The sequence below is a fragment of the Coregonus lavaretus genome (assembly GCF_964263955.1).
Source record: "Coregonus lavaretus genome assembly, chromosome: 8".
Taxonomy (NCBI): Eukaryota; Metazoa; Chordata; class Actinopteri; order Salmoniformes; family Salmonidae; genus Coregonus; species Coregonus lavaretus.
Window position 1 is genome coordinate 37399226 of NC_139995.1, and position 72089 is coordinate 37471314.

At 42.8% G+C, this 72089-nt stretch overlaps 4 protein-coding genes across 6 annotated transcripts in view; 3 read left to right on the forward strand and 1 right to left on the reverse strand.

The window, feature by feature from the left end:
• Positions 1 to 19429: 19429 nt before the first annotated feature.
• LOC311133385 (purine nucleoside phosphorylase-like) lies at positions 19430 to 24220 on the forward strand (the record flags this gene model as incomplete). Its single annotated transcript, XM_084166887.1, has 6 exons — positions 19430 to 19452; positions 20332 to 20495; positions 21006 to 21109; positions 22293 to 22468; positions 22739 to 22929; positions 23199 to 24220. 6 exons carry the CDS (start codon positions 19430 to 19432, stop codon positions 23414 to 23416), a joined length of 876 nt encoding a protein of 291 aa, XP_084023013.1. The 3' UTR covers positions 23417 to 24220.
• Positions 24221 to 24693: 473 nt separating this feature from the next.
• On the forward strand, positions 24694 to 30378 carry LOC311133528 (uncharacterized protein C20orf96-like; the record flags this gene model as incomplete). Its single annotated transcript, XM_084167035.1, has 10 exons — positions 24694 to 24750; positions 24939 to 25119; positions 25296 to 25432; positions 26005 to 26163; positions 26890 to 26989; positions 27335 to 27492; positions 27584 to 27685; positions 28005 to 28091; positions 28300 to 28418; positions 30127 to 30378. The coding sequence occupies 10 exons, from the start codon at positions 24694 to 24696 to the stop codon at positions 30185 to 30187; spliced, it is 1161 nt and encodes a 386-aa protein (XP_084023161.1). The 3' UTR covers positions 30188 to 30378.
• Positions 30379 to 31918: 1540 nt separating this feature from the next.
• On the forward strand, positions 31919 to 40721 carry LOC311133527 (GTP-binding protein REM 1-like). 3 transcript variants are annotated; one of them, XM_084167034.1, is made up of 5 exons: positions 31919 to 32094; positions 33059 to 33417; positions 37478 to 37560; positions 38509 to 38716; positions 39475 to 40721. In XM_084167034.1, the coding sequence occupies exons 2-5, from the start codon at positions 33084 to 33086 to the stop codon at positions 39750 to 39752; spliced, it is 903 nt and encodes a 300-aa protein (XP_084023160.1). In that variant the 5' UTR covers positions 31919 to 32094; positions 33059 to 33083; the 3' UTR covers positions 39753 to 40721. The 3 variants fall into 3 exon arrangements, with proteins under 3 accessions (XP_084023160.1, XP_084023159.1, XP_084023158.1); XM_084167033.1 differs by lacking the exon at positions 31919 to 32094 and adding an exon at positions 32209 to 32835; XM_084167032.1 differs by lacking the exon at positions 31919 to 32094 and having other exon boundaries at positions 33004 to 33417.
• A 25287-nt stretch (positions 40722 to 66008) lies between these two features.
• LOC311133279 (protein FAM219A-like) overlaps positions 66009 to 72089 on the reverse strand; it is a gene marked incomplete at both ends in the record, with an annotated part of 22664 nt that continues 16583 nt past the window's right edge. Inside the window, 5 exons of the mRNA XM_084166766.1 lie at positions 66009 to 66167; positions 66682 to 66757; positions 67815 to 67898; positions 69118 to 69220; positions 71071 to 71173. Coding sequence (XP_084022892.1) covers positions 66009 to 66167; positions 66682 to 66757; positions 67815 to 67898; positions 69118 to 69220; positions 71071 to 71173 — 525 coding nt within the window. The remainder of the gene's footprint in view (positions 66168 to 66681; positions 66758 to 67814; positions 67899 to 69117; positions 69221 to 71070; positions 71174 to 72089) is intronic.

The following is a 72089-nucleotide window of genomic DNA, read 5'->3' on the forward strand; positions in this document are numbered from 1 at the left end:
ATTATCTGTAAGGTCCCTCAATCGAGTAGTGAATTCCAAGCACAGATTCAACCACCAGGGAGGTTTTTCAAAGCCTCGCAAAGAAGGGCACCGATTGGTAGATGTGTAAAAAAAAAAAAAAAAAAAAGAAGCAGACACTGAATATCCCTTTGAGCCTGGTGAAGCTATTAATTAAACTTTGGACATTGTATCAATACACCCAGTCACTACAAAGATACAGGCGCCCTTCCTAACTCAGTTGCTGGAGAGGAAGGAAACTGCTCAGGGATTTCACCATGAGGCCAATGGTGATTTTACAACAGTTACAGAGTTGGCGGTTGTGATATGAGAACTGAGGATAGATAAACAACATTGTAGTTACTCCACAATACTAACCTAAATGACAGTGTGAAAATAAGTAAGCACTTAAGGCACTTAAAGCTGCAATATGTAACTTTTTGGTCTACCTGGCCAAATTCACATAGAAATGTGAATTATAAATCTGTAATTCCCATTGAAAGCAAGTCTAAGAAGCGGTAGATCTGTTCTTTGTGGGCTCTTTCTTCCTGTTCTTAAGTTTCATTTTGCGTCTTTTACTTTCGGTTTTGCACACCAGCTTCAAACAGCTGAAAATACAATATTTTGGGTTATTGAAAATATGTTTAGATGGTACAGTAATTCTCTATACTATGCATTGCTTGTTTTGTCACAAACTGAAATTAGACTAAATATTATATTTTTTGCAACCAGGAAATGGCGGAGTGATTTCTGCGTATTGCACCATTAAATAATATTGCAAAAGAAAATGTGGCAAAGAAATGAACTTTTTGTCCTGAATAGAAAGCGTTATGTTTGGGGCAAATCCAACACAACATCACTGAGTACGACTCTTCATATTTTAAGAATGGTAGAGGCACAATCATATTGTGGGTATGCTTGTCATCTGCAAGGACTAGGGAGTTTTTTAGGATAAAAAGAAACGGAATACAAATATAAGCACAGGCAAATTCCTATAGGAAAACCTGGTTCAGTTTGCTTTCCAACAGACACTGGGAGACGAAGTCACCTTTCAGCAGGACAACCTAAAACACAAGGCCAAATCTACACTGGAGTTGCTTACCAAGACAACATTGAATGTTCCTGAGTGTCCTAGTTACAGTTTTGACTAAAATTGGCTTGAAAATCTATGGCAAGACTTGAAAATGGCTGTCTAGCGCTTGAAGACCTTGAAGAATTAAAAATAGAATAATGGGCAAATACTGTACAATCCAAGTGTGCAAAGCTCTTAGAAACGTACCCAAAAAGACTCACAGCTGTAATTGCCGCCAAAGGTGCTTCTACAAAGTATTGACTCAGGGGTGTGAATACTTATGTAAATGAGATATGTCTGTACTTCATTTTCTGTAAATTTGCTAAAATGTATAAAACATGTTGTCACTTTGTCATTATGGGGTATTGTGTGTAGATTGGTGAGAAATAAAACAGTGGGGGGAAAAAGTATTTAGTCAGCCACCAATTGTGCAAGTTCTCCCACTTAAAAAGATGAGAGAGGCCTGTAATTTTCATCATAGGTACACGTCAACTATGACAGACAAAATGAGGGAAAAAAATCCAGAAAATCACATTGTAGGATTTTTTATGAATTTATTTGCAAATTATGGTGGAAAATAAGTATTTGGTCAATAACAAAAGTTTCTCAATACTTTGTTATATACCCTTTGTTGGCAATGACACAGGTCAAACGTTTTCTGTAAGTCTTCACAAGGTTTTCACACACTGTTGCTGGTATTTTGGCCCATTCCTCCATGCAGATCTCCTCTAGAGCAGTGATGTTTTGGGGCTGTCTCTGGGCAACACAGACTTTCAACTCCCTCCAAAGATTTTCTATGGGGTTGAGATCTGGAGACTGGCTAGGCCACTCCAGGACCTTGAAATGCTTCTTACGAAGCCACTCCTTCGTTGCCCGGGCGGTGTGTTTGGGATCATTGTCATGCTGAAAGACCCAGCCACGTTTCATCTTCAATGCCCTTACTGATGGAAGGAGGTTTTCACTCAAAATCTCACGATACATGGCCCCATTCATTCTTTCCTTTACACGGATCAGTCGTCCTGGTCCCTTTGCAGAAAAACAGCCCCAAAGCATGATGTTTCCACCCCCATGCTTCACAGTAGGTATGGTGTTCTTTGGATGCAACTCAGCATTCTTTGTCCTCCAAACACGACGAGTTGAGTTTTTACCCAAAAGTTATATTTTGGTTTCATCTGACCATATGACATTCTCCCAATCCTCTTCTGGTTCATCCAAGTGCACTCTAGCAAACTTCAGATGGGCCTGGACATGTACTGGCTTAAGCAGGGGGACACGTCTGGCACTGCAGGATTTGAGTCCCTGGCGGCGTAGTGTGTTACTGATGGTAGGCTTTGTTACTTTGGTCCCAGCTCTCTGCAGGTCATTCACTAGGTCCCCCCGTGTGGTTCTGGGATTTTTGCCCACCGTTCTTGTGATCATTTTGACCCCACGGGGTGAGATCTTGCGTGGAGCCCCAGATCGAGGGAGATTATCAGTGGTCTTGTATGTCTTCCATTTCCTAATAATTGCTCCCACAGTTGATTTCTTCAAACCAAGCTGCTTACCTATTGCAGATTCAGTCTTCCCAGCCTGGTGCAGGTCTACAATTTTGTTTCTGGTGTCCTTTGACAGCTCTTTGGTCTTGGCCATAGTGGAGTTTGGAGTGTGACTGTTTGAGGTTGTGGACAGGTGTCTTTTATACTGATAACAAGTTCAAACAGGTGCCATTAATACAGGTAACGAGTGGAGGACAGAGGAGCCTCTTAAAGAAGAAGTTACAGGTCTGTGAGAGCCAGAAATCTTGCTTGTTTGTAGGTGACCAAATACTTATTTTCCACCATAATTTGCAAATTAATTAATTAAAAATCCTACAATGTGATTTTCTGGAGAATTTTTTTTCTCAATTTGTCTGTCATAGTTGACGTGTACCTATGATGAAAATTACAGGCCTCACTCATCTTTTTACGTGGGAGAACTTGCACCATTGGTGGCTGACAAAATACTTTTTTTCCCCACTGTATATTTCATTTAGAAATCAGGCTGTAACATAATAAAATATGTAATAAGTCAAGGGGTATGAATACTTTCTGAAGGCACTGTACATACAGAGGCAGCCACAGAAGCAGATATACAGGGACAGACACAGAGACAGCTCTACAGAGGATGATACAGAGGTAAATAGGCTTATACAGAGACTGATTGAGAGGTAGCTACAGAGGCTGATACAAAGGCAAGTTTGCATATGTGTTTTTTCTAAGATGTGTGTGTTGTCACTTTATAGGTCATGAGTGGTAGAAATGCTACAAACATGCTGAGAAGGAGAAAATAACTGATTATCAGTGAGATCTAGCAAGACATAAAGAAAGATGAAAGTGAAGCTATGTCCAGACCGGGAAATGGAAAAAGAGAAAGAGAAAGAAAGAAAGGAAACCTGAGTAACAGAAACAAATACTCTAAAGTCCAGTTTATACCTGGTGCTAACATGCGTCCTTTGTCCTGATCTTGTCCACAATCTGATACTGGCCATATTTTTAGACAGGTGTAGACGATTAAAATATGCATTGGGATCTGATCGTGATCAGATCTTCCTGACCACCTCGGGAGGTAGTCAGGCACACATTGTGTCTGGATATCTTACGAGTGTAGACAGATCTGGACAGTGAAACCATTTAAATCATCATTATCCAGCCCTCTAAAATAATTGACAGGTGGCACCATTGACTTATGGCATCAAAATAGGTCTTTAAATAAATAAATAAATATTATTTTGAAAGAATACCTGTCAAATATTTGCTCAGCTGGTAGAGCATGGCACTTGCAACGCCAGGGTTGTGGGCTCGTTTCCCACGGGGGGCCAGTATGAAAAAAAACGTATGAAAAAATGTATGCGTCTAAGATAAGAGCGTCTGCTAAATGACTAAAATGTAAAATGTCACAGTACAGACACAGTGGATGGATAAGAGACGTATTTTAATACCATGTGTAGAAGCATGTCTGAATATTTGGGCACAATCAGAATGTTAGCGCCAGGTATAAACAATGCTTAAAAGTCCAATACAGAAAAATGCTGAAGAAAAATCCAAACAAGTCACATTCACCAGGCAGTGGGAAATATAGGCCTATAGTGTGTTAGGTTTGTTTGCACCACTTTGGCCAGCTCATTATTTAAACCACAGCGGCATTGCAGTACAGCCCCCAGCAGAAGAGGAAGTAGCGAGGTTAGAACCCAGCTTGGGTCCTCCTCTATCCCAGGTTTCCCCTGGACAGTGGTAGTGCTGTTGTTGTTGCCCCCAGGCGGCCCTTCCTCTTATCTCATCCACTACCCACAACCCACCAGGCCACTGCCAATGCCCCAGGAAGTTAGGCTGTAACATGGCTGTTCCACACTGTTTGTGTTGCTGTGAGAGATGCCGTGTGTTCATGTTTGATGATGCACTGTGTAAAGAGTGTGAGTGGAACGCCCTCCCCCACCGCCTTCTACCTCTGACTGACCTGTTGGTGAACCCTTTCATTTACAGTGCGCAGTCAACTTCAATGCAGTGAGAAGAATAACGATATCATGCAGAAATAAGTTTATGTGCTTTCTTCCCTCTTGAAGGGATTCAACTCAAAGGAACAAACATGGGTTTTGAGGACAATTGACCCTAAGCTATGCCCCGCCCCATAATTTTGGGCAACCAATCGCAGCGCTCCAATGGATAGCAACTGTTGAACAAGTTCACGTTTAAATCGCATGAAAGCCAGTGTGGGCTATGTATTCTTCATAAAATAAATACATGTTTAAATGGCTAGTGCACCAGGAGTACTTGCTACTGTGATTCCTGAAATGTAGAGCTTGTTGATGAAGAACTTTTAGAATCAGAAGTTATACTTTTGTTACATTGTTTGGTGACAGTAAATTCTGAACCATTCAGTGGCTAGCTGCACTACAAAAATTATTTTACCGTGAAGCAAATGTAATGACAGTCCACCACAACATACCTACGTTTCCTTATTAGCAAGGGGTAGTCTGTATTTCATTTAATTGTGTATTAGAAACACAGTTTGAGATCATTGTGAGGGGATTTCGCCAGTGGTTGAATGGAGAATTGGGCTTCCCAGGAAAATGTTGTCAGATATTGCAACAATAACCAAGGGGGGCGGGGCTTAGCGAAGGGTCAGTTGGTGGAATATGTTTCCATTTCAACTCTTACTGTAGGTGGAGTGATTCCTGTCAATGGACCTCCATCCCCACCTTCATTGTCTCCTTTTTTTCTATACCCTCTACTAAAGTTTAATTTGATTTGACAATCTACAGTGAGGGAAAAAAGTATTTGAGCCCCAAAGAAATCCAGAAAAACGCATGTCAAAGATGTTTTAAATTGATTTGCATTTTAATGAAGGAAATAAGTATTTCACCCCCTCTCAATCAGAAAGATTTCTGGCTCCCAGGTGTCTTTTATACAGGTAATGAGCTGAGATTAGGAGCACACTCTTAAAGGGAGTGCTCCTAATCTCAGCTTGTTACCTGTATAAAAGACACCTGTCCACAGAAGCAATCAATCAATCAGATTCCAAACTCTCCACCATGGCCAAGACCAAAGAGCTCTCCAAGGATGTCAGGGACAAGATTGTAGACCTACACAAGGCTGGAATGGGCTACAAGACCATTGCCAAGCAGCTTGGTGAGAAGGTGACAACAGTTGGTGCGATTATTCGCAAATGGAAGAAACACAAAATAACTGTCAATCTCCCTCGGCCTGGGACTCCATGCAAGATCTCACCTCGTGGAGTTGCAATGATCATGAGAACGGTGAGGAATCAGCCCAGAACTACACGGGAGGATCTTGTCAATGATCTCAAGGCAGCTGGGACCATAGTCACCAAGAAAACAATTGGTAACACACTACGCCGTGAAGGACTGAAATCCTGCAGCGCCCGCAAGGTCCCCCTGCTCAAGAAAGCACATATACAGGCCCGTCTGAAGTTTGCCAATGAACATCTGAATGATTCAGAGGAGAACTGGGTGAAAGTGTTGTGGTCAGATGAGACCAAAATCGAGCTCTTTGGCATCAACTCAACTCTCCGTGTTTGGAGGAGGAGGAATGCTGCCTATGACCCCAAGAACATCATCCCCACCGTCAAACATGGAGGTGGAAACATTATGCTTTGGTGGGGGTTTTCTGCTAAGGGGACAGGACAACTGCACCGCATCAAAGGGACGATGGACGGGGTCATGTACCATCAAATCTTGGGTGAGAACCTCCTTCCCTCAGCCAGGGCATTGAAAATGGGTCGTGGATGGGTATTCCAGCATGACAATGACCCAAAACACACGGTCAAGGCAACAAAGGAGTGGCTCAAGAAGAAGCACATTAAGGTCCTGGAGTGGCCTAGCCAGTCTCCAGACCTTAATCCCATAGAAAATCTGTGGAGGGAGCTGAAGGTTCGAGTTGCCAAACGTCAGCCTTGAAACCTTAATGACTTGGAGAAGATCTGCAAAGAGAAGTGGGACAAAATCCCTCCTGAGATGTGTGCAAACCTGGTGGCCAACTACAAGAAACATCTGACCTCTGTGATTGCCAACAAGGGTTTTGCCACCAAGTACTAAGTCATGTTTTTCAGAGGGGTCAAATACTTATTTCCCTCATTAAAATGCAAATCAATTCATAACATTTTTTACGTGTTTTTCTGGATTTTGTTGTTGTTATTCTGTCTCTCACTGTTGAAATAACCCTACCATTAAAATTATAGACTGATCATGTCTTTGTCAGTGGGCAAACATACAAAATCAGCAGGGGATCAAATACTTTTTTCCCTCACTGTATGTCAATGTATAAACAGCTCATTCAGAAACTGGTGCTCATTCAGAAGCTCCCAGAGACGCAAATTATATATCCAGGGCCCACCCAGCCCACTGTGATAAGGATTAAGCTATACTACCAGCAATACTAGCAGGTACTAGGTTAACATTATCGCAGGGAATCACAATGCACATCCCTTGTTTTGTTGATGTTGTTGCCAGACAGTCACGACACCACCTCACACCTCAGGTACCCAACCCTCACGAGTCCCCATTACCACCCCACATCCCTCCCTATCGAACTCAGAGAGCGTTTTTCTGTGTCCACTTTACGTTAAAGAGACATTAGACCTCCTCCTTCTCTGCGAACCTGCTCTCCTGCTCTCTCCTCTCTGGCCCAGGGCTCTACATGAATAAATGGGGAAATGTCTCCATATCTCAGAGTGACAGCGTGCCGACCCCCACTGCGAGTGAAGTCGAGTGTGACCCCCTAGCCCGGGCCCCAGCAGGGTGCCTATTATCAAACACAGGCAGCAGGCCCTCACTACGGCTGCCCTAATCCTGTCTGACATTTTTAGAGTCAAATGTTACACAATACAACCAAGACAAGAGGAGAGGAAAACAACAAATTAATCTTTCAGAAGGACCCTATTGGCAGGTATGCTACAGTATGTGGCACCACTACATTAGGATGTGGTTATAACATGCAAAGATACACTAGGGGGTTTTATGCAAACTCTGGGCATTAGTTCCTGTCTGGATTTAAGCATCAACATTTAATGGTACATTTGGATGGTTGTTAATTTACAGTAGCTGATTACAGTAACAACCACTTAATATGACTGTTGAAGTGTAAGAACAAATCTTCCTCCTCTTCAGATTTTCATTATCACCATCGTCATCATCACCATCACCACCACCAACACCACCACTTTAAATTGAATTCAACATGTCATGATAAATGAAAATATAAAGAAAGAAAAGAGAGAATAATTCCAGGAGAGTTTTGTGGAGTTGTGTGTAGAGGTGTGTGGCATTGAAGAAGAGCATGTGTCTGCTCTGGGGCTCGGTTGTTAACCTGGCTGGTGTTTTAGCTCCAATCAAAGGAAGAAGAGATGGAAGGTGTGAGGAAGTGGGCCGGGCTGAATGTGTCAGACCGGGATCTCCCCTGAGAGGGCACTCCACTCGCACAGTCAGAGAAGCAGCCCTGTCAAACAAGGAAGCGGATGAGGTGAGACGGGGTGAATCTAGGTGTTATGTGAAAGACGCTGCGGATCACCCTGGCACCTCCCGAGCCCTGCTAGACTAATGGGGCTTTATCTAGATTAGAGCTGGATCAGAGTGGGTCTCTGGGCCTGTCTCCTGGTTAAGAAGAGTATGGCGGAGTTACCATGCCAATGAGGTCAGCTTGGTGTTCTGCTAGCTATGACAAGCCCAAGGACAGGGCAGAGAGAGGGTGCCAGGCCAGCCCAGCCTACTGTAGCCTAGCCCAGCCTTCCCCCCAGGCGCCTGTGTCCTGTCTGCTCCCTGTCTGTCTGTGTGTGTGTGTGTGTGTGTGTGTGTGTGTGTGTGTGTGTGTGTGTGTGTGTGTGTGTGTGTGTGTGTGTGTGCGTGTGTGCGTGCGTGCGTGCGTGCGTGCGTGCGTGCGTGCGTGCGTGCGTGCGTGCGTGTGTATGTTTCGTCCAGTATACAGCAAGGGATTACCCTCAGGGTGTCCGACAGCAGTGCTAATCTGGAATAATCTGCAGACTAGTTCGGGCTGTACAACTCACAGGGAATAAACAAGGGCTTAGTGTTACCCATCGCTGAGTGATACCAAAACAGAGCATCAGGTCGTAATCAGCCCAGTCAAATACCAAAAAACAAAATCCCTATATGTCTCCGTGGTGGCCGCTCGTGATTAAACCCTAGTAGACTGAATGAAATAGTCTAGATTCGTGAGGATCTCAGGTCAGCAAAATGAGGTAGATTTATACTGCATGGTAGATGTTTGTTTTATCTTGTTCGGTTAGGTTACTGTATGTGAAAACACTAAAAAGTACAATACGGGTCACATATGGTGCATGGTCACAGGGGTACATGACAGATGTGTCTGAAAGCTTGTGTGTGTGTGTGTGTGTGTGTGTGTGTGTGTGTGTGTGTCTCCTGAGTGGCGCAGTGGTCTAAGGCACTGCATCGCAGTGCTAATCTGTGCCACTAGAGATCCTGGTTCGAATCCAGGCTCTGTCGCAGCCGGCCGCGACCGGGAGACTCATGGGCGGCGCACAATTGGCCCAGCGTCGTCCAGGGTAGGGGAGGGAATGGCCAGCAGGGATGTAGCTCAGTTGATAGAGCATGGCGTTTGCAACGCCAGGGTTGTGGGTTTGATTCCCACGGGGGGCCAGTATCAAAAAAATATGTATTCACTAACTGTAAGTCGCTCTGGATAAGAGCGTCTGCTAAATGACTAAAATGTAAATGTAAATGTGTGTCAGCTTCTGTGTGGACAGGACATACATACATAAGCATGTGCAAATGGATTCTCCACCTTCATTCTCCCCCCTATTCATCTGGACCCCCAGTGGAGAGACTGACAGGCAAGTTACCAATTAGTGCCAATTGTCATTCAGGCAGCTTGGTGAGGCTGCCAACTGACTAGGCCAACGACTGGCCTGGGACAGACTGGTGGGCCTTCTGTCTGCTCCTAACCAAGCCAACTCCCTGGCCCTGCCTTCTACCTGGGGTGTGTTCAGGGTTGCAAGGTTGTGTCATTTCTGTCAATTGAATAGCATGTCTCATGGGTTGTAGATGTTCCCTATAACATGATGTCAAGTGTGATCAAATGAACATCCTTTAGTGGGGTGCAGGGCCCAAAAAAATAAGAAATAGAGCGTGCACACTCATTAGGTGCAGGATCGAAACATTGTTTGTCTGTGAATAAAGGTAGGTGGTGGAGGTTATGAGTGTGTGAGCTCTATTTCCTTTATAACATCTTAGAACACTTTTTAGCATTTACAACAACCCTGTCAGTTCTACTTGGTGCCGGCTCCCACTCATTATACAGCATTTTTCTCCACTGACCATCTCCTGGAATTACCTCGATCTGCTTAATTGTGTGTGTATGATATTGCGTGCTCTCCCCCATCACTACACCAAAAGGAAGGGAAAGGGGATAGCTAGTCAGTTGCACAACTGAAATGTGTCTTACGGATTTAACCCAACCCCTCTGAATTAGAGAGGTGCGGGGGGCTGTGTTAATCGACGTCCACAGCACAGTTGTTAGTGGTTAACTACCTTGCTCAATGACGATGAGTTAAAGTACCGTGGAAATGTTGACCGCCTGGTGCTGTCGTAACAACCTGGAACTCAACACAGTCAAAACCGTGGAGATGGTGGTTGACTACAGGAAATTCCCCCTACCATCTCTCCCCCTCGAGATTGATGGCTCAGCCATCAGCACGGCCAAGTCATTCAAATTCCTGGGGAGCATCATTTCCCACAACCTCAAGTGGGAGGACAACATCACAGCGGTCACCAAGAAGGCTCGACAGAGGATGTACTATCTGCACCAGCTGAGGAAACTCAAACTCTCTCTGACAATTCTTGTTCGGTTCTACACATCCATCATTGAGTCCATCCTTACCTCTTCTATCACCGTCTGGTTTGGGTCTGAGTCTACCTGCTGCAAGGGCAAACTGCAGCTCATCATCCGGTCTGCGGAGAAGGTCATCGGCTGTCACCTGCCCTCCATCAAGGACCTGCATGTCTCCATGACAAGGAAGTGTGCAGGTAAGATCATCGCCGACCTTGCCCACCCCGGACACCCCATATTTCAAAGACTCCGCTCTGGCAGACGGTTTAGGTTAATCAAAACCAAAACCGCCCGCCACCTGAACAGTTTCTTCCCACATGCTGTGGCCCTCATCAACCGGCCAGGGATTAAGTGACTTTGCATTGGGCCGATTACTGCACCTTGTCATCAATGACCTCGAGTACTAATCTGCACCACAGGAGGCTGCTGAGGGGAGGATGGCTCATAATAATGGCTGGAACGGAGCAAATGGAATGGCATCAAACACATGGAAATCATGCCGCCTCATGGGTCTCCCGGTCACAGCCGGCTGTGACACAGCCTGGGATCGAATCCGGGTCTGTAGTGACGCCTCAAGCACTGCGATGCAGGGCCTTAGACCGCTGTGCCACTCTGGAGGCCGGGACTGTCTGTATTCTGTTTGTATATTGTCTATTGCTGGCTTGCCTGCCTTTACCTTGGCTGTCCTTGCCGCTCCACATCCAGTTGCGTGGCAAGTTGTATATGGCTACTCCTCCTCCCTGTGTGTTCATAAAGATTAGGGTCAGGTGGTTAAGACACAGACAGACAGACAGACAGACAGACAGACAGACAGACAGACAGACAGACAGACAGACAGACAGACAGACAGACAGACAGACAGACAGACAGACAGACAGACAGACAGACAGACAGACAGACAGACAGACAGACAGACAGACTGACACAGACAATGCCACAGAAAGCCCCTCACATCCCTACAGAGCCAAGACTTGTTTGTGGGCACAACAACATACTGTAAGTCAATAAGACAATACCATCATAAAATGAGTTAAAAGTTTGGAAACAAGATATTATGAATATGTATTAGTGGTAGTTATGTTCATTGTACCACTTGTATTGGATTGGTTTATCCTCACTGCTCCTAACCTTGACTTCTTCTCTGCGTCCGCTATTATTATGGTCCGAGAACAGGAATAGTCAATTGCATTTTACTACACAATGACACACGATGACACATTGTAATTTCATACACTGAGTTTTTGGGGTTAAACTGTGATAGCTAATGGAAACAGACAGACAGGCGCCCATATAGAACAGACGGATGGACGGACAGACAGACAATGTTGGAGAAGTCAGTCAGGTCAGTCACACGCTGCTCAGCAGCACATGCAGCAACTCTTCAATTAACCCTCCCCATGACCACGGTCATTCTCCCATACAGCCGGTATTGTTAAGCACATGAACTACCTTGCCCCAGCAAAATAAATGCTTGCCACCTTTCAGGAGCGTCTCAGGAGGCACACACAGTCCCTCTATTTACTTATGAGGAATGTAGCCTACGTAGACTACGATAAGGAAGGCAGTGGTGGGCTATACTAAGATATTTCTTGCCCTGTATTATTTCGAACCATCCAGATGCCATTAACCCTTAGGCATGGACCTGTTAGTTTTCATAGGGTTTCCATAGGGTAAACTTCCTAGACTTAGTTTTCATAGGGTAGACTTCCTAGACTTTGTTTTCATAAGGCTTCCATATGGTAAACTTCCTAGACTTAGTTTTCATAGGGTAGACTTCCTAGACTGGCTACTGGGAGGCCGGTGTAAACATAGTTTAATTATCGCTCTTATTCTGAAATAATAATGAATTGATCATTCCCATCCCCTATCTGCCTTGTAAAACTACTTCCTCTTTTGTATGTCTTCCAATATTGACATTTATGAAGGCATCACATTGCTAGACTGGTGAGTGAGAGTGAGTGAGTGGGTGGGTTGAACCACTGCCGCCCAGTGAGTGATCGCAGCCCCAGTCACATAGGCCTCATATGCTGCAGATTACTCCCAAGCCAGAGCCCAATAGAGAGAGGAAGACAGACCAGCTACCTTACCAGCTGCTGTTTCATAACCAGATTAAAGCTCCTCAAGTGCCAGGCATGCCCCGCTCATTAAAACCCTTGACTCCTATAGCCTTTCCTTCACATGACCTTGTTTAGAGTTGACCCAGCTCGTGTGGAGTGTGGGTTTACACTCTCACACACACACAGGCATTGATGCACACATACAGGCAGACACACAGACATACACACACGGCCGTGTACAGTCTCCTGTAAGGACAATAAACCAGAGAGAGAGAGAGAGAGAGAGAGAGAGAGAGAGAGAGAGAGAGAGAGAGAGAGAGAGAGAGAGAGAGAGAGAGAGAGAGAGAGAGAGAGAGAGAGAGAGAGAGAGAGAGAGAGAGAGAGAGAGAGAGAGAGAGAGAGAGAGAGAGAGAGAGAGAGAGAGAGAGAGAGAGAGAGACACCTAACAGCGTGCTCTGCTCAGGGAGGCGGCAGGAAAGGAGGGAGGGAGGGAAGCGGTGCAGGGATGAACAAGTGAATGTTTGGCAGATTTTCAAATAGGGGAAGAAATAAGCCTTTAAAGCATTCTGATGACTGAAGGCAGGCAGAGACACATCTTGTATTCAGACTCTCCTGAGTCTTTGTTTTAAAGGGAGAGTGTGTGCGCATGCATGAATAATGAGAAAGCTTTCCCTGCCTGTAATGTTTGGATTCAGAGCAGAGTTTCTCAAAGGAAGTTCTCTCAGCCAAGGGACAGCCGAAGAACCCTTTTGGAACCCAATGTTGTAACTGATATGGTGTAGATTTGGTGTGGTGTAACTCTTGTATAATCATAATGGGAGTATCATGCTCTTTCTCACTCTGGGAGGGTGTCCAGTTACAGTATCATTTTCAGTATTACTTTATTTGGATAGACCAAAATAGATGGGTTGTAGATATTCGGTAAATGTTCAACTAACTGTCAACAACCTTTCAACTATATAGAAGAAAAAGAAAAAACATTGGCATGTCCACTATCCCTTACGCTAGCCCTAACACTAGCTTCATGTCCACATCCAGGTTCAACCCACACCCTCAACCACAACCCTAACACTTACCGTAACCCTCAGTGGTTAAATTGAACATTTGAAGGTGGAGGAGCCCTATTTGCGGGGGGTTAGGGTTGGGGTTGAATCGGGATGTGGACATGAAGCTAGGGTTAGAGTTATGGTTGTGGTTGACCTGTATGCAGAAGCTCTTCTTCCCATGGCCCATAAAATCATTTTGGGTATCAGGCTGACTCCCCTCAGAGGTAGATTTAGATATGGGGCCACCACAGATTTGACCCCTGGGGGGTTTGGCACCCATATTTCAAAATAAAGGTTGAATTAATAAAAAACACATCCATGGAAAGAACAGCTTGGCATTAACCTTGATACAGGAGTAAACAGCACACGACTGACATGAACGACTTCTCCGAAAATGTCCTGATATGCGGGCCCAAAACAAGGGACAATATGTTTTTTGGGCTCGCCTATCAGAGGCCATTTTGGAAGATGACTGCAATGGCTCCCAGAGGGCAAATGTGATGGCCCAATATCTAAATCTGTTATTTATACAGGAATCTACATCTGTGTCAAATGGTGCTTGTATCACAAACTGAACTATTATTATGCTTAGCTGCCAAACTATTATTAGGGTAGCGTCGATTGAATTCCAGCCTTACTTTCATCATATAATGCCACAACTATTTTTACTGGTACATAGTGGTGTTGAAAGAATCAATATGAGTTACATAATCATGTCATGTGATCTAATTTTAGACCCTCCCTTGTTCCTCACATATTACATCATCAGTTTGCTGGGATTTCAATTTTAAAAAAATCACAAAACTATATATAGAATCGAACATACTGTATAGAGCTTTATTTTCAATCTAATATATCACACAAGGCTATAGTTGTGCATCTAAAAGGGGGAAATGATTGGTAATTTTTGGGATCTTGTGAGGTACTCAAATTCAATTGCTGCGGTCCCATGCTTTGGATTAGGGGAGGAGTCCAGCATGCAGAAGAGTAATGGGCCTCACATGCTGACCTGCCTGGTCCTCCTCACTGTGTCTGTCAGAACTAATCTGGACCCGGCCGGCCTGCCTGGCCAACCAGGCGGCAGCATCAATTGGAGACCTCATGGTGCAGCAAAGTGGGTTCTCTGCTGATGGGCCAACGTCCAGCTCCAATTTACACTTGGATCAAAAGTTGTTCATTTTCTCTAAGCAAGACTGTAGTGACCATTGAATGTGTGGTGGTGGAGCAGCTATTAACGGTTACGAAACTCTCTCAGTTGTAAGAACAATGATTTTAAGAAATCCAATCAGAATAATACCACCAAAATCAATGCCATTTTCAAGGGGCCAAAGGTAAAATATGGTGAAAATGGGCATAATGGCAATTTTTATTGATTTAGGCCAGATTAATTCAGTCAATAAAAACTTGGGTGTATTGTCAAAAACATAAACAATGACGACAAATGACCATAGACTATGGAATGACAATGCAATCGTCTACGTATGTAGGTTATGTTTGCATACAAGCTTTTGTCAAATTTTCAGATTCTCACATTATTTCTATTGTACAGAGCCTTCAGAAAGTTTTCATACCACTTGACTTATTCCACATTTTGTTGTGTTACAGCCTGAATTCAAAATTGATTAAATTGATTAGATATCTACAGTAAATATCTATTTTACACAATTATTCACTCCCCTGAGTAAATACATGTTAGAATCACCTTTGGCAGCGATTACAACTGTAAGTCATTCTGGGTAAGTCTTTAAGAGCTTACCACACCTGGATTGTACAATATTTGCACATTATTCTTTAACAAATTATTCAAGCTCTGTCAAGTTGTTTGTGATCATTGCTAGACAGTCATTTTCAAGTCTTGCTATAGATTCTCAAGCCAATTTAAGTCAAAACTGTAATTAGGCCACTCAATGTCATCTTGGTAAGCAACTCCAGTGTATATTTGGCCTTGTGTTGTAGGTTATTGTCCTGCTGAAAGGTGAATGTGTCTTCCAGTGTCTGTTGGAAAGCAGACTGAACCAGGTTTTCCTCTAGGATTTTGCCTGTGCTTAGCTCTATTCCATTAACTTTTATCAAAAAAAAACCTCCCTATTCCTTGCAGATGACCAGCATACCCATAACATGATGCAGCCACCACCATGCTTGAAAATATGAAAAGTGGTACTCAGTGATGTGCCCAAACATAACGCTTTGTATTCAGGACATAAAGTTCATTTCTCTGCCACATTTCGTGCAGTTTTACTTTAATGCCTTATTGCAAACAGGATACATGTTTTGGAATATTTTTATTCTGTACAGGCTTCCTTCTTTTCACTCTGTCATTTAGGTTAGTACTGTGGAGTAACTACAATGTTGTTGATCCATCCTCAGTTTTCTCCAATCACAGCCATTAAACTCTGTAACTGTTTTAAAGTCACCATTGGCCTCATGGTAAAATCCCTGAGTAGTTTCCTTCCTCGCTGACAACTGAATTAAGAAGGACGCCTGTATCTTTGTAGTGACTGGGTGAATTGATACATCATCCAAAGTGTAATTAATAACTAACTTCACCATGCTCAAAGGGATATTCAATGTCTGCTTTTTTTTTTACCCATCTACCACTAGTAGCCCTTCTTTGCAAGGCATTGGAAAACCTCCCTGGTCTTTGTGGTTGAATCTGTGTTTGAAATTCACTGCTTGACTGAGGGACCTTACAGATAATTGTATGTGTGGGGTACAGAGATGAGGCAGTCATTAAAATAAACATGTTAAACACAGGGGTTGAATACATTTCAGATTTTCATTTTTAATTAATTTGTTTTAAAAAATCTGAAAACATAATTCCACTTTGACATTATGGGGTATTGTGTGTAGGCCAGTGACACAAAATCTAAATTTAGTCCATTTTAATTTCAGGCTGTAACACAACAAAATGTGGAAAAAGTCAAGGGGTGTGAATACTTTCTGAAGGCACTGTATTTACTGTACTATATGTAATAATATAGTGATGTGTTGTGTATTGACATTCTCTTGTATTGACATTCTATTTTGATACGCACATTCATCTGTCAGGCCCCCTTGCTTACCCACTGGCTTTACACCCCCTGCTATATTATGGATAAAGAGTTACCTGTTTAATGGAAGCCTCTCCAACATGATCCAGGTAGAATCAGGAATTCCACAGGGTAGGCCCCTTACTTTTTTCAATCTTTACTAACAACATACCACTGGCTTTGAGTAAAGCCAGTGTGTCTATGTATGCGGATGACTCAACACTATACACGTCAGGTACTACAGCAACTGAAATGACTGCAGCACTTAACAAAGAGCTGCAGTTAGTTTCAGAATGAGTGGCAAGGAATAAGTTAGTCCTAAATATTTCTAAAACTAAAAGCATTGTATTTGGGACAAATCATTCACTAAACCCTAAACCTCAACTAAATATTGTAATGAATAATGTGGAAATTGAGCAAGTTGAGGAGACTAAACTGCTTGGAGTAACCCTGGATTGTAAACTGTCATGGTTAGGGCTGTTACGTGACCCTATTACCGCCACACCGGCAGTCAGGAGTCATGACCGCAGTCAAATTCCATGTGACCATTGAGTCATGGTAACTAGGCTTCTCTAAAACTGTCTCTGATGCCTCTGATGGTCATTAGTAGCCTACCAAACTTGCTAACGGCCAGACGCTAATCACCAGTACTCAGCACTCTATTGTCCCTCTAATCACTCTGACATCAATGCAAATGCAATCAAAAATCAAACACTTAATGAGAGCCCTGGCATTCAGAGTTTGAGCAGAATACGATCACCTGTTGCGCAGCAAGAGCCAGCTCCTCTTAGCTGTTTGATGCATGGAATAAAATAAGTGTTGCAGTTGCGCAACATTTCTATAGGCAATGCTATGCTCTATTAAAAGAGGAGGATCCCGTCAGCTAGGCCTACTATATTTATTTCTCAACTTTCCATATATTAAGCACATTGCTTTGCTTTACAACCAGAGTAGCCTACCTGGCTTCCTCCATTTGCTATTCAACTGCATATGGATGACATGTCTTTTTTTTACCCTGCCCCTGTTCCGACAGGTGCATGATTATGGCCCATTCTAAATCTAAACAAATTTCACACATATTATTTAGTGTATGTAAAGACCAGTCCTTAAATCGGGAGGTGCCTGAACAAAAAGTGAGCTCGAGAGGGGGGTGACATGGGGAGCTCTGAGGTACCGGAACGCATAAAATAACCCACCTTTATAATAAATAATTTCAAGCATATCATCGTATTTGCTTAGTGGCATAGAGCTGTAGAGTTGAGGCACTTACAGATATTGCATGCATGGGGAACATTTTTAGTAGCCTAGGATCCCGGAAAAATTTGTCATTTTATAAATGCATCTCATGCAATTCTAAGTAATTTTACATGACTGGAGACTGGCAGAATCTTTTTTAATACTGCACAAATTATCAAAATGACAGGCTACTTTGACACTGACAAAGTGAGAATCTGAGATCGATAAAAACGACCATGTCTTTAATCCATCAATAGCCTAGGCCTAGGTGTGTGTGGAGACACATATATTGTAGGCTACAATATGAGGAGGAAATTATAGTCCTAAAAATGCTTTCCAGTTTCACTGACTCACCCAATGATGCACAGCTCACTCGCCGGTGATGGCCGATGCGTTCATGCCAAAAACCTATAGCTCTCTTGTTTTACTTTGTAAAACAATATTTGGAAGTTGATCAAATATTTTGGTAGCCTACAGCATACAGATTAGAATCTTCTCTTTTCAGCAGGAGCCATTTGCTTTCCAACCTGTGTTTTCCTGCGATTGTATTTGAAATATTTCCAAAATTATCGAAATGCAGGCTACTTTGACACTGACAAAGTGAGAATCTGAGATCAATAAAAACGACCCTGTCTTGAATCCATCAATAGCCTAGGCCTAGGTGTGTGTGGAGACGCACATATTGTAGGCTACAATATGAGGAGGAATTTATAGTCCTAAAAATGCTTTCCAGTTTCACTGACTCACCCAATGATGCACAGCTCACTCGCTGGTGATGGCCGATGCGTTCATGCCAAAAGCCTATATCTCAAATCAAATATCAAATCAAATCAAATGTTATTAGTCACATGCGCCGAATACAACAGGTGTAGACCTTACCGTGAAATGCTTACTTAAAGCCCTTTACCAACAATGCAGTTTTAAGAAATTAGAGTTAAGAAAATATTTACTAAATAAACTAAAAAATAAATAAAACAATTATTTAAGAAAGTATCACAATAAAATAACAATAATGTGGCTATATACAGGGGGTACCGGTACCGAGTCAATGTGCGGGGGTACAGGTTAGTCGAGGTAATTTGTACATGTAGGTAGGGGTAAAATGACTATGCATAGATAATAAACAGTGAGTAGCAGCAGTGTAAAAACAAAGTTCCTAACTTTGGCTGGTCCACTACAAGATTTGATTAGGAGGGGAACACAAAACGTGCACAGCCTCACCATCATTATCCAACTTAACTCAGAATTACATTACATTGGGCTTGACCGAAAACTGAGCCAAATGGATTATACAGGAGGCGTATCCAAACAAAGTGACTCAGTGTGGAGCTCCAATGCAATTTGTCCCATGCACACAAACCCCTGACACACCTCTCTACTAGAGAGTCTTATTTATTAATGCTATTGGCCGTGGAAGGGTTGTAACCAATCAGGGACCATGTGACTACTCTGGAACCGGCACAGAGTCTATTTAACTGGAGCCAGAGATACTGTGACTTCATTCACACACCACTGTCCATAGGGTAGTGTATAGATCTATAGTACTCTGTTGTATCATCTAGGGGGAAATCCTACATCATAACAAATACAACAACATCAACATCAGGCTTTATTTTTGCTATTTCAAGACCTACCGTATATCAACCACATAACCTTCAAAATGCACAGCAAAGATCAGATCTGGTAAGTCATTGCTTTTTCCTTTACTGGTGTTTGGGTGAGTTTTCCAGTGTGTATATTTTTTGTAGGATTCAATCTGGACACCATTGAAGTGCCAGCTGTTTTTGTGTGAAATCAAGTTGTCCTCATTACTTGAATGTTAGTAGAATACATTATCTGTCCTTAATAGATTTGTTTTGTCTTGTTGGTTATTCGCTTAACTTTTTTGTACAGAGTAATAATATTAATGTTGTTTCATGCCACCTTTAGTTTTATGCATTCTGTGCTTTTGCCACAGCATTTTATTGACAACTTTCACAGTTATTAGACAAACCAGTACTGAGGATGGATTTTGTTTCTCGTTCTGCTTAGGTCAGACAGATGAATACCCTTTTATGGCAATAATGAGTAGTATTGCGTGATTCCTGATTCCTGTAAAACAGGACATCTCACTCATCCTGAAGGTGTATCTGAGCATATGCTATACCATGGTTGGGTTCAATTTGAAATGAAGTCAGTCAATTCAGGAAGTACATTGAAATTCCATTTCAAAAGCTTTTCAATTTTTCAGTTTAAATTGACCCTAACCCTGTTCTATACACACATGATGTATGTTAAGTAAAATCACATGTAGTCTGTACATGCACATGCACATTCACAATGGAACATACAAGACCTGTTGTCTTAAAAGATGTCCGATTCTGTGTGAGAACTAAATTGTCACTGAGGGGACCATGTTAATAATAATAATAATAATAATTATTATTATTATTATAATATATGCCATTTAGCAGACCCTTTATCGAAAGCGACTTACAGTATTGTCCATGACAGGATAGTTATTGTTCCCAGAGCCCGCGCTAGACAGTCTGAGTCAGTGTTCTCCTCGTCCTGTTTCCTTAGTCATGATGACTACCAGAAGACAGCCAGCTGGCTCCTGTCCCAGACGCAGCACAGGCCCAAAGTGGCCATCATCTGTGGCTCTGGACTGGGCATGCTGGCTGATGCTCTCAAATGCCAGGACTCCTTCCCTTACTCCGACATACCCGGGTTCCCACAGAGCACAGGTGAGAAAAAAAATGAATATAAAGGAAGAAAGGAGAGAGAGAGAGAAAGAGATATGGGGGCTGGGAATGTTCACATGGACCAAGGGCAGAAGTTTGTGTAACATACATTGATTGTTACAATAAGATATACAATAATGATCAACATAATATACCTAACACACCACAATGGCCATGATGGCATTAACTTGGAATCTTTGTTATGAAAATTAAACGGTCAGCATATTGAACAAGTTTAACGGCGTCGTTTACATTTTAGTCATTTAGCAGATGCTCTTATCCAGAGCAATTTACAGTTAGTGAGTGCATACATATTTCATACTGGCCCCCCGTGGGAAACGAACCCACAACCCTGGCGTTGCAAGTGCCATGCTCTACCAACTGAGCTACAGGGGACTACAGGGTCATTAAATGTGTTTTTGGACTGTTGTTTATGTGACAATGACTGTGTTTGTGTTTGTGTGTGTGTGTGTGCGTGTGTGTGTGTGTGTGTGTGTGTGTGTGGCTTCACAGTGCAAGGACACGCTGGGAGACTGGTGTTTGGGGAGCTGAAAGGGAAGATGTGTGTTTGCATGCAGGGCCGTTTCCACATGTATGAGGGACACTCACTCTGTAAGGTCAGTATGGGGATGGCGATAGTGAGTACCATAGTGAGGGTTGATAAGGAATGAGGAAGTTCCTAATATGGTGCTGTTATTTTTCATCTATTTGTGCCAATGGGGATGGCGTTAACACTCTTTTCATTGTTTCTCGATACTGATCACTGTGGATTGAGAAACAATGAAAATAGTGTTAATGCACATCCCCATTGGCACAAATAGATGAAAAATAACAGCTGTCACTGTCCACTCAGGGAGCAAATATTAGTACCAAGAAACACACCATATTAGGAACTTCCTCATTCCTTATCAACCCTCAGCCCTCCCCTGGTCGTCTCAACCATGCACTAATCAAGCGTCGCCCCTCCGCCTCACCTCTCTCACCCGTGCATCAGTCAGATCTCACCAACCAGAAAAATAGAAAGTGACATATAATTTGAAAGCTACAGCCCTTGTCTTTTTGGAAATTGAACTGTGGTAGCAGAACTTGGGGTGAGCTGTTGGGGATATGTTCTGTGTTGGACTGTGATGTTATGCCTTTCATAGACTCATGGTATGTCTGCACCCTTACACAAGGCCATTGTGCTCCGGAACTGTTGATTGTATTGAAATAACTGTTGTGTGAACAATATGATTGTATTATCACCTCCCACTATATAAGGGACATGTAACCATTTCTTCTTTGAAATCAGAGGTGGGTCTCCCCTGCAGCTGCTTGTATTAAAGAGGTTTCTATTATATCATGAAATAGTCTCTGCCTTAATCTTTGGATTGAATTTTCCACAACACACCCAATGAGTCACAGCATCTGAATTTGGGTGATCACGTTGACCTGCATCACATGGCTAATTCACTCGCTAAAAAAACGCAGTGCCAACCAATGCTGCTACTGTCTTCCTTGCATAACTCCAGGTTTTGTTAAGTTGGCTCTGGGCTCAGGCAGTTACTGAAGGAATATGTTGTTCTGTCCCACTACAGGCTTACTGAATCTGTGTTGTGTTCCAACTTCTTTTGGGTTAACCCTATCATTTTCTCTCTCTCTCTCTCTCTCTCTCTCTCTCTCTCTCTCTCTCTCTCTCTCTCTCTCTCTCTCTCTCTCTCTCTCTCTCTCTCTCTCTCTCTCTCTCTCTCTCTCTCTCTCTCTCTCTCTCTCTCTCTCTCTCTCTCTCTCTCTCTCTCTCTCTCTCTCTCTCTCTCTCAGACTACCTTTCCTGTGCGGGTATTTAAGCTCCTGGGGGTAGAGACCCTGATTGTGACCAATGCAGCAGGCTCGCTGGCAGACAGCTACCAGGTTGGGGACATCATGATCATCAAAGATCACATCAACTTCCCTGGCCTGGCTGGGCTCAATCCCCTCAACGGACCCAATGATGACAAGTGAGTGAGATCTTCTAGTCTAGGTCAGGGGTTCTCACTTTATAATGGGTCCTACTAACTAATTACCACAAACAACCTCAAAATACCAGAAACGACTCCACAGAGCCTTTGGTGCTGTGTAACCCTTTAGTGATGTGGTTCAGTAGCCTACATGTTTCATTAGAGCCCATCATTGCTTGATGTTCTTTATTCAGCTTCATAGATGAACATTTACATTCATATTCATCACAATTCTCTTATTTGAACATCATATTGTTTTGTGTTGACCAGGTTTGGTCCCCGGTTCCCTCCCATGTCTGGTGTGTATGACAAAGACCTGCGGAAAATAGCCTTTGACCTCTGTAAGAGCATGGGCATCTCTCAGTTCGTCCAGGAGGGGGTTTACTGTATGGTGGGAGGGCCCAACTTCGAGACCATCGCAGAGGCCAGACTTCTTCACAGACTAGGGGTGAACGCTGTGGGTAAGAGAACTAGAACTTGTTCACTCCCAGATAGATTATAGATTATAGCATGGTCCCAGATCTGTTTTTGCTCTCTTGGTAGATTTATCTATTTAAGTGCTTGGTGATTGATCATTTTAGGGCAACATTTTATAAGACATCTGAGATATGCTTTGTGCATTAGACTTGTATTCCTTCATAAAAATGTAGGTCCCCACTCTAATGCATTATAGTATGTAGGAGTAGCAGTAGGTGTTCTTATCTTCTCCCCTCTCCTCTTCTCCTCATAGGAATGAGCACAGCACCAGAGGTGGTGGTAGCCACCCACTGTGGCATGAGGGTGTTTGGCCTCTCTCTCATCACCAACAAGGTGGTCAAGAGCTATGACGACACTGAGTCGGTCAACCATGAAGCTGTACTGGAGATCAGCAAGCTGCGCTCGCAAACCCTGCAGACGCTGGTCACCGAGCTGGTCGGCCGGATGGACATCAACAACAACACGGTCTGAACTGAAGAGAGCAAGAGGAGATGAGACACCGAAACCTGTCGACTTGTCAAGATGAAAACATTCCACAGCGACACGACCAATGTTGCATCTGAAATGGCACACTATTCCCAATTTAGTGCACTACTTTTGACCAGAGCCCATGGCACCCTATTTCCTATAAGTAGTACACTAGAGGGTGCCATTTCATATGCACAACAAGAATCTCAAGAGGATTTGTCATATTCACTCAAAATCTTGCAGCTACAGGCCTATTATGCTACCATGGTGCCCTGGTCATCCTCTTGAATATTGTTTGGGTTAAATCAACAATAATGTAATCTGTTCAGTCTGTAAATATTGTACCAAATGATGTGTGTAACTTTATACTGTCATTTGTATTTTGTGATAACACAACTGAGGTTTATCTGTGGTATATTTTGTATTTGTTCTGAAAAACAGGTTCTCTCAAACTTTTTACAACTTGTAATTTTGCAGCTGTATTAACTAATCTTTCTATCCACAATTGTGTGCTAATACTTGTTCACAGATAATAATATAAAAAATATATAAAAGTGAAAGATTATAATGCAGCTCTATTTATGATGAAATACGATGTATTAGAAATCAATGTCACATATTCAGATAATTTTATAGATTAATATAATTGTGCACATTCATATTTAATATATTGCAGAGTGGTGCTTTTAATTAATGTAAAATACAATCTGTATTTAAATTTTATTGTTACTCAACTTTTGTCTGATATTGGGTACGGATTGCACCGACAATCTGCGATGCTTTATCACATTAAAAAACCTATTATGGAAGAATTGTGTTATGTCATTTCAGGGAAGTGCAAATCTCTGTGTCACACCAACTTGCTACATTTTTATGTACTCTTATTATAATCCAAATAAATGGTTGAACTTGAATGTAGACTAAATGCAAGCTACAAAGGAATACCGGCAAAATATATAGCCTGCTACGGGTATGTTTATCTCCCGGACCAGCGCTCAGTGTAGCCTATTTGGTTACCCAAGTTCGAATCCAGAATGTTTCGTCCATAGCTTCGTCCATGTTCCAGTAGGTGGCGGTCTTTTTCGTCGTCGATGTGGTTGCTATGGCGAAGGGAAGCGTTACAGAACATTCCGGAGTAACTTCTATATTATGCAGCTAGGTCACAGTTAAATTAGCAAGGTTGCAAGTCGTATTTATATTGCAAAAGTTAGAATGACTTGTTATTATGCTGCAAGTTCACCTTTGGAATCAACTTATGACGATTTATTGATGTAAAAGCAATGAATGTACTGCCAAACCATCTTGTCAAGTCACTGAAGGAAGATTTCAAGAAATTGGTAAGTTCATTGTCATGATGATGTGCACACACACATATATATATATATATATATATATATATATATATATATATATATATATAGTGGATAGAGGCAGAATTATAGATAGACAGACAGAGAGGCAGACAGACAGACATAAGTCACACACACACACACACACACAATAAATAGTATTAATATCTGTTTAGGATTACAGCAAGTGGGAGAGATGCAACAGGAGCAAGACAGAGCCCCCTCCCTGGGTGATTTTGCCCCCACTGCCCAACAAGACTACTGGCTCACCAAGCGAGCGTTATCACGCCACAGGGAGAGAGGACAGTGGGCCCTCCCCCGCCTCCCATAACATTTTTCCAACAACTGACAAGCCAGGTGAGCTATCAACTCATCTTTGAATGTAAAATATATTAAACTGGGGAGACTAGGTTGACACATGCTAGAAGGAAAAGATTCACTGAATGAAAATCCAGCTTCATATGATGCAGAAGGCATAAGTTGTCAAAGGGAAATGAACTAAAATGGTTGACTTCTTGTTTTGCCTTTGACAGGGAAGTCTCGCCTCAACACTGGCCATGAAGAGTCCACTGCATCATCTATGGGTCGACTCTCTCGACGGAGGAGGAACGAAAGAGTGAAACTGGACCCCATCACTTTGAAGAAACAAGAAAATATCAAAACACTGAATGTATATATAGCCTATTTCACAAGACATTAAAAAGTGATCTGTAAAATCCTCAGCTATTGAATAGTAGAGACGTTCCTGTCATCATGTTGAGTCGATAGCCACAGTCAACCACTAGAGGGAGTAACAGGCCATAAGAGATAGTCCATAGCATTAATAGATTTAGACCAGTGGTGTCAAACTTATTCCATGGAGGGCATAGTTTCTGCTAGTTTTTGTTATTTCCTTTTAATTTGTGTCCAATTAAGACAACCAGTGACCTTAATTGATCAATCAAGTACAAGGGAGGTGTGAAAACCCATAAACACTTGTGATTTAGAGACAAGTTATAAAGTAATAATAATATGCCATTTAGCAGACGCTTTTATCCAAAGCAACTTACAGTCATGTGCGCATATACATTGTTACGTATGGGTGGTACCGGGGATTGAACCCACTACCCTGGCGTTACAAGCGTCATGCTCTACCAATTGAGCTACAGAGGACCGCAAGATCTACCCTTAAAACACAATACTGCGTAAATAGGAAAGGTATTTAATTCTACATGTAAATAAACAAATAACAACCACTTTCAGTTGCTGATCATGTCGAGGAAGAAGGCCCTAATGGAGCTGGAGAAGCACTGTGCATTGCTGCAGGAGAGCAATGTCCGCATGGCCGGGGAGATAGACAGCACAGACAGACAGTCAGTGTCCAGTGCCAGGGAATTCCTCATCCGGCATGAGAAATTAGGGGTGAGTACATAGAATCTATGTCAATCTCTTCCTCTATATCTGCTCCATTGAGGACAGGACACACTTGTGTCCTAGTACCTAGTACTCACTCAAATAGATTGGGCAAGCACCTCACTGTCTATTCTACTGCACTCATATGTAACTGTATTCTCTAGATATGATAGATATAGATAAGTATACTGTATATATGATAGAAGTACAGAGTATCAACACATAGATCACCATCAGCTGTAACAGTCAGTTAGGCCAGCATTTCCCAAACTTGGTCCTCGGGACCCCAAAGGGTGCACGTTTTGGTTTTTGTCCTAACACTACACAGCTGATTCAAATAAACAACTCATCATCAAGCTTTGATTATTTGAATCAGCTGTGTAGTACTAGGGCAAAAACCAAAATGTGCACCCTTTGGGGTCCCCGGGACTGAGTTTGGGAAATGCTGAGATAGGCTATAGATCACCATCAGCTGTAACAGTCAGTTAGGCTATAGACACCATCAGCTGTAACAGTCAGTTAGGCTATAGATCACCATCAGCTGTAACAGTCAGTTAGACTATAGATCACCATCAGCTGTAACAGTGTGAGCTCAGAACCTGATATTCTCCTTGAGACGTTCAGACATACTAAGACTCTTGTAATGTAGTAAACCAATACCACCATTTGTACCATAATGTAGGAGCATACTATTGGTACCCTGAATAAAAAAAGTCTACCCTATTTCTTTGTAAGAGTTCGATAGCTGCTTTCAACAGCTGGAGCCACAGTCAGATTGAGCAGGCCAAGACAGAGCTCAAGGACGCTGAGGCTGCTGCAAAGAACAGACTTTGGGGTAAGTGGTGATATTATAAATAATGTAAAATGCAGAGGCAACAACAAGTTCCGTTTTTATTCATTGTGTTGCCTATGGCAGAGTGAGAATTATAAATCATAAGCAAATATAGTAGTACAGTAAGTCAAGTGTGCTTGTAAATTATGAATACTGTTTTGTTTTACAGTAAATGTGCCTATGAATGTCGATATTAAAGTTTATAGTTGTATGTGTGACAGCACAAGGACAATCTGGTTGACTGGTGTTTGGGAACTCAAAGGGAAGACGTGTGTTTGCATGCAGGGCCGTTCCCTCATTTATGATTGAAGTGTCTGAGTGTAAGCCCTTGATGTGTTACCTTGTCAGGTCTCCATGAGCAGCTGAGGGGGGTGAAGGCAGAGCTGGTGAACGCCCAGGCGGAGCTCCACACCCTGAAGACCTACAAGGACAAAGAGTACCCCGTCAAGGCCCTGCGCATTGCCGAGATAAAGAGAGAGATCGAGAAACTCAAAGAGACACAGCAGGTCAACATGTCTTTCAATGGCAACTTCCTCCAATAGAATGCAAGAGGCTGTAGTCTCATATGCTGTGTCCCGTTCATTCCTGTGGTTCCAGGACGAGAATGAGGACGTGAACTTGCTGTGCCAGACAGAGATGGTGTACCTGGAGAGACGATCCCAACAAAAAGAGCAGGAAGTCCTCTCTGTCATAGCTAAGGTAGGATAGGATTTACTTCATTGTTCCTCAGGGGAAATTGCCTTGGACACACAGCACTGCTGTATACAAAAATAAAAAATAAACATTTAACATCACACATTCGACACAAACATAATACATAGGATACAAAGGTCTATCGTTTTTTTTAGGATGAATGATTCTCACTTGCCGCTAAAATGTTTTATACAAACATTCAGTAAGTATAATCTTAGGGCTATTTCTGAGGCTTATCTGTGTAATGAGCTAAAGTCAAACTTTATTGGCAGGAGTAGATGTTGACACCATTTGCATGGCTTTAATCCTTTCTCTCTGTTTTCAGCAAAATGTTTCATATATTCCCTGTGTGGTCAAACTGATGGCCGCACATAATCAGACGATAAAGAAAGAAATTGGAATCCACAAAAAGGTTTGGTTAATAATTACAAAAATTGCTACCAATTTGATACTTCAGCAAGTCATAATGGACTCAGACTCACTCTAACTCCATACAGGTCATCATCAACATATGAAACATTTTTCTTTTTTATCATGGCTTTATCTGAAAATGACTGTAATTGAAAAGTAATTATTTTCTTCCTTTTCTGTGTCACTCACTCATGCTTTCAATGTTTCAGGAAATTGCGGAGCTGGAAGATAAGAACAGAGAGCTGATCCAGAGTGTCCAGGAACTGCAACTATCACGGACCAACATCACGAAAGACATCTTCCAAGACGTTTTCCCCAAATCAGATAAGTATGTCAAGGTGATGGAAGGCACCTTACTGTACACTGCTGCTCTTAATAGGTTGTGCCGTCCCCAATCCATGCCATGGGGTTGATCACTTTAGACAATCTGGCTTTGGAAAAGGTTCTTGAGGGGGGCTTTAAAACCTCCATCAATAACCTTTCCTCAAGACACATTGTCTAAAGTGCATCTCTGAAATGTCCATCTCTAAAACTAAAACAATTACTAATGCTAATTTCCTTGCCTTCTTTTATTAAAGAAACTATTACCAAAGAGTAGTACATTGAGAACTCTAGGCAAAGAGTATGACAATTTTATAATACCAACCATATACTGTAGATACCCACTGAACTGTTGGCTTGTTTATCTATCTGACATCTTATCAGTGTCACAAAACCATCTAGACAGAACTAATAGACATGTGGCAGGAATTTAACCTCTTCCTTGTTCCATCAAAATCGATGTCTCGGAAAGAGTAATGGGGTATCACCATCTAATATTAACCAGGGTTGGAAACAGACTTGTAGCGCCATCTTAAATGGAAATGAAGAAGCACAGCAGAGCCCTGTGCTCACAGAATCCCAGTCTGACATTAAAGGTTAATAAGGTGCTCAAATTTCCCCCCAGCCTGTTCCAAAGCAAGATGACACTCCACGCTGTAGACCATGAAAATCCCTCATACATACAACTCATCAAATATTCAACCATAAAATGTTCCCCTCTGGGGAATACATTAATTTCACGTGAAATTTTATACAAGGGAGATTTAATGTTGAATTTGGGTTTTGCGAAATTACAATGTTTTGGGTAAACATCCTGAATCTCACTTCGCAAAGACACCTTTTTAGCAATGACGTGTTTTAAGCCTCAGAGAGGGAACAATAAATATGAAGTTGAACTGTAAGTGCAGATGTTCTATATGGAATTAGCTGTATTGACTCTGACTGATTCAAACTCATAATTCTCCGGGCTGGTAAATAGCGAGTCCATACAGATACAACGGATTTCTCTCACTCTATTGTCTGAAGTCACTTTTGGGGAGAAAGTATGTTTATTTGATATGTATGTTTTTTTTCCTTCCGTAATATGATACAGGAAACGGCTGTCAGCTTGTTTATTCTGTATTTCACAATTACTTATGGCAATGGGAGATGTTACTTTCCATTAATTTGTTGTCACTCAGATGGGCCATTTTTAGGATGGAAAATGTAGGTCTTAATCATCAGAATTGAATTGGTCTACAATACATCTATCATAGGATCCGTGGTCCTCTGTAGCTCAGCTGGTAGAGCACGGCGCTTGTAACGCCAAGGTAGTGGGTTCGATCCCCGGGACCACCCATACACAAAAATGTATGCACGCATGACTGTAAGTCGCTTTGGATAAAAGCGTCTGCTAAATGGCTTATTATATTATTATAGGATGTAAATTGGAGAACACACTTTATGTGCATGTACTGTATCATTTTGTGTGCAATGTTTATATGTTCATTAGTATTGTAGGTTTTAAAAATATCTAATATCCATCAAGAATAGCCAATACTTAATCATGATTTCATTTTTGAAGGGCACTTTGTAATGGCACCAAAATACTTTCATCCTTATGGCATTATGCCTTCACAAGCAATTAACATTTCCAAATGTATACTAAGTATGTAAATAAGGAAATGGTGCTCAGTATGCATTAAGGTTCTAAATGTGTGTCGTGTTCATTCCAGATGCACCCCGGATATGGACGTGACCTTAAACATCCCTCGTGAGGAGTGGCTCCCCATTTAGATGTGTGACAGACTAGGAGAGACACGACTTGTGTGTCGCTTGGCTGCATTTAAACCTGCTGGGCTCTTCTTGACACAACCCTATGATTTCTGTTATACTGAGTGCCCATCTTCTCCTACTACAGTGTCCAATCTGCATTGTAATACCAGTCAACTGGGGCCAATAAACATTTGTGAACCTTTCTAATATATACCTCCTTGGTTCAGTTTCAAATCATTTGCATATTCTTTATTCTCCTTTTTTTTTGCAGTGGAATCATATGGAATTGTATCAAAACCTCTCCAATGAGCATCTGATGTGTTTATTGGTGTGGTTTCATTCAGCTATAATTGATAGTCTATAATTGCCAGTTTAATCTAATTTATTGTCCATTAGCACATTCTTCAATGTGCCGGTCCACAGAAAATCCTGTTCAATATTTAGAATATGTTCTGTTTGCTTTTTCTCTCCACAGTAAATGCCCCAGTGAGAGTAACCACTTCCAACCCCTCTTTACAAATCTCCTCAGACCCTCTAACTGTAGTTTTGGGAAGTCTCTGACTGTAATTTACTTAAGTGTGGGAAAGAAGCTGGCTTTCTAAACAGTGCAAGGCCTTCATCTGGCTATCGTACGGCCGACTGGTTTGATTACTTATTTTCTTCAGTTGGAAAACATTCAACCAAGCCTCAGAGAATACAATTTCCTGGTAGAGAGCTCTGGTCTGTGGCTAGGGGTGTGAACTCTGCCCACACAGTGTTAGGACACAACTGATTTACAGATGTGTGTGTGTGTGTACTGCTTTTCTCAAACAAACTATGCAGCATACTGCTAAAAGTGCTTTTAGTGGAGACTGGGCTCACTTTGAAGATATTTCTGTACTTCATAAAGAGTTCAACACTGGGGCTTGATTTGACTAATCTAAACAGAATACTGTACTAATAGACATGGCAGTTAGGATAAAACACATCCTGTCCCCATATTTAGGAGCGCTTGCTGAAGACAAAGCACAACTCTAGATTTCTTTCATATTATTTGATTTCTTTAGCCCACTCTAGAGCTTAAACGATTTAAGCTATTAACATGAAACCAACTACCAAATGTCCAGACTGCCCCAACTCAGATTGCTTGAGAAAACATTTCTGATAGCATTTCTACTTTTTTAACTATATCAATATTTAAATGAGCTCCCAATGCATTTCAATGGCAAAAAAAGGCACCAACACTAACTCTTGAACCGTTCAAGCTAGAGACACCAAACCAACTTTCCCATGTTCAGGCTGTCCTAACTTCAAATTCCTTTTTTTTTTTAAATCAACTATAACTATATACATTTGCATATATTAGCATAATATGACCTACCAACAGTAACTCTTGAATTGTTCAAGCTAGAGACACTAAACCATATTTTACATGTTCTGTCCAATAAATCAATTTTTACATCTACCTACTTTTTCAGTTATAACCAGTCACTACCATTACTACTGCAGTCACTACCACTACTATAACTTATTTCACAACCATAAATACTTTAAAACATGCTAGCAAGCGCACCACATTTTCTTCAGGAAATGTAATTTTCTAGATATAGATTTGTATATAAAGCGGTGGTTGCCCTGTGTGGACAATGTCTAATCATTAAAGGCACCTTTTAAGTATGTCTGCACTGTGGAGGTAAACATTGTGGTAAAAGAGAAATAATACTAACAGTTTAGAACAGGAAGTGACTTACTTTCACGTCATGTAGTCGGGGTGGGTTCTTCAATGAGATTAAAGTGAAGTCGCACAGGGAAAAGTTGCAGCAGCAATGAGGAAATCAAATGAAGGCTGATTCGAAGCACGCGCATCATCAGAGGACCCACTCGTCTTTAACACGCAGCGTGTTGAAGCGCGCATTGCCTACATGCGTTTAGCGGAATTTTCAGCACGGGTGAGTATCTATCCATAGGTGGAAAAATAAAGTGGCCTAATTAACATACGCCATGTGACATATGAAATCCGCCATATGACATATGAAATCCACCATGTAGCCAACAACTTTTTTGACAGGAAGTGCAATAGCGTTCCAGGAAAACGTTGGTTCATGACAGCAAAAATAGGATATTGAAATTATATTACCGACGGCAGTCCCTATTACATTATTTAGTTGTTGACTAACAAAGTTAGTGGTGCTTCGAGTTTTCCAAATATTTGAAGTAGGCTATACTATGGCTACGTCTCAGTGCATGTTATCACTGAAGGTAATCTGAAACATTGGCTCTGAATACCTTTGAACGTGTGTGTGTGTGTGTGTGTGTGTGTGTGTGTGTGTGTGTGTGTCGTATGTGACACAGAGAGGGAGACAGAGAGAGGAAAGAGAGAGAAAGAGGGAGTAGAAGAAGAAGAGAGAGCGACCCCTGATTCAACTCTTAAATTTTTAACAGGGTTGTGGAACTTTGCAGGCTGTTGCCATGACTCCAGTGTTTCCTGTTGCAATGTCCCATCAGCTATTCTATACAAGTGTAACAAAACTGATTGAAACATTGGAAGCTTGTCTTGTTACAAGAACAGAATGACAGCTCACACACGGCTCCCCGACGCGCGAAAACTTTACTAGCCTATATGGTGTAGCCTGTGCTTTGCTCTGCAATGGAGAATACTGGACACAATTAGAAGATTCATGGCTACAGTTGTGAGTAAATGAAAGACAATGTTATGTTTCAGTGCTATTTTCACTCCATTAGGCTATGTGCTATTTTTGTTTGTTTCGCAGTTTAGCTTTAATTGGGGAGCAGTGTGTTTATAAAGTTTTAACTATTGGGGTTTATTATGTTATTTAGACTAACTCTTATGTCCTATAGTAAATTATGACTTTATCTTCTGATTATGCTGCATACTCTATTCTTCTTTTTAAGGGATGTTCTTTGCCTTTTCGCCAAGATGACACATACCCAGACAGAGGGCAAAGAGACTTTGCGGAGAAGGGCAAGTACTCCTATCCCTGCCTCTCATCAGCCGGGGCCGAGAGGCAGAGACCCGCCAGCCGACCTCCATCACCCTCCGCTCTGCCAGTCCGCCTCATACCATCCCGGAGACAAGTCTTTCCACTGCCGCGCCAATTGGTCTTCTGATGACTCAGACGATGACTCGGATGGCTCCGGAGCAGAATGTTTGTACCGCGTTGTTTTGCTAGGAGACCACGGTGTTGGAAAGTCGAGTCTTGCCAATATCTTTGCTGGCATACAGGAGAAGGATGCTCACGACCATACAGGAGGTGGGGTTTTTTACTAAGCACAATTCCTATGATTATTACAAGGCAATTGATGGTGTGTATGGCCTACAAACCAACTATTGGGATGTTTTTTTGTCAATCTCTTATCAATAACCTAAAAACAATTCAGTATCATCCATCCTTTTCTGCTAATTAGAATCCATGGACACTAATGACTAATTGGTTATTAAATTAGTTAATTAATTTATGCATCTCTTTAACAATGACTGTCAGTAATGGTCTCTGACATTGCCCTAGCCCTGATAACCTTGGCTAACCAGTCACAACTATGTTGATGGAACTCCTGTAACTGTCACATGTAGTAGTGAGTGACCTCAAAGCATTGATTGGCAGCTTGTATTGACCCATGCATTTGGGAATCCAGCTGTGCTGTTGTGATGTGGTTTGTGGAGGTTGTCCTTTTAGAATACCAATTTCTCTATAGTTCTCAATTTCATAATAGAGCTAAGAATATTTGGTCATGCCTGATAGGGTAGCCTAGACAGACAGTGGCTTCATTCGTTTGAGGTTCATGTTGTTGTGACTTGTGTGTGTCGAGTCATTGCTGATGGCCGTGGACGGGAGTGACTGGCTGAAGATGCATCCCAAATGGCACCCTATACTCCCTTTATAGTGCACTACTTTTTTGACCATAGGGCTCTGGTCAAAAGTAGTACACTATAAAGGGAATAGGGTTCCATTTGGGACACAGCCTAGCTGAATGTTATGAGTGGCCATGTTGTTGTGGAGAGACCCATCAGCTGTCAGAAGGGCTGTGTGTCAGGGAGACCTGCTGGAACAGGGCACCGTTTGACTGACACCGCCACCCAGGACCCTGTTCTGTTTGGTCATTTCTCAAACTGTGCATCCTAAATTGCATCCTATTCCCTACATAGTGCATAGTGTTCTACTTTTGGACCCTGTTCAAAAGTAGTGAACTAAATAGGGCAGGGTTCCCCAACTCGCAGCCCACGGGTGATGTTATTTGCCCCCCCCCCCCAAGTTGTTCGACATAAAAGACTGTAAAAACACCAGCAAATCAGCTCCAAGTGATTTTAATTTTAGAAATCTGTTCCAAGTATTCCCGCACATAATAGAGAGAATTGTGATCGTATACAAATGTAAGCAAGGCTTGAAATTATTATGTTTTGTTCAAATATTATATATGTTTGGGCTTCTTGTGGTTAATTTGCAGTCTACAAATTATTTGTAATTATGTTCTGGCCCCCTGACCATCCGCTCAAGAAAAAATAGGCCCGCGGCTGAATCTAGTTGATGATCCCTGAAATAGGGAATAGCCTCTGTTGATGTTTTCTATGAGCTACATTTTGAGACGCTCTGATAAACTGGGAATGGAGTTCCCCCATCAAATGCTAGATATTACATGATCATTATAATGTGTGCAATTGGAATATGCACTGACTAGGCCCAGTGCATCTCTGTGGTTACTGATATGGTCACATTGGTTGCGTTTACACAGGCAACCCAATTACAATATATGGTCTTTTGACCAATCACCTCAGATCTTTTCACATCAGAACTTTTTCAGAGTTAATCTGATTGGTCAAAAGACCAATTCATGAAAAAAAGATTTAAATTGGGCTGCCTGTGTAAACGCAGCCTAAAATATTCTGATGTTAGGCGTATTTGACTGGAGAGAATTCCTGAGGTGACGTGGGGACATGTATTTTCCTAACTTCATAATTCAGTTAGATAAAGCCTGTGTTTTCCGAAAAGATTAGAGGAAAACCTTTTCAAAGTCTTTGTACTGTACATGTATTTTGCCAAATGCCAAAGCATATGCAGACACAGCCAGACAGAGGATGGGAACTCATACAGGAGAGAGGTATTGTAAGGAGATGGCATTCCTAAAGAGGCTATCCCAAACAGGACAGAGATGAATAATAAGAAGCAGAGAGGGGTTGCCCCTGTCTGTTCTAGTGAGCAAGAGAGGGGGTGGATGTGTGGGCTCCACTCACTTGCTTATCTTTGCTGGATGGTGAGGTTAGGTTCAGGCTCTGCTTACATGGCAGTGGTGTGTGTGTGTGTGTGTGTGTGTGTGTCCCAGCTCTTCAGAAAGATAAGGGCTCCCCTATGACACCTCCCCACCCCCACCCCCTCTGACATCTGTTTTCAGCCTGTTACTGACTGGTGGTGTTGTTGTTATTTTTAGTTTCTTGTCACTTAGCTTGTCACACTGGCAGCAACTGAGCTGTCAAGTGGACTCCTTGGTTAGTTTAGAGCTGGTGTGATGAATGGCGAGTGTTTTATGAGGACAGAACAGCATTACGAGGAGATTACAACTCGTGCCAATGTAGGCATATTACTAGACATATTACTTGTTTGCTTGTTTACAGGTTCTGACCTATATTGTCACTTCAACTCAATGACCTCAACTTCTAAAGGCTTTGCCGGACCATTTGTCATTGTCTAATGCGGCGTCTTTTACAATAAATGTAACAAGCTCTTTCACTCTTGGCCAAAGTGTGTTTTAGTCTCCCTGTCACGACAGCTAGGAGGATCTCATCAGATTAAACTAGACATGGCTCAATGCTTTTTCCACATCTTAGATTCCATAGTCATGATATGGTAGTGGAAGTGTAATACTCCATAGTCATGATATGGTAGTGGAAGTGTAATAACTCCATAGTCATGATATGGTAGTGGAAGTGTAATAACTCCATAGTCATGATATGGTAGTGGAAGTGTAATAACTCCATAGTCATGATATGGTAGTGGAAGTGTAATAACTCCATAGTCATGATATGGTAGTGGAAGTGTAATAACTCCATAGTCATGATATGGTAGTGGAAGTGTAATAACTCCATAGTCATGATATGGTAGTGGAAGTGTAATACTCCATAGTCATGATATGGTAGTGGAAGTGTAATAACTCCATAGTCATGATATGGTAGTGGAAGTGTAATAACTCCATAGTCATGATATGGTAGTGGAAGTGTAATAACTCCATATTCATGATATGGTAGTGGAAGTGTAATAACTCCATAGTCATGATATGGTAGTGGAAGTGTAATAACTCCATAGCACCTTTTATAGGTAGTAGGGATAAACATATCGGTAGAGTTCTTGGATGTCAAATATATTTTACCAACTTTGCAAAACACCTTCATATTTTAGTTACTAAAGACAGATAAGCTTAAAATTGCATAAATTATTAATCATAAGAAAAAATCAGATTCAGCACACTGATATACATGCATATGCGCCCATGTGGTTTCAAGCCTTAGGTCTCCATTAGATCTCCATTCACAAATAACAAGGCCATGTATACAGAACCAGTCAAAAGTTTGGACACACCTACTCAGCCAACAAGTGCTCAGCATATGTGGGAAAAGCATTCCAGGTGAAGCTGGTTGAGAGAATGCTAAGAGTGTGCAAAGCTGTCATCAAGGCAAAGGGTAACTACTTTGAAGAATCTCAAATATAACATATATTTTGATTTATTTAACACGTTTTTGGTTACTACATGATTCCATATGTGTTATTTCATAGTTTTGATGTCTTCACTATTATTCTACAATGTAGAAAATAGTAAAAATAAAGAAAAAACCCTTGAATGAGTAGGTGTCCAAACTTTTGACAGGTTCTGTATATCTCATATAGAGAGAGATATTTCCAAATGACTTCACACCTGCTGACTGCAACCAATTGTAGACATATAGTAGAAGGAGGTGACATAAATTATACTAAATCCTTTCTTTATCTACAACAAGGTGTATGGGTGGTTTCCCGGACACAAACTAAGCCTAGCCCTGGACTAAAAAGCATGTTCAACTGAGAATTTCCATTGAAGTGATTTTTAGTCTAGGACTAGGCTTAATCCATGACTTGGGTAACCGTTGTATTTTAATGTTTACCAAAAGTAGCAGGCCAACTAGGTTGCAATTTATACATTATACTGCCTATCCATCATCTGACGTAGCTATTTCAACTCCTTTTCTGTCTCCCTTTTAGAATGTTTTCCAACGTTATTGAGGAACGTACAGAATTAAATAATAACATATTTTCTAATCTCTTTCCTGGTTGTTGTTTGTTGGTTTAGAGGACACCTATGAGAAAACCATGACTGTGGATGGGGAGGAGACCATCCTCATCGTCATGGACACCTGGGAGAACGAGAAACAGGTCCGACAATAACCATAAACCTCTGTTTTTTTGTCACAAAAAATAGATTGCACAGTAGCGGCGAATACGATATATTTTTGCTTTTCAAAATAAAAAAGGTGGGAAAAATACTAATTTAAAAAAGAAAAATGGGAAAAAGCAAGTTCTATAACTTCATCTATTTAGTTTGTTTACCTTCAAGATACATGGTGTACTTGATGTCACTCGAGAGAACACAAATACTGAGGTAGAGCAAATAAATAATCCTCTTGTGCCTGAAACAGCACAACTATGATACTTAAAGGGCAACCCCTCATTGTGGAAAAATATGTGCTCGCTCTGTGTGCCTGTAGCAGTAACCCATTGACTTGAGCCAAAGTGGGGAGAATCCTGGTTGTGCTGGAGTCAGTGAGTGGTGCATGGCTCCAGTGGCATGGGGCAAGCATCTGTATGGGACATTGATGGCTGTGGGGCCTAATTACTCCAGTATTGATTACAGCTGGGGAATGAAGCGTGCAGGCCAGGCTGCATGTTGATTTGTCTGTACCGGGTAAGAGGAGATATAAGGACATAAGGATGTCTATAAGGACAGTGGTTTGAATGCGTTTAAGGGCACCAAGTGTCAATAGAGGCAGAAAGTCAGATAGATGTATTGTATGTTTGACCAATGACCATCCCTGGAAACCAGAGTTCTGTATTCATAAATACATAGAAATCCGCTTGGTTCCATCTGTCACAATTAGCTTATACTCTTTTCAAATAAGGAAGTAAAAACGTCATGTTGACCATCACTAATCTTTTAAATGGATGAGGGCATATTTGACATCAAAGTTGGCTTCAATGATAACATCAAAGAACACATGCTATATCAAAGTCCAGATCCTGGCGAGCCCCCAAATATGGCTATTGTTGGTGAATGTTGAACTTTATCTCTGTTGGATAACATTTGTCTTGGTTTGTGTCTCTCAGGAGAAGGATGAGAAGTGGGTCCAGGACTACTGTATGCAGGTGGGCAACGCCTACGTCATAGTTTACTCCATCACGGACCGCACCAGCTTCGAGAGTGCCTCCGAGTTACGCATCCAGCTGCGGCGCATACGGCAGGCCGAGAACATTCCCATCATCCTCGTGGGCAACAAAAGTGACCTGGTTCGCTCCAGAGAAGTGGCTGTAGAAGGTAACGTTGATTCTAATGACAATGATGTCATCATTAAAGCATCTCTCCACACCTTCTTCTGAACAGTGATTTGATGACAGCCATTTAAAGCAATATGAGCAGCACTCTGCTTATAAAAGAGAGTGAAACAGTTTGGCATACAACAGTCCGTGTTGCATTTTCTGTGGACTTCTTCGTCAAAGAAACAAGCAAAAGTTACAACTACAGAACATAGAGATAACATATCAAATTTGGCAGTCCACACGACATACTGTGGACTGTTCATTTAACATTCCAAGAGTTGGATTTACAGCACACATCTCATACACTAACACTGTATTTAACAATGTTTTGATTTGGTCAATGTTTTAATATTTAACCTGTTCTGCAGATGAGAATAAGCTTGTGCTAAATCTGGTGCAATTGATCAAATGTAGTTATGTTACAAGATTCACCTGATCCAGTGATTGTTTTGTATATATCTAAATGTGGACATTGTGTATGATTGAATGTATGGCACAGAGTGCCCATGTCACTTGTTTAGCCTTGCAGCCACATGCCTACCAATAGAGGACCACAATGGAAACAAGTCTTTGACTTTTTGTGTATATAATCCTCTGCAATTTTGGTACATGTATTGGTTGCCTGGTGTGGCTTCTTTATGTATTTTAAATTGTCAGACCAAGTTGTCAGACCAAGACATGAATCTAATGTCGACCTCTCACACGTAAACACCTCTCGTTTGACCCTTTCTTTCTCTGTGCTCTGCTCTCTCCCAGAGGGCCGTGCATGCGCCGTGGTGTTCGACTGCAAGTTCATAGAGACATCCGCTTCGCTCCACCACAACGTTCACGAGCTCTTCGAGGGCATCGTCCGGCAGATCCGCCTGCGGCGAGACAGCAAGGAGACCAACGAGCGCCGGCGCTCCGTCTACAAGCGTAAGGAGAGCCTCACCAAGAAGGCCCGCCGCTTCCTGGACCGCCTGGTGGCCAAGAACAACAAGAAGATGGCGCTGAAGGTTCGTGCCAAGTCTTGCCATGACCTGGCCGTGCTGTAATGGCTGCCATGTGGCGTGCAGCGAGTGGTTCATGCCGACAGTGGTCGCAGACTCCAACGCTCCACTTTGCCCTAACAATCACCTTGTGGTAAAGAGGAAGGACATTGGTTGTTATTTTCTATTTATTTCACCCATTCGAAGCAATTGGGGTGAGGAAATGTGAGGCAATTGAGACTTTTTTTGTTGCTATATCACAGATTTGCTGAGAATGAGTTTGCTAAACATACACCTTATCAACTGTTTGCCTTACATCTAATTCAATAGATTCCTAGACCAGTGTATCCAGACATAGATCTGACATTTGAACTCCTTTTTCTGTCTCATTTTGAGAAGGTTTTCTAAGATTATTGAGGTATGAAATAATAATTTGAATTCAATATATGATGTATTTTTGCCATGAGGAAAGCAATGTCCACAGAGCTACTTTACACATGTCACTGACTACTTGATTTCAAGGTTTTGCACTATGGGAGACAGTCATGTGTTAGGAGGAATCAATGGAGCTTCTTCTACAGCAACAATGTTTCTCTCTACCAAGAAAGCTCAAGTCTGGTTTGAGACTGTTCTGTCTGTGAGCCCATCAGTTCACAGCTAAATAACGTGAATGCTGATGTTGTTTGGGAATCGACACCATCGTAAACTTTCCAAAAGGATTATCCTGTCCTCACCTTCCTTTACAAGCACCTCCTACACTGGAAGGACCAGTGGGGTGTTACAGTAAAACTGTCATGGACGCTTTTGAAGAGGGTTGGTCTGATTGACCACTGTCAAGAAACACCTTTGTATGATGACATGGTCCTGAAGAGACCAAAGAAGAAACGTGCTGAGTTCTTCAATGTGAGTGTGTGTGTCCAGGTTGGACTTGAGAGAGGTATAATAATCGCCTTCAGGGTATTATTAAAGGATCAAAATTAGCTATTCATAAAAGCTTTTATAAAATATTTCAAAGAAATAAAAGAGATAGTTGCTAGCCTGGGTGCTCCGTTTCTGCTTTCTCCTCATATTGGCTGAAACAAAACCAGACTCTCTGAGCAATGTGAGCATAGACTCTTCAATGGCTTTAAAAGTACATGAGTGATTCTGGTGGAGGTCACCTTTAGGCCAGAGCCTTCCATAAACCTGCTAGGGTTACTAGAGAACATATTGTTACAATGGCTTCTTCCCAAATGGCACACTATTCCCTATAAAGAGCACTACTTTTGACCAGGGCCTATAGGGCTCTGGTCAAAAGTAGTGCACTATTTAGGGAATATGGTGCCATTTAGGACGCAGTCGACGTCTGCTGTGTGTGTTCCATATGGAGTTGTATGTCTGCCTCGTAACGTGGACAAAGTACAGATTATAAGGAGCAGCATTGATTAATGACGATGCCCATGTCTTGGTTTAAACTCCTGAATGGGAGGAAACTGTTAGCATCAAATTCATGTCCAGACACAGACATGTTTGGAAAAATAAAGTTACAGAGGGTCAAAGATCATACGTACCCCCAAGACATGCTAACCTCCTACCATTAACAATAACAGGGGAGATTAGCATGTCTTGGGGTTATGATCATTGACCCTCTGTAACTTACTCGCTTCATTCACGATTCATTCAGGATTATCCGTAATCATGGTATCATCCACATGAAGGTAGAAGTGTTTAGAAACATTATATTCTTATTTACAATAAAAGTGACCCCAAAATGGCACAATACATAATTTACCATTAATTTCTGTTGGGCACAAAATAATCTGAAACACAACCAAAATGAACTGCAAATGCATCCAAAAAGTTTGTAGAGACACAAGCTTGATGTAGTCATTGCATGCTAGGAATATGGGATCAAATACTAAACATTTTGACTACTTTATTTATAAGAATCTTTAGGGGTGTTCATAATTTTGACCTCTACTTTTATGAAACAAAAATAAATACTTGTTAGTATAAAATATCATTTCCCCCTTTTTTGGAGCATACAATATAGCTCAGTATTTGAATTATTTATTTTATACAGTCATTATTGCTTATCTTTATCAAGGGTGTCAATAATATAGTATCCCACTGAATACACTACATTACCCAAAGTATGTGGACACCTGCTCGTCGAACATCTCATTCCAAAATCATGGGCATTAATACCAGTGGCGGTTTTAGCATGTAAATCTTGGTGGGGCAAAAAAATAAAATAATGTTTTGATGCATGCCAGCAAAGCCACTACACAATACAACACTAAACAATACATTAATTGCGGTGAGAAAACGGTGCCCACAAACTGTTAGGGCATAAAGCTGTCCTAACAGCAGAGCTTTCTTTTCAGCACCATGGAGTTCTTACCACCGCTACACCTGGCTGTCAGCGGAGCCTTGTCTGGCAGCGAAACAGTTCAGTCAGCCTCATTTACTGCCTTTTTTAAAAACATAGCTGATATGGCTGACCTGCTTAAACAAATGTGGTTTCTACAGACAATTGAGATGTACAAACTATGGCATAAGGGGACGAAAAGCAGATAAGTGTGGCGTGTGATTTGGACGGAGTCAGGCGCAGGAGGGTAAATCACAGAATAAAGGTTTATTCCGTATATATATGTCGATACAAAGTATCGATAAAGCGCTGTACCTCCTTTACCGTGGTTGGAGTCGGCCAATTACACACGGCTGAAATGCGATTTCCCTCCATCTCCACACCTGAGGTGGTAATGCGGTATCCGAGAAAGGAGACGGACTGCTGGAAAAACAGACACTTCTCTGCCTTGGCATAAAGGTAATTCTCCAGCAGTCGGCCCAGCACTTTGCGAACCAGGGACACATGCTCGGCGCGCGTAGCGGAAATACACCAGAATGTCATCGATGTAGACAACTACACCATGACCAAGCATGTCTCGAAACACCTCGTTCACAAAGGACTGGAAAACGGATGGAGCATTCATCAAACCGTACGGCATCACCAGGTATTCGTAATGCCCCGTGGTTGTACTGAATGCTGTCTTCCATTCGTCCCCCTCTCGGACACGCACCAGGTTATACGCACTACGGAGATCTAATTTTGTGAAAAAACGCGCCCCTTGCATTGACTCGATCACAGATGGGATGAGGGGCAGAGGATAACTATGAACGTATTGTCCCCTTGTTCAATGCTCGGTAATCAATGCACGGGCGCAGACCTCCGTCTTTCTCGTTCACAAAAAAGAACCTTGAGGAGGCGGGCGAAGTGGAGGGACGTATGAACCCCTGGCGCAGGGACTTGGAGACGTATGTCTCCATCGCCTCTGTTTCAGCCTGCGACAGGGGATATACATGACTCCTGGGAGGCACAGCGTCTACTCGTAGGTTTATCGCGCAATCCCGCCCCGATGAGGTGGTCATTTGGTCGCCTGCGTTTTGGAAAACGTGTGCGCCAAATCAAGGTATTCGGGGGGGATGTGCACGGTGGAGGAAGTGTCTGGACTTTCCACCGTGGTTGCACCAACAGAAAAGCTAGGCACCTACCCTGACACTCTCGCGACCACCCCGTGAGAACCCTCTGCGGCCATGAAAAGGTGGGGTTGTGTATTGCTAACCAGGGAAGACCCAATGCAACAGGGAAATTGGGGGACAAAATAATAAAAAATGTGACTTGCTTTCTATGGGTCCTTTGGGTAACCATCGTGACTGGTGTGTGTGAAACGGGCAGGCCACTCCCAGGACGTCCTCTAGCAGCCAGCAGGTTGTCCAATCGGATGGCCATGTCCACCAGCTGGTCGAAGGTTAACATGGCATCCCAGCAGGCTAGCTCCCTTCAGACGTCCTCTCGCAGGCTGCACCGGAATCCGTCGATCAGGGCCTGCTCGTTCCACCCGGACCCAGCCGCTAGGGTCCGAAACTCCAGGGCGAAGTCCTGCGCGGTCCTCATCCCCTGCCTCAGTTGGACCAGACGCTTGCCCGCCTCTCGTCCTTCGGGTGGGTGGTCGAAGACTGTCCGGAAGAGGCGAGCGAACTCCCCGTAGTTGTCCAACGCGGTTCCTCCTTCTCTCCAGACCGCGTTGGCCCACTCCAGGGCTTTCCCGCTCCGATGGAGCCGGGCTAATGTTCACGAAGTAGAGGTCCAGCTGCAGGAGGAATCCCTGGCAGCGGGCAGCCGTCCCATCAAACTCCCTCGGTCGGGATAGATGAATCCCTCGGCGTGCTGGAGTGTGGGTGGCCGGATACGGTCACTCAGCTGGTCCCGACGGGCCGGGTCCTCTCCTCTCCAGGCGTTGGACGACCTGGAGAACCCGATCCATCGCTTCTCCCAAGCTGGCTAGCATCCTGGAATGCTTGTGGACCTGTGCCACAACTCCAGGCATGGGCTCTTCTCCTGCTGACTCCATGGCGGGTGTGTGATTCTGTGGCGTGTGATTTGGACGGAGTCAGGCGCAGGAGGGTAAATCACAGAATAAAGGTTTATTCCGTATATAAGTCGATACAAAGTACAAGGAGCTCCACCGAGCTCAAATAACCTCCACAATAAACAATCACACACAAAGACAAGGGGGCAGAGGGAACACTTATACAGGTACTGATGAGGGGAATTGAAACCAGGTGTGTGTAATAAACAAGACAAAACAAATGGAATGATAAGATGAGGAGCGGCAGTGGCTAGAAGGCCAGTGACGACGAATGCCGAAGCCTGCCCGAACAAGGCAATCCGTAATTTCCATTAAGACATTAAAGAGTGCGCTAAGACGGATGTAGTCAATAAAACTATTTGTTCAGCATTTTTTAAATGTACAGCGACAGAATTCAGAAAATGGGCCATTGTTACAGTATTCTCCATGTACACCAAGTTATAACCGTAGGATAAATAAAGGGGGCATATAAGCAGACAATGAAAGCTCTTACAATATTCGGTGATGACATTTCTCTAAAACAGGCTATAGGCTACATGTGCACCAACAAGTCAGAACAGTAGGCTAAGTTATGAGGGGGAAAGGAACCAAATTATTAGGGTGAGGCACATGGGCTACTAACAGCTTATTACACAACATAAACTTAGTATTACTTTCTTAGCTACAGTATACATATCTTCCTGGCATATTACATAATTTAGCAGCAGCACTCAAGACATTTTTGGACTCATATTGTTGTGCTCACTTGAACAAGAAGGTGGTGCAGCGGTCCTTCTTGTGGGAACATTTTGTCATCAAAATTTGTCATCAACGTCTGGCATTCTCTGGATTTATTGTGCTTTCAAGACAACTGGGAACTCTGAAAAAAAACCTATGTTGAATCATGACGTCAGTGGTTTCTGCCAGTAGATTGTTGACATGATTAATGGTGATGACTGCTTGTCTAGATTGCTAGCTAAGATTTTGAAAGTATGATGTTGACATGATCAGTCCATTCAAAGCTACGGTACATATAACGTGATTTGACGTAATTTTATCTGTGGCCAATGACCTTGAGCCTTCTTGGATGGGCACTTCTAATGTAAATCTGAGGCAGCACCCAAGGCGCTTGAATTTTTCGATCTCTCCCTGTAGATTTTGTGGTGACGTGGTGTCCCCATGAGTGACAGAACACTGAGCCAATCACGGCGCAACTAGAGAACATTACCAACTCCTACGCTCTGTATTTTCCGCTGGCTACCCCACCACCACAGAAAGCTCTGAGCTAGGCTGAAACACCTGCATTTTGGAGCTGCCTTACTCAAGAAATCAAAAAAGAGACCATGTTCTACCAACTGGGTTAGATTCTGCAAACACCATGCTCTACCAACTGAGCTACATCCCTGCCCGGCCATTCCCTCCCCTACCCTGGGCCAATTGTGCGCCGCCCCATGGGTCTCCCGGTCGCGGCCAGCTACGACAGAGCCTGGATTCGAACCAGGATCTCTAGTGGCACAGCTAGCACTGCGATGCAGTGCCTTAGACCACTGCGCCACTCGGGAGTCTAGAATGTCATTGTATGCTGTAGCGTTAAGATTTCCATTCACTGGAACTAAGAGGCCTAGCCTGAATCATGAAAAACAGCTCCAGACCATTATTCCTGCTCCACCAAACTTTACAGTTTGCACTATGCACTTGGGCAGGTGGCATTCTCCTGGCATCCGCTAAATCCAGATTCATCACGCGTTCTCCACTGCTCCAGAGTCCGATGGCAGCGAGCTTTACACCACTCCAGCCGACGCTTGGCATTGGGCATGGTGATCTTAGGCTTGTGTGCGGCTGCTTATTGTGCCGACGTTGCTTCCAGAAGCAGTTTGGAACTCGGTAGTTAGTGTTGCAACCGAGGACAGACCATTTTTACACTCTACACGCATCAGCACTCGGCGGTCCCGTTCTGTGAGATTGTATGGCCTACCACTTTGCGGCTGAGCCGTTGTTGCTCCTAGACGTTTCCGCTTCACAATAACAGCACTTACAGTTGACTGGGGCAGCTCTAGCAGGGCAGAAATTTGACAAACTGACTTGTTGGAAAGGTGGCATCCTATGACGGTGCCACGTTGAAAGTCACTGAGCTCTTCAGTAAGGCCATTCTACTGCCAATGTTTGTCTATGGAGATTGCATGGCTATGTGGTCGATTTTATACACGTGTCAGCAACGGGTGTGGCTGAAATAGCCGAATCCACTAATTTGAAGGGTTGTCCACATACTTTTGTATATATAGTGTATGCTTTAGTCAATTACAGGTATCTGGGTTTGATTTAATTTGAGGAACAACATGCTTAAAGAGGGTTCTGATTCTAGTAACAACAAAGGCCTCATGTTATGGCAGCATTGATTGTTAGTGTTGTGCCATTCCACAAAGATTGGATCAACATATAAACTGATTTATACAGGGTTTGTTGAGATGAATTTGCTGTCCAGATTGGGTGGCTCACTATACCTATACATAGAAAGTAAAATCAGCATTACTGTATAGTTGAAAATAAGGCGATATGGTGACCACCCACTGTAGCAGCAGTGAAAGTAACATTTTGAAAGTACAAATTTGAGTGGTCAAATCCCGCAAAAGCATCGATACAAGTTATTTAATCACGCATGCAAATGCTTATAGGCCTACATGTAACGTCCTGTTACCCAAGGGGCATTGAACTATTTTGACTAGCTTCTTCTAACTCGGTTTTACATTTTACATTTTTACATTTTTAGTCATTTAGCAGACGCTCTTATCCAGAGCGACTTACAGTTAGTGAGTGCATACATTTTTCATAATGTTTTCTATTCAGAAGAATGCCTCACTTGTTTTACCTACGTTTTTAGGCATATGTTTAACTGATATACAAATGTATGCTTTCTAAATTACCCCTTACACTGCTGACAAACCTCAGCAATTTTAAATACATTTTCACATAAGGTGCCAAAACAAACACATTTCACATCAATGATAAAAAACATGAACAAACAGTAGAACTGTAAATAGTCCATGTGTGCATGCATGTCTGTGTGAGTGTGTACATGTTATTGGAGCCTGGGTCGCATGTGTTGAAACAGCCACTGTGTGTGTGTGGCGCTCCATGAGCAGCAGGCCAGGCAGGGGGCCAGGGCTGCATCAGGGCCTGCCCTGACAGGGTTGGGTCAGCTCTTTCCGCTCTCCCCCCTGTCAGAACAGCATAGCCAGAGAGGGAGAAGGAGGAGGGGATGGAGGGATGTTCTTATTGGCTCTGAGCTCAGTGCATTGATTTGGTCTGGGTAATGGAAGGAATGCATTGCTCTGCAGTGCACAACCCCTGACGAACACACACATGCACATACACAAGCATACTAAACGCAAACATACGCACTTGCACGTCTACAACTATGCATACCCACAGGCTGCTACAAGTACACCCATAGAAACACACACAGAATCATGTAATTTCATTAATTTAGGTGGAGTTATTAAGCCAAGATGCTAAATTGAATGAAACATTGGTGTCATTACACATTACTCATCATCTGTGACTGATGTAATGGTTGTAGGTTTATTTTTGTACTCACACTGTAATTAACAAAAAAATCCACCACCATATGTTTTTACTGTACTGTCTATTATGTTTTGCAATCATCATGTAGAGTTTATTAGATCCAACCTCTTAATATAATTTTGACAGTGAGGAAGATCAGTAATTTGATAATCAACTGGAGAGTTTGGGGGACTCAGTCAGAGTCCGTTGACTAACACATGCTGCCTGCGGAGCACGGACAACAAAACAACAGAAAGCAGAGGGCAGAATGGAAAAAGTGAATAAGAGGGAGAGGAGCGGGGAGGTGGCGGGGGATACAGGAAGATGAATACTCTTGCGCCAGTCGCGAGGCTGGTTCTTGTAACGTGTCAAGAATCTGGCGTCCTCCAGATGTATGTCATGTGTATACTGTCCAAATCCCCCAGAGAGATTTACATTTGCCGGCCCTGCTCTCTGGTGAACAGCTAGCAGAGAGGGAGAGAGGGAGAGGGGGAGAAAGAGAGAAAGTGAGAGACCAAGCGAGAAAGAGGGAGAAAGAGAGAGGGAGAGACAGAGAAGAGAAGGGAGCAAGAAATAGAGCAAGAGTGTGAGAGAGCAGGACAGAGAGGAGAAAGAGGGGGAGCTAATTACGGAAAGTTGGCAGCCAGCAGAGGAGCGAGCAGCAAGCTGTGGCAGGATACAACGGAAAGAATGAGATTAAACCCAGAAAAATGCAGGGTAATAACGGGTTTTTTTTAAGACAAAAAAGATGAGTAATGATCGTGCTCCTCAGCCTCTAAAAAGTTAACTTCCTCCCTTATCGTTTTGGCAAGTTTGTCCAGAAGAGCAGACTGGTTGTAACATGGATAAAGAGGAGACTGGTTGTAACATGGATAAAGAGGAGACTGGTTGTAACAGGGATACAGAGAAGACTGGTTGTAACAGGGATACAGAGAAGACTGGTTGTAACAGGGATACAGAGAAGACTGGTTGTAACAGGGATACAGAGCAGACTGGTTGTAACAGGGATACAGAGCAGACTGGTTGTAACAGGGATACAGAGCAGACTGGTTGTAACAGGGATACATAGAAGACTGGTTGTAACATAGATACAGAGCAGACTGGTTGTAACAGGGATACAGAGCAGACTGGTTGTAACAGGGATACAGAGAAGACTGGTTGTAACAGAAATACAGAGCAGACAGGTTGTAACAGAGATACAGAGCAGACTGGTTGTAACAGGGATACAGAGCAGACTGGTTGTAACAGGGATACAGAGGAGACTGGTTGTAACAGGGATACAGAGCAGACTGGTTGTAACAGGGATACAGAGGAGACTGGTTGTAACAGAGATACAGAGCAGACTGGTTGTAACAGGGAAAAAGGAAGGATGATCTCCAGGTCATAAGAAAGTTGTACTCTGGGGCTCTTGTTTCAGGGCTATTTATTTAGTTGTTCTTTCATTTTGTTTCTCTGTTTAATTTTTGTCAATGTGAGACATGTTTTTGAGCAAATATTATAATCCATACATATATTTAGTCATTTATCAGTGACTTTTATAGTATACTGGGAGAGTTTTATGGCCAACTATTTGTTATTTTTCCTCTCTCTCTGTCTCTCCCACACTTCCTGTGTGGACTGGCGCCATGGATATCACGCTAATTCACAATCCTTGAACCACAAATCCCAAAACCATGGATATCCTGCCAACATAAAGCCATATAAAACATTAAGGATTTCTTGTCACTTAAAGGAAAGCTAAGAATGTCAACCTCTTGTTGTTCCCCGTCTGAAAATCAAATAACGTCTTTCGGGGGAATATTACTCTGAAATTACACTGTGTTTGAAATCAATATTGCCTGCCCCTGACTTTGACATAACCTCAATGGAATTAAATGAGGAATATGTGCAGTTTCAAAAGTGAAAAAATAAGACTATTTTAAAAGGGAGAACATGCACCTCGGTTTAAATGTTATTTTCCGTATCAACCAATACAAATTCCATGACTTCTCATATTGTACTCAAAAACCATTTCCCCCCTATATGATCTTCCTAAATAGATTTTTCCAAGTGATGTTTGGGATGATTAGTGGAAAAGGCTATATCTTGCATCGGTTAAGTCTGAGCCTCACATAGCAATGGCTTGTGCACGAGACCAAGAAATTAACAATAGTTTTTTCTTGGTCTCGTGCACAAGCCATTGCCATGTGAGGCTCAGACTTAACCGATGCAAGATATAGCCTTTTCCACTAATCATCCCAAACATCACTTGGAAAAATCTATTTAGGAAGATCATGTACTAGTATTTGGACACTGTGTCTGCTAGTTTATTTACTTAACATTAGGTTGGTAACTGATCTGAGCTTCAGAAACCAGGTATACAAACATATATTGCTGACTTCAGATATGCACTGCTACATGGATTTTCCAAGAGTAGGCCTAGGTCGAAAGGGTAAGGGGATGATGTGGTGTAAAAATGACTGATTTAGATTTAGTCTTTTGCTCCCTCTGGTGGATGTACTAAATATCAGCATACAGTCTCTACTGTTCTTACAAGTCAGTGGTTCGTTTGTATACTGTTTACAGCACCACCTGATGCTGACTTTGGTTCCACGTCATAGCAGTGATTTGTGAAGGTGCTACTCCAGTCTATTCCAGTCTCATTCACCAGATGTCTCATTCACCAGATGTTTTTGTTGTAGAGCCTCAAAGGCTGACATGAAAAACCTCTTATGTGAAAGGTTGAAAGATAAAGTAGATGTAATTACTAATGAAATTAGAGTGTTGTTTATTGTAAACTATTTTATCTCATCACAGACAAAGCTTCCATGAGTCCTTAAACGATAGAACAAATAGGTTCCTGACGCCAAAGACAATTTGAAATACAATAGAAACAAAATATTTAAAATAATAATAATTGACAAACCTGAATTTGCCAAAATTCTCAGGATGATTAAAATGAAATAATTTCTCTGAATTCTTAAAACCTCAGGGTGCCAAACTAAAATCTGATTTTGGTGCAGAAAGTCCAGAACTACACTGAACTAAAACATAAATGCAACATCCAACAATTTCAAAGATTTTACTGAGTTACAGTTCATGTAAGGAAATCAGTCAATGGAAATACATTCATTAGGCCCTAATCTATGGATTTCACATGACTGGGAATACAGATAAGCATCTGTTGGTCACAGATACCTTTAAAAAAAAAAAACAGGCAGTATCTGGTGTGACCACCATTTGCCTCATGCAACGCGACACATCTCCTTCGCATAGAGTTGATCAGGCTGTTGATTGTGGCCTGTGGAATGTTGTCCCACTCCCACTTCAATGGCTGTGAGAAGTTGCTGGATATTGGCAGGAACTGGAACATGCTGTTGTACACGTCAATCCAGAGCATCCCAAACATGCTCAATGGGTGACATGTCTAGTGTGTATGCAGGCCATGGAAGAACTGGGACATTTTCAGCTTCCAAGAATTGTGGACAGATCCTTGCAACATGGGGCGGTGCATTATTATGAAACATGAAATGATGGCGGCGGATGAATGGCATGAGAATGGGCCTCAGGATCTCGTCACGGTATCTCTGTGCATTCAAATTGCCATCGATAAAATGCAATTGTGTTTGTTGTCCGTAGCTTATGCCTGCCCATACCATAAACCCATCGCCACCATGGGGCACTCTGTTCACAACATTGACATCAGCAAACCGCTCGCCCACACGATGCCATACACGCTGTCTGCCGTTGAAACCGGGATTCATCCGTGAAGAGCACACTTCTCCAGCGTGCCAGTGGCCATCGAAGGTGAGCATTTGCAAACTGAAGTCGGTTACGACGCCAAACTGCAGTCAAGTCAAGACCCCTGGTCAAGACCCTGGTGAGGACGACGAGCACGCAGATGAGCTTCCCTGAGACTGTTTCTGACAGTTTGTGCAGAAAGTATTCGGTTGTACAAACCCACAGTTTCATCAGCTGTCCGGGTGGCTGGTCTTAGACGATCCCGCAGGTGAAGAAGCCAGATGTGGAGGTCCTGGGCTGGCGTGGTTACACGTGGTCTGCGGTTGTGAGGCCGGTTGGACATACTGACAAATTCTCTAAAACGATGTTGGAGGCGGCTTATGGTAGAGAAATTAACATTCCCTTCTCTGGCAACAGCTCTGGTGGACATTCATGCAGTCAGCATGCCAATTGCACGCTCCCTCAAAACTTGAGACATCTGTCGCATTGTGTTGTGTGACAAAACTGCACATTTTAGAGTTCCCTTTTATTGTCCCCAGCACAAGGTGCACCTGTGTAATGATCATGTTGTTTAATCAGCTTCTTGATATGCCACACGTGTCAGGTGGATGGATCATCTTGGCAAATGAGAAATGCTCACTAACAGCCATGTAAACAAATTTGTTTACAACATTTCTGGGATCTTTTATTTCAGCCCTGAAATATGGGACCAACACTTTACATGTTGCGTTTATATTTTTGTTCAATATATTTACAAAAACACTATGCGGCGTGGGTAGCCCTCTGTACACTTCTATACCAGGACCAGGTGCCCTTGACATGCCACAATGTCAGCTACTGGTTGTGATGAGAGGGATGCTTCTATTCTGGCTCTGGTGAGAGGAGACATTCAAACCGGTCCCTTTAAGTGCATCTCTGTCTGTTCTCCTCTATGATATCTCGGCCCAGATGGTTATACGGCTTCTCTTGATGGTACAGCTCCTCGAAAGACTTGACCTGTTCTGAGTCTGATTCTGACTCAGATTCTTCATCAGCTGATTTCGACCACTTCATCAACAGCAAATCGCTCATAAGGGCTACTCCATTTTTAAAGCTTTTCGGGTAGTGCTCTTCTTGGGCTGGGCTCCAGGGGGGTTTGCACCTTCACCAGAGGTGTAGAGAATGTCCTGTTGTTTACCTGTACAGACCTGGCAAGAGGCAGGATGTAGTTTAGTACCACACTAACTAAGACTTAACACAGAGTTTGACATATCCATACAGGGATCTAACTAGAGCTAGTACCACACATACCTTCTGATGTATGTTTACATTTAAAAGCTCCTACTGTCTAGCCTAGTTTGCACATGAAGACTAGTGGGTTCCAGACACTTTTGAACACATTATGCCCTTTTTATAAACCCTACAGAATCCGTCCAACCCCCATGAATTCCCAGCAAATAGCCTAGTTAATGTTAGCTAATCAACATGGGCATACACTGCAATCGGAAAGTATTCAGACCCCTTGACTTTTTCAACATTGTTACATTACAGCCTTATTCTAAAATGGATTACATTATTTTTTTGCCTCATCAATCTACACACAATACCCCATAATGACAAAGCAAAAACAGTTTAACAAAATAGAAACTGAAATATCACATTTACATAAGTATTCAGACCCTTTACTCAGTACTTTGTTGAAGCACCTTTGGCAGCAATTACAGCCTCAAGTCTTCTTGGGCATGACGCTACAAGCTTGGCACACCTGTTTTTGGGTGTGCATCTCAAACTCTGTCAGGTTGGATGGGGAGCATCACTGCACAGCTACTTTCAGGTCTCTCCAGAGATGTTCAATCGGGTTCAAGTCCGGGTTCTGGCTGGGCCACTCAAGGACATTCAGATACTTTTTTTTATTTTATTTTTTTTATAATATGTTTATTATTTTCCAATAAAAATAAAGTAAAAGAGACAGCAATACAAACAATGACATTCATTGTACTGTTGGATGGGATGGCCAGTTTAGAGGACAAAACAAAAGTTAACTCACACATACACAAAATAAAACAAAATCCTATTAGGTGGTACGTGTATAAGAAGACAGCATATAGTCATTACAAGCAGTGTAGTTCAGCCAAAAATAAATATTGAGTGGAGTACAGCACAGAGTAGCAGCAGATCGTCAGCCCAGTTATGAAGCGGGACTAGACCATTTATCCAGTATCGGCTGCCATATTTTGTAAAACAATGGACTTCTATTGGAGGTGTTGTATCGAATCTTTTCCATATGGATTACATTCCCTAAATCCCGTAACCACATTTCAAAGGTAGGTACAGTCTCCAATTTCCAAAATTGCAATATGAGCCTTTTGGCTAATAGAGTACAAAGAGAGACAGCTTTCCCCTCCTGGTTATTCCCATCAACTGTACCAAACAGAGCGATCAATGGGTCTGGGGCTAGAACTCTATCAAAGGCCTTAGATAAGTAATCAAAAATGAGAGCCCAGTAAGCCTGTAATTTAGGGCATGTCCAGAATAAGTGGGACAACGTCCCCTCCTCCTGCTTGCACCTCTCACACAGTGGTGAGGTGTCCGGGAATATTTTATGCAGTTTTACTTTTGAGTAGTGTAACCTGTGTATCACCTTAAACTGTACAAGGTTGTGTCTGGCATTCACTGAACTGTGGTTTATATTCCTGAGAGCTTCTATCCAGTCCTCATTTGAGATTTCTGAACCAAGTTCTTGTTCCCAAGCCCTTTTAATGGTGTCTGTGGATACCTCTATGTGGGCCTGTAGCACATCATACAGTCTGGAGACCGACCCTTTTGAATGGGGTTTGACAAGGATCAAGCTATCTAATGTAGGACTATTTGGCTTCATGCCATACTGTGGGATGTGTGTCCTTAAGAAATTCCTGATTTGGAGGTATCTGAAAAAATGTGTTGTTGGCATGTTGAACTTTGCCTGTAGTTGTTGAAATGAAGCTAACTGACCATCTATGTATAGATTACCAATTGTTGTGAGCCCCTTCTCCCTCCACTGTGAAAACACCACATCATCCATTGCAGGGTGGAAAGCATGATTCCGGCTAATCGGGCTGTCTATGTACACAGTGGGTATGTTAAGAAAATCCCTAATCTGTTTCCAGATCCTAAGAGTATGACAAATGACTGGATTGGAGTCATAAGTGGCTTTTTTCACATATGATGGGCTATTAACAAGTGCAGGGAGTGAGGAACGTTGACAGGAGGCCTGCTCAATCAAAAGCCATGAAGGCATATCCTTCCGTCTCATCTCAGGTAAACTTTCCCTCCAGAAAGACACAATGTTCAGATTAGCAGCCCAATAATACAGTTTGAAGTGAGGAAGGCCAAAGCCCCCCTCTATCTTGTACTTGCATAAATGCTTCTTTGCAATTCTGGCTGCCTTGTTATCCCATAAAAATGGAGTTACTATTGAATCCAGTTTCTTAAAATAGCTTTGTGGTATGAAATTGGGTAGACATTGGAAGAGGTAAAGAAACCTGGGTAGGACAACCATTTTAATAGCGTTTATACGACCAACCAAGGAAATAGGCAGAGTTTTCCAGAAATCTATATTTTGTTTAAGCTGATATATTTTCATGTCCCAATTCACTTTCAATAGCTGGTCAAGGTCTCTTGTCACTACAATGCCAAGGCTTGTGAACTTGTCCCTCACTGTTCTAAGCGGGGTAGATTGCAGAAATTGCATATCCACAGGCCGTGATATTGGCATCATCTCACTTTTTTGCCAGTTTATCTTGTAGCCAGAGAAGGAGCCGAATGTGTTTTATCAAGTTAAGTAATGGTGGAATAGACGTTTTAGGCTTGGACAAAAACAAAAGAACATCGTCTGCATATAGGGAAATTTTGTGCTGTGTGTCTTTTATTTTAACAGAAGCTATATCGGCACATGCCCGAATGCGCGTAGCAAGGGGTTCCATGGCTATAGCGAAGAGAGCAGGCGAAATAGGGCACCCCTGTCGGCACCCCTTGAACAGGCGGAATGACTGCGACATTTCCTGATTGGTCACCACGGACGCCATTGGGTGTGCATAAATAATTCTTATCCAATTAATAAATTCCTTTCCAAATCCGAAATGCTCCAGAACCGACATCATATACTTCCACTCAATCTGATCAAACGCCTTCTCTGCATCAAGAGCTATTACCACTGCCTCAACTTTATGATCATGATACATTACGTTGAAAAGGCGTCTCAAATTGTAGTATATATGTCGGCCCGGGATAAAACCTGTCTGGTCAGGGTGTATGATGTCGGAAATATATTTTTTCAATCGGTTTGCCAATATTTTTGTCAACACCTTGTTTTCTATGGGGAGTAACGACACGGGGCGATACGACGACATCTCCATGGAATCTCTATCTTTTTTCAAGATCAGGGCTATTGTAGCCTCATACAGTGTTTGCGGGAGTTTGGTATTTTCTTTGGATTGTTGAAACATTCGCAGCATAAGTGGAGATAGACTAGCGCAGTACTTCTTATAGAATTCTATTACATATCCATCGGGCCCAGGGGCCTTGCTGTTTGGAAATTGTGCTATCGCTGTGTTAATTTCATCTAAGGTTATCCCTGCATCGAGTGCGGCAGCTGCCCCCCTGTCTAGTTTAGGAAGTTCACAATCAGCGAGAAAGCGTTCCATAGTTTGTGGATCAGTAGCATCGCATTTTGATTGGTATAGCTCTGAGTAAAACTGTGCAAAGCATTTATTAATGTCCTGCGGATCTGTTACTATTTTACCCTTCTTGTCTTTTATTTTGTGAATAGCTCTAGATGCTTGTACATGCCTTAGCTGTCTTGCTAATAATTTATGTGGTTTGTCCCCCAGTTCAAAATAACTTTGTTGCGTTCTAGCAAGTAAAGAGCCCACACGTTTCGAAAGGATGGTATTGTATTCATACTTTAACTTTGTGATCTTCTCAAGGACTGTATACGAGGAATTTGTCCTAAAAACGTTCTCCTGTTCCCCTAACTCTCTTTCAATTTCTCTCAGCCTAGTATTGGCACGTTTCTTCCTCTCTGATGTATAAGAAATAATGTAACCTCTAATCACAGCCTTTAGAGATTCCCAAAGGGTGGAGTCGTCAACATACCCCGTGTCGTTAGTACTGAGGAAAAAGGCAATCTGCTCCTCCAAATACTGACAAAAAGCCTCATCTTTCAACAGGTATGCGTCTAAGCGCCACGGTCGCCGACCTGTCGACATATTGTAGAGTTTCAGCACCATGGACAGAGGAGAGTGGTCCGTAATTAGAATGGGGTGATAGGTAACCGACTCAGCTGCTGAGATTAGTTTGGAGTCCAACAAAAAATAGTCAATTCTGGAATATGATTTATGAACTGATGAGAAGAAAGAATAATCCCTGTCTGTTGGGTGCGTCAGTCTCCAAATATCGACAATGTTAAGGTTTGTCATCAATGTATTTAGACAGACACTGGCATTTGATTGTTGAAGTGACCTTGATAGCTGTTTATCTAAAAGAGGGTCTAACGTACAGTTAAAGTCACCTCCAACAATAACACTTGTATCCGAGATATTTGGTATGGCCTTAAATACCCTTTGAAAAAATAATGGATCATCGAAGTTGGGTCCATATAAATTGACCAAGGTTATTGGTTTTGAATTCAGTGTACCAGCCACAATAATATACCGACCATTAGGATCTGAAATCGAGGTTGAGTAAACAAAAGGAATGTTTTTCCTTATCAGGATTGCTACCCCTCTCGCTTTTGCATCAAAGTTAGACTGGTATATCTGACCGATCCAGCCGACTCGTAGCTTGGCCTGCGCGGGGCGTTTAATATGAGTTTCTTGAAGAAGCACTATGTCAGCACCCAGTGATTTAAGATGAGAAAAAACCTTAGCTCGTTTCACGACATGCCCTAATCCATTACAGTTCCAGCTGACTATCTTTATTCCACCTGGTCTACTCTGTGCTCGGTCACTATGTGGCATTTCTTATTTTAAAGCAAATTGCTGCTGTCATACAAAACCCAGAAGAAAAACGTCCCGCCGTGCGGGAGCTTGTCATGCCACCTGTACTAATAAACGTGAACATAAAACACAGACCCCAACCCCCCTCCCGTCCCTTTACTGAGTGACTTCCCCAAACGAAGCACTCCTTGGCTAACACACAAACGTTAGGGTGTCTAGACATAAAGCTTGAACTAACTCGTCGTCTATAGATGCTCCGCATATAAACTAATATTAAATAACACTTAACTTAACTCTCATGTTAGGGGGTGAGTGGATCTCACCTATCCTATAAGTCCCAATTTCTGATCTTCTGATCGAAAAGACATAGGCCGGAAATTCAATTCACACACATTCCTGGCCTGTATTTGGCCATTTAGCCTGCTGGCACAGCCGTTCTGTATCCTCAGCCGGGGAGCTTGCTTGTCAAGAACAGATCTGCCTCTTTTGCGTTGTCAAACGTACGTGTTGATCCCTCGACTGTCACCTTAAACCGGGCTGGGAAGAGGAATCCATATCGGATGTTGGCCGCCCTGCATTTGTTGCGTACCTCATCATACTCTTTCCGTTGGTTCCTCACCTCCAAGGTAAGATCTGGGTAGAAAGACACCCTGGCTCCGTTGTAGTTAAGGGGGAACTTTTGACTAGCCAGCTTGAGGATGAGATCCCTGGTGTGGGGATAGTGCAGCCTTACAATGAATGGCCTTGGTGGCCCGCCCTTGGCCGGCTTCGTTGCCTGTGCTCTGTGTGCGCGGTCGATCAGGATGGCCGTTTTGAAGTGTTCACTCCCCAGCAATGCCGGTATCAGCTCCGAGACAAATTCAGTGGATTTCCCTTTCTCCGTGTCCTCCTGGATCCCACATATTCGGATGTTCTGGCGTCTTGAATGCGACTCGAGCATTTCCAGTCGGGCCTTCAGGGTTTTGTTGTCATTTTTGAACGTTGCGCACTGTTTCTCTATGTCCTGTAGCCTGGCCTCGTGATCGATTGTCGTCTGCTCAACCTCGTGCACCCTTCCCTTAGTTGCCTTCACAGTTTCGGCCAAAGTCCCAATACTCTTTGAGATATCAGCCAACCTTGTGTCCACCTTCTTGCTTAGTGCGTTTATGGCAGCCAGTATGTCACTTTGAGTAGGATCTGTGGGGAACTCTTGGAAGCTAGCCTCTTCAGCTAGCTCCTCGTGGGTCGGCGACGTTGAAATTGGTTCGTTGTCTATCTCATTCCAATTATCTTGTTTAGCGCCCCCTTTTTTGTTGCCTTTTCCCTTTGTCATATTTGTTTGAAGTTATAGGTTGTGAGAGGTTAAGATAAATATTAATTTGTTTCAAAATTGAGCGGAGCTCTAGCAATGCACGTCTACTCCATAGCACGCTCTCTAGCGCCCCCGACATTCAGAGACTTGTCCCGATGCCTCTCTTGCGTTGTCTTCGCTGTGTGCTTAGGGTCGTTGTCCTGTTGGAAGGTGAGTCTTCACCCCAGTCTGACGTCTTGAGCACTCTGGAGCAGGTTTTCATCAAGGATCTCTCTGTACTTTGCTCCTTTAATCTTTCCCTTGATCCCAGTCCCTGCCGCTGAAAAACATCCCCAAAGCATGATGCTGCCACCACCATGCTTCACGGTAGGGATGGTGTCAGGTTTCCTCCAGACGTGACGCTTGGCATTCAGGCCAAAGAGTTCAACCATGGTTTCATCAGACCAGAGAATCTGGTTTCTCATGGTCTGAGAGTCCTTTAGGTGCCTTTTGGCAAACTCCAAGTGGGCTGTCATGTGCCTTTTACTGAGGAGTGGTTTCCGTCTGGCCACTCTACCATAAAGGCCTGATTGGTGGAGTGCTGCAGAGATGGTTGTCTTTCTGAAAGGTTCTCCCATCTCCACAGAGAAACTCTGGAGCTCTGTCAGAGTGACCATCGGGTTCTTGGTCACCTCCCTGACCAAGGCCCTTCTCCCCCGATTGCTCAGTTTGGCTCCACATCCTGATGATATCCCCTTACTGTCCTGTCACAGAAATCTGTGGAGGAAGGTTGGCTGTTAAAACAAGACATGATACTGTGATGTTCATGTTAAATGAGTGTGTGCCCTTTTAAGAGCGCACAAGAGTTATGGGCTAAGGGAGAGATAATCAGAGGAAGAAATAATGTAAGAGTACAGGACAGAATGTAAATAAACGTATTTCTCACTGGATTCCCCTCTTATAACTAAGAACAGCTACACCACATATACAATTTCAGAATGCTTATTGAAAACACAATGGCTCATCTAGTAAATGCAATATTCCTCTTTTACAGGGGATTCCCCAGGTATATGCCAATAGAAAACCCTCCAACTCTACCAACAGATATAGCACTATAGCCTTTAGCTAAAGGATTTACAATGTACCTGAGCAGCTAAGGTGAGACACAGACCCATCTCTCCTGGCCTATATGTCTAGTTAGGATACAGCCCAAACTCTCCAGGGATAGACCCATAGGGCCTGGATGCCGTACTCAGTCTCCTAGGCCTTCTTTCTCTTGGTGGACAGAGCATGTTCTCTCCTCACCTCCTCGCAACGTGGACATATACTAGCCTCCTAAGGGAGAAGGCTCAAGACGCCTCGTTGGTAAGCCGCTGTCCGTTATCTGTCCCTGGGGATAGTCAGGCTAATCACCCCCTCTTCCCTCCCCCCACCCTCCTGACCTGGCCCATAGTCACTGTCACACCCCCATTCACTGGTGTAGGTAATTACTGTACACGCCCTTGGTCATTGGGCGATTGCTTACAATTTGCTCTATTGTAGTTCCTCTCTAAAGTTTTCCAAAAAAAAATCTGAAATTCTCACCAGGTGCTAAATCTGTTTTTTCAAAGATGGAATTATTTTTGGACAGAACAAAAAGATAACATGCATTACAGAGTTGCTGACATTGCTTTATTTTATTTCGTTTTTTTCCCATCCAGCACCTGACCATTGGATGTGCATATTTTTCCTGGAAGTTGGAATATTATATTTATTTGTAGACATGATGCACTACACAGAACAATAACATTGTTACATACTGAAATTGTTCACATCTTCTTCACAATCATAATAAGTGTCTGAAAAAAAAAGAGACTATGGACAACATTTTACATCCAGAAAATGGCACTAAACTCACAATATTGTGAGTACTGTAGTATTCCAGTGCAGTTTCACAGATGTAAAAGTGTTGCCCTCTGTGTCCATGTTAAAATACATACCCATTTTTTCAAATAAATTAAAACATACCACTGGCAATAAATATCTTCCACTACAATGCATTACTTAAGGCATACTCTACTTTAGTAAACTCAGGGGTGAGAGGGAGTGTGAACTTGTGAGCACAATGACAGGGGAAACTAACGCTTAGGTCTCAGCCAAAGCAGGTATACATTCCCATTGCATTTGGATGATATGTTCTTGAATGATCTAGACAAAGCGTTTTTCCATTTCGTGCCTACTGAACACAGTGATCCTTGTTTTGCACCATCACAAAACAGCAGGTATTTTCATTGTTTTGGATTGACCTGTTGGCACTTGAATTGTCCATCATTTGTTTGGAGTCACACTGGAGTCAACCTTTCCTCATATCATTCATTGCACTACAGTGGAATGCACTGGATAACCAAGCACCCAAAGCAGTACAGTAAAGAACATCCTTACATCATCCATCCCTTTCTTTACATACAGTACGCTATACAAAGTCTTGGATTGTTAGACATTCCCTTTCGACACGTTGCAATTCTCAATGTCAAACATTTTACAGTGCACTCTGTGTTTGTGTACCATGTGTACTGTGCATGTGTGGTTGCACAGACTCCTATGAATGGCTAGTGACTGTGTCGGTGGCAGTGAGAAAAGCACAATGTGGCGCTACAGCCTACTTCTGGAAGCACTATAGCCTGGAGAACATGGGCTGCTGCGTGTAAAAGTGGACATGTTGCCCAACCACTATCATTAGTACAAGTGCGCTGGTATCATCCCTGCTCAGGAAGTCCGCTGGAATGACACACATTCTCCATTTCAACTGGTATATTGATACAATAATTTAACACCATCTCTTGTTAACTTTCATGGGCATAACAGCCATAATGGATGGCTTCATTAAGAATGACTTCTTTGACACCATCATACCAGGAAAGGAATGGGCCTTTGGCACAGTTAAACTACAGTACCCACAACCACTGGGTGCCAGGACTAGTAAATGGTATTACAGTATGGCAGGTACAGTACTCGTTAGCACATGGTTGTGTTAGCACGTTAATTCTACTGAGCACATCGGAAAATTAGCTTTTCTTACCTATGTGTAATAATAATAATCACTTTTTATACAACTGTTCAAAGCAATTTACACACACAAAAAAATGAAAATATCCAAAGATCAGAAGTACAATAGTAGACAAGTGAAGACAGCATAAAGTGAAATTAACAATGAGTACAAGCATAAGCAGGAAGACCTAATACACAATGATTTTGAGGGGTAACTGAAACCTTTTAGATAAAATCATTTTAATGTGGACATTTGTAGAATGGCACTAAATACACACTGGCCTGGTCCCAGATCCGTTTGTGCCGTCTTGCCAACTCCTATGGTCATTGTCATGCCAAACAATGTGCAAGACAGCACAAACAGATCTGGAACCAGGCTATATGTGACCAATGCACTTTCAACTCTCATGCTTTTCTAACAGTTTAGCTAATTGGCACTAGAGAGTGAGGATGCAGTAGCCTGGTCCAATATCTGTTTGTGCTGTCTTGCGCTGACCATACTGGAGTTTGTCAAGACAGCACAAACAGATCTGGGACCAGGCTAAGATTGCAGTGGGTAAAGTTAAGAGAGCCTAACCCCCCCCCCAGTTACTGTATTGGTGAGGGTGTTCATCTAAGTGGCACAGTGAGGAACATGCTAAGCTGTTTTCAGGTCATATCACAAAGTTGTAGATAGCAATAGTTATTCTGATGTCTCTGTATGTGAAGACAGCTATGTTCACACCTCACCTTCATGTTAAACAGACACATTTTGATTGGGAGTTGTTTAATTATGCTAATTAGATTTCAGCAGGGGCGCGGACATCAACTACAGTGGGGAGAACAAGTATTTGATACACTGCCGATTTTGCAGGTTTTCCTACTTACAAAGCATGTAGAGGTCTGTAATTTTTATCATAGGTACACTTCAACTGTGAGAGACGGAATCTAAAACAAAAATCCAGAAAATCACATTGTATGATTTTTAAGTAATTAATTTGCATTTTATTGCATGACATAAGTATTTGATCACCTACCAACCAGTAAGAATTCCGGCTCTCACAGACCTGTTAGTTTTTCTTTAAGAAGCCCTCCTGTTCTCCACTCATTACCTGTATTAACTGCACCTGTTTGAACTCGTTACCTGTATAAAAGACACCTGTCCACACACTCAATCAAACAAACTCCAACCTCTCCACAATGGCCAAGACCAGAGAGCTGTGTAAGGACATCAGGGATAACATTGTAGACCTGCACAAGGCTGGGATGGGCTACAGGACAATAGGCAAGCAGCTTGGTGAGAAGGCAACAACTGTTGGCGCAATTATTAGAAAATGGAAGAAGTTCAAGATGACGGTCAATCACCCTCGGTCTGGGGCTCCATGCAAGATCTCACCTCGTAGGGCATCAATGATCATGAGGAAGGTGAGGGATCAGCCCAGAACTACACGGCAGGACCTGGTCAATGACCTGAAGAGAGCTGGGACCACAGTCTCAAAGAAAACCATTAGTAACACACTACGCCGTCATGGATTAAAATCCTGCAGCGCACGCAAGGTCCCCCTGCTCAAGCCAGCGCATGTCCAGGCCCGTCTGAAGTTTGCCAATGACCATCTGGATGATCCAGAGGAGGAATGGGAGAAGGTCATGTGGTCTGATGAGACAAAAATAGAGCTTTTTGGTCTAAACTCCACTCGCCGTGTTTGGAGGAAGAAGAAGGATGAGTACAACCCCAAGAACACCATCCCAACCGTGAAGCATGGAGGTGGAAACATCATTCTTTGGGGATGCTTTTCTGCAAAGGGGACAGGACGACTGCACCGTATTGAGGGGAGGATGGATGGGGCCATGTATCGCGAGATCTTAGCCAACAACCTCCTTCCCTCAGTAAGAGCATTAAAGATGGGTCGTGGCTGGGTCTTCCAGCATGACAACGACCCGAAACACACAGCCAGGGCAACTAAGGAGTGGCTCCGTAAGAAGCATCTCAAGGTCCTGGAGTGGCCTAGCCAGTCTCCAGACCTGAACCCAATAGAAAATCTTTGGAGGGAGCTGAAAGTCCGTATTGCCCAGCGACAGCCCCGAAACCTGAAGGATCTGGAGAAGGTCTGTATGGAGGAGTGGGCCAAAATCCCTGCTGCAGTGTGTGCAAACCTGGTCAAGACCTACAGGAAACGTATGATCTCTGTAATTGCAAACAAAGGTTTCTGTACCAAATATTAAGTTCTGCTTTTCTGATGTATCAAATACTTATGTCATGCAATAAAATGCAAATGAATTACTTTAAAATCATACAATGTGATTTTCTGGATTTTTGTTTTAGATTCAGTCTCTCACAGTTGAAGTGTACCCATGATAAAAAATTACAGACCTCTACATGCTTTGTAAGTAGGAAAACCTGCAAAATCAGCAGTGTATCAAATACTTGTTCTCCCCACTGTATAGGGGGTTAAACATGTATCACGACAACAGGGAAATAATTAAAATCTGATCAGAAATGATAGAGGATAGAAGTAAGACCGCTGCAAATCTCCTCAAATCAAAACTGGCTTCGCATTTCAACTTGCGAGGTGCTTGGAATTGGAAACATTAAATAAATACACTACATGACCAAAAGTATGTGGACACCTGCTCGTCGAACATCTCATTCCAAAATCATGGGCATTAATATGGAGTTGGTCCCCCCTTTGCTGCTATAACAGCCTCCACTCTTCTGGGAAGGCTTTCCACTAGATGTTGGAACATTGCTGCAGGGACTTGCTTCCATTCAGCCACAAGAGCATTAGTGAGGTCGGGCCCATTAGTGTTGGGCGATTAGGCCTGGCTAGCAGTCGGCATTCCAATTCATCCCAAAGGTGTTCGATGGGGTTGAGGTCAGGGCTCTGTGCAGGCCAGTCAAGTTCTTCCACACCGATCTCGACAAACCATTTCTGTATGGACCTCGCTTTGTGCACGGGGGCATTGTCATGCTGAAACAGGAAAGGGCCTTCCCCAAACTGTTACCACAAAATTGGAAGCACAGAATCGTCTAGAATGTCATTGTATTCTGTCGTGTTAAGATTTCCCTTCACTGGAACTAAGGGGCCTAGCCCAAACCATGGAAAAACAGCCCCAGACCATTATTCCTCCTCCACCAAACGTAACAGTTGGCACTATGCATTGGGGCAGGTAGCGTTCTCCTGGCATCCGCCAAACCCAGATTTGTCCGCCGGACTGCCAGATGGTGAAGCGTGCTTCATCACTCTAGAGAACGCATTTCCACTGCTCCAGAGTCCATTGGCGGCGAGCATTACACCACTCCAGCCGACACTTTGCATTTCGCATGGTGATCTAAGGCATGTGTGCGGCCATGGAAACCCATTTCATGAAGCTCCCGATGAACAGTTCTTGTGCTGATGTTGCTTCCAGAGGCAGTTTGGAACTCGGTAGTGAGTGTTGCAACCAAGGACAGATGATTTTTATGCGCTATGCGCTTCAGCACTCAGCGGTCCCGTTCTGTGAGCTTGTGTGGCCTACCACTTCGCGGCTGAGCCGTTGTTGCTCCTAGACGTTTCCACTTCACAATAACTGCACTTACGGCTGACCGGGGCAGCTCTAGCATGGCAGAAATTTGACGAACTGACTTATTGGAAAGGTGGCATCCTATGATGGTGCCACATTGAAAGTCACTGAGCTCTTCAGTAAGGCCATACTACTGCCAATGTTTGTCTATGGAGATTGCATGGCTGTGTGCTCGATTTTATACACCTGTCAGCAACGGGTGTGGATGAAATAGCTGAATCTACTAATTTGAAGGGGTGTCCATATACTTTTGGCCATGTAGTGTATTTGCCAGACATTTGTGATTCCATGGTGTTTATGTATGTAGCTGTATTTCCTTACATCTTCTAAATGTTTTGATACTGAACATGTTTGATTTTGGACATATTACACACTCAGACAGCTATTCATTCTGTTCAATCAAATGTTTGTTATTTTCTATGCTCACAGTACATTCGCTGTTAATCCCTCCATATGGACCGTAACTGAAACAAAGACTTTCAGGAGGACATGCAAAGGTGAAGATCTATTCCACAACAGGCCATCTTGGACACACTGCATTCTTGAGTCCTTCTTTCACCCTTGTGTTTTATTCCAAGATGAGACAGGGTAAAGCTGCCTCTTAATACTCCTCAGACAAAAATACCCTAGTACCTCACTGGAACGTAATAGACACATGTCCTACCATAGGAGGAACCAATTACTCTTAGTACATCTTTTGTGCATTTTCACCCTTTCATATCCACACTAATTCCAATAGACCTATTCTTCTGTTTTTTTCTCCCCCTCCGATCGTTGCACTCTTTCTCCCTGTCGCCGCCCCAGTGGTGAGGTGAGCTCACTGCAGGGGGCAGAGTCATGGCATATTTTATGGGAGGTGCTATTGGATCTGGCAGGCTGAGGAGGAGGTGGCTTGGCAGCATATGCAGGTGGGATTGACTGATTTGGGCGGGATCAGATCCAGATCCTCGTCATCAGGGATTTCATCCAGCCTGTAACCGTCCTTCAGGAGCTGGATGTTGAGGTCCTGGTTGACCTGCTGCAGGGGACAGAGGCCAAAACGTGATCATTTCTCAATCATAGTAATAAGAACCACACATCTCATTATTGAGTTGAAATCTTACATCTTTTAGGTACATCATACGGAACTATAAAAATGCTATGGGTCGTGCTAGTGCTAGTCGTTGTATAGTCGTACACCTAACACCAAGTAATGGTGTCAAAAGATAAAACTGTAGTGAGACAATAAGGAGAAAATGACTACTAAAACACATATAGACGAACACATATAGACGAACACATATAGACGAACACATGAATAGAAATGAATGGTACTGAATGTGATGTATGGATAAATCATGACTGACAGAAACTCCTTAGTTATAAATGGACTAAATTGAATGGTGGTCCGAGGAGATGAGATACAGGTTACAGGATAGAGGCCATGGGAATTAACATAAGCAGGACAGTGAAGTGTTATGACAGGTTATGTAGTGCTTATGACAGCTTATAACGGGTTGAGGTGATATTAGCTGTATGTAGTGCATAGATACCTGGTACCTCAGACATCTCACCTCGGCTGAGGAGTATCCAGACGAAGAGTATCTGGACATGTCAAAGTCATCGTCACTGAAACAAGAAAATATGAATAGTCAGATACCTGGACCTCCCTAACACCAGGGGGCAACACAAACAAGATTGATAGTGACAGTAAAATAAGTCAAACGTATGTAAATAATACAATATTGTGCTATGGAGCAAACAAACTCAGCACAAACACGTACTGTATGTACTTTCATGTATTAATGCATGCGTTTACGTGTTTCTTAGTGTGCGTGTGTTCGAGTAAGGGCACATGACATAAAACAAAAGTGTGTGTGTGAGAGAGACAGAGTACAACAATGAGAGTGTGTGTAAGAGACAAAGAGAGAACAACAGAAAGTAATAATTGAGGGAGTGAGTGTGCATGCATAGCTGAAATAAGGGAGACAAACAAGTGTCTCTGTGTGTCAGAGAGAGAGAGAGCACATGACATCATCATTGGGATGGGTGCCAGAAAGCTGAGATCAGTAAAGGAGTTTGACATCGGCTGAGAACATGATGGAAAACAGCAACAACAACAACAACACAGGGTGGGGGACCCATGTATGCATCCCTTTATAGTGCACAACTTTTTACCAGGGCCTTAGTCAAAAGTAATGCACTATGAAGGGAATAGGGTGCCATTTGGGACATAGACCATCTGTCTCCCACGCTACTACACTGTGCAGGGAGCACAGAAGGAGGGAGGACCCTGAACCTCTTTTCCCGGCGGTCCAAATCACAAGCCCTCTAATCCGGCACACTGGGAGCAGATTTTTCCCTCATTTGGGAATGCCTCTGCCTGCTAAGAGAGAGGCTCGGAGCGGAGCTGTAACTGCCAACAGGGCAAAGCAGTCAGGTCACTCTTTTTTTCTGTCAGGGGCTACTCTTTCAGGCTGTATTGAATTCAGGAAAGTAGTTCCCCATGCATTGTGGCTGTGCTTTGAAAGGCTGAAGGCTCACAGTGGATCTCTGGAACAGGGCTGTTGGACGCCAGTTTTAGAGAAAGTAGCCCAAGACATTAGCAAGATGTGAGATGGGTTTCAATAAGGATTATTTTTCTCACCTTGTTTAAATCCCAGAGTAACATTATATTCACTGTTACCTGTCTGTGTCCAGCGTTACCAGGGGCTTCTCATCCGGGCTAGTCTGGTCTAAAGAGGAGTAGCCTTTGTTTGGCACCACCAAACTAAAGAAGAGGAGAGAAGAAAATACTTGGAGATTAGAAGCACGAAACATAGGAGGTATGTGAAGAGGAGGTGTGAGCCACCAACCCTGTAATCAAATTTAGAAGAAGATACATGGGGGTTCTCCTCAAAGTCAAATCTTAGCAAATTTCCAGTTACTGTGGCGCAAAAATGACGATATTCTGGTTTCTGGGTTTCTCTTCCGATCTCTTGAATACAATAGACGTGGCTAAATCTGGGACAAAACTGGGATATCATAAATAGCATGAACCAGCCTCCTCCTCAGCAGCAGCAGCTGTCCCAGTCAGCCACAGCAGGGGTTAGCACTCTCCTAGCCTGTTTAGAACGCTTTGGGCTAATCTCTGGCCTCCAGGCTAAAGGGGCTACTGCCTATAATCTGGGGCTCTGGGTGTAGGGGGAGCTGCTCTAACATATCTGCTAATCCACCCAGGGACTAGGATTACAGACAAAGGGAAAGGGCTCCTGTTAGTGGGTTAAATTGAACCAGGCCTAAGGTTTTTCTACTAGAGTGAGTCTGAATTTAGCATTCACAATCCACAAGGACACAATTTCTAAAGTCACTGTTTTATTATAAATGGTATATGTGGCGCAGTGGTCTAAGTGGTCTAAGGCACTGCATCGCAGTGCTAGCTGTGCCACTAGAGATCCTGGTTCGAATCCAGGCTCTGTCGTAGCTGGCCGCGACCGGGAGACCCATGGGGCGGTGCACAATTGGCCCAGCGTCGTCCAGAGTAGGGGAGGGAATGGCCAGCAGGGATGTAGCTCAGTTGGTAGAGCATGGCGTTTGCAACGCCAGGGTTGTGGGTTCGATTCCCATGGGGGGCCAGTATGATTTTAAAAAAGAAAAAATAATGTATGCACTCACTAACTGTAAGTCTCTCTGGATAAGAGCGTCTGCTAAATGACTAAAATGTAAATATGTCTTGGTGTATGTTTTGTGTTTTAAATGTTAAGTGTCATCATAAACACTGGTTGGCTGTCCCCTTGCAGGGTTGGTGTAGAACTTCTTTGAATGGCTGATCTTTCTTTGGGTAAGAGTTTACAGACAAACATTTTATAAATTTCAAATCGAATGGACTGTACAAAATGTGACAAAAGAAGTCAACCAAGCACCAAGCTGCCTTGTCGTGACTTCGGTCAAAATAATAAAAACAGCATGTTAAGAGCATAGGAAACCAATAGTGTGATCTTCATTGTTACCGTGTTCTGGCCATGACGTTGTTCTTCTTGGGTTGGTGGTTGATGGGGCTCCCCACGGTGCCTTTCTTTACTGATCCCTTCCTGGCCAGCTCTCTCTGTTTCTCTGACAATCACAGGAGATGACATCATATAGTTGGAAAACAAATAAATGAAACTGTCACCCCATTTTCTTCCGTGGCGTCATTCCTATTCAACACACAGTACTCAACTCAGGGCCTCCTGTTTCAGAGCAGACGGAATCGTTTCGCTATCTGACGTAAAACGATGACGGTAAACCACATCCCCCTTCTTCGATCTGTATCGGGTGAAATACTACTACCCTTTTCCACAATGTATTCAATTTATTTGCTTGTTCATCTGCTTTTATTTATGTAGTGCAGGGATGGGCAACTTTGATGGGGGTGGGGACACAAAAAATCTGAACTCATCATGAGGGACTGCAGTTGCTCAACGGTCTGCAATTCATGCTATTCTATTCATTTTGCCATGGGGAGGAGAGCAACATTAGTTGTTTTACAGCAAATTTCCTGCAATTCTACACATTTTGCCATAGGGTGGAGAGAAATTATTGCAGTTTTTAATATGATATCTGAGTGAGACTGGCTAACAAAATCAGTGGGGACCCCTCTGCCGGTAATTCGACCATGATTACTTGCAACAGTAAGTTGAGACCCCGACTGAGTAAAAAAATCATAAGTTGCCCATCCCTGCTTTAGTGAGTCTATAATTTATTTGTTAGCTTTCAGGTCTATCACTACCTTCTACCTGAACATGACTAAAAACAATATTAGTAGGCAACTGCACTGCAACACTGGTTGTGCTGACACACAGAACACTGTGGTCATTGATACCTTATATTGGCCTAGCCCTACTGGAGGGGCATGTGGGTAGTTATTGTAAACTTTGGGCTTGACTTCTATTTGACTTCCACACTGTGGCATGTGTGCTTGGAATTCCCCTGCAGTGCAGTAGAGAATAACCAGGTTGCCAAGAGATTATTGTGATGCAAAGCTTAATTACCATAAACCTGACACTTTATTTATTTATTTATTTAATCTCTGAAGCACAGTGCTGCTGACCAACTGAGTGCAGGAGAAACAGAGGGAGGGAGGGAGGGAGGGAGATAGGGTTATTTGGAAGTTGTCACCTCATTGCTCTTTCAAAGTTGTTGCCCCAGAATACAGTGAGTAAATTCAGCCTGTCACTGCTAGACTGTCTGTCAATCAAAGAGGACCTTTATGTGGTTCTGGCAGAATGGCTATTGGGTATTGGCTTTGGGCAATAAACCCCAAACAACCATAGCATTGCTCAGGAAGATCTAATACACTAAAGCTTCATTAGGCCTATTCATGGAGGAAACAGCCCAGATATTCATATTCAACCTAGACATGATCAGTCAGGAACACAAAACCTGTTTTGAAGCTCTATGCTTAAAGGAATAATGTTACAGAGATACAGTTCATGCCAAAGAAGAATGTAATAACTTCAGTGCATCTGGCAGAACTTGCCTTTTTACATGTCTCATGCATGAAGTGCTGCATGTAGCCTAATTGGAAGAAAAGCCATATCACACCTGTGACGATTCAATCTCGCTGTCGTATAGGCCCATCATAAATATTTATTGTGCTCACTAAAAGAACACAGCATTGCTGCAAAATAATAGATTAACTACTGACTGAGAGAATGACTTAATTGACTAATTAAAGGGATATTCTGGCAATGAAGCCGTTTTTCTACTTATGAATTTACTCAAATGCTACAGCTGGTGGTTGTATGTTGTTATACTGTATATTGCCTGACAGACTGAATTATAAAAGAATCTATAGACAGAGATGGCCTTAGTGAAGGTCACCATGTGTTAGTAGAACACAGGCACAGTGATGCTGTACATATGTAGGGAGTGAGGAGAGGAGAGGTGTGTGTGTCTGGTGGAGATGCTATAATAAGGCTCACCTATTTTCACTTGCAGTGGGGAGGGCTTGTAGTTCATGGCCACCGTTTCACCTTCTCTCATGTCGGAGTTGGCCTCAGAGGTGGAGGATGCTGCTGGGTCCTGCTGCAGAACAAAAACAGATGATCATTTTTCCACGTTTGATTTGGTAATTTTCTATTAGATGTGTTCAAATTTCAAAATTCCCTGTGGTTGTTTTACATTTGACCTCTCGGCACAAATCAGCTTCCATATGCAACAGCCCTATTTTCAATTCCCAAACAGGCAGACCATTGCAGCATAACAACTTCACAACAGGTGGAAATAGGGCGGGGGGGTATTTTGCCATGCCCAAAGGCCTTTCCCAGACCCTTTGAGCACCTTTTCCCCTCATCTATCCTGGCTTTATATTTATATTTTACTGTTTAGTTAGCCTCTGCTCCCAGGCTTCACGTGAGGTGAAAGCCGGTGACAGAGGCCACTGTTCAGTGTGTGTGTGCCTGCCTGTGACTCTGATAGGTCAGTTGCCAATATAGAGGCGAAAGAAACGCACACCTATTTAGGCGAGGTGCTGGCTAACGGAGTAGAACACTTTAAAAAGAAAAGGAGAGCCGCACACTCTAGGAGCTCAGATGCAATAATTTAATAACCAACGTTTTGACAGACAAGCTGTCTTCATCAGGGTATAATGACAAACACTGCGGGTCACTAGTTTATATAGTGTCAAAGGACACACGCAGGTGTCTGTAATCATGGCCGGGTGTGGCCTAATAGCATTGGTTAATTCACAGATAAACAGAACATACAAAAAACATGGATATCATACGATCATAGATACAACTTGGCTACATAGGCCCACAAAGGTCAGTTGCCAATGCCAGAGCACTCTACTGGTGAGGCTGGGCTGGGAGAAGGCTAGTGAGGCTTTCTGTGAGTGACATCACTCGGGGATCTGTGAGAGAACAGAGGGGGTTCCTGTTGGAGCTCCAGTGGTAAGAGAGAGAGAGGGAAGAGTGTCCCAAATGCCATCCTATTCTCTAAA

Coding starts and splice junctions, on each gene's coding strand:
- LOC311133527 (XM_084167032.1), top strand. CDS start 33,030: ATGCTGCATACTCTATTCTTCTTTTTAAGGGATGTTCTTTGCCTTTTC. Junction 33,418..37,477: donor TGCTCACGACCATACAGGAG/GTGGGGTTTTTT, acceptor TTGTTGGTTTAG/AGGACACCTATGAGAAAACC. Junction 37,561..38,508: donor CCTGGGAGAACGAGAAACAG/GTCCGACAATAA, acceptor TGTGTCTCTCAG/GAGAAGGATGAGAAGTGGGT.